General features: G+C 38.4%; 1 long non-coding RNA gene across 2 annotated transcripts; it reads left to right on the forward strand.

Moving 5' to 3' along the window:
* The first annotated feature begins 22,594 nt into the window (after positions 1-22,594).
* On the forward strand, positions 22,595-32,488 carry LOC116587791. 2 transcript variants are annotated; one of them, XR_004284642.1, is made up of 3 exons: positions 22,595-22,712; positions 31,886-31,966; positions 32,328-32,488. It is a non-coding gene; the product is annotated as an uncharacterized LOC116587791 (long non-coding RNA). The 2 variants fall into 2 exon arrangements; XR_004284643.1 differs by lacking the exon at positions 22,595-22,712 and adding an exon at positions 31,237-31,369.
* The last annotated feature ends 39,601 nt before the right edge of the window (positions 32,489-72,089 follow it).

Here is a 72,089-nt window from a genome sequence, read left to right on the forward strand (position 1 = left end):
TTATGGAGAGTGCTGTGAAGTGTGTAAACCTGGCGATTCACAGATCTGTACCCCTGGGATTAATAATACATTAAATGTTAATAAAAAACAATTTTTTTAAAAAAGTGAAGATACTCACTGTGTGTATATATATATACATATATATATATAAAATAAATTATCTGTCATATATATATATATATGTCATATATATATATATATGACAGATAATTTATTTTAGGAATCCTAGATAGAAGAAAGACATGAAAAGTAAATTGCTAAAATTCCCTTTACACTTTTTTAAAAATCATATTGCCACAAAGGTACTCAAAAAAAAGAAACACAGAGGGCTCCTGGTTGGCTCAATTGGTTAAGTATCTGCCTGCAGCTCAGTTTATGATTCCAGGGTCCTGGGATCAAGTCATACATGTGGCTTCTTACTCAGCTGGGAGTCTGTGCTTCTCCCTCTCCTTCTGCCCGCACCCCCCCCCCCCGCCCCGCCCCAGCTCCACTTTTCCTCTCTCTTTCTCAAATAAATGAATAAAATCTTTAAAAAAAATAAAAAGGAACACAGATACTCATACAACAAACATAATAGAAATATTTGTCAGTATACATAAAATGGATCAAACATGAGTTTTCTTCTTTCCTAGACCTGTAATACAAGTAAATTGCAAGTTTGGTACATTAATTTTTTTACTGTAATAATTTCTTTTAAAATGTAATTAATAGTTCCCTGGTACAATAATGTATTTTTCTGTCTTAGCTCTTCTTTCTGATGCTTAGTTTCCATAAAGGCTGTAATTCCCTCACCAACAAGTGTAATTTAGGCCAAGTATTAGTATTTTTCCTTTTACCAGATAAGAAAATAAAAACTCAGAAAGGTCATTCAACTTTCCCAAGACCACACAACTAGTAAGTTTTAGAGCTGAGATTTGAACTCAAATATTCTGATTCCAGAATCTATTTGCCTAACCATCACTTACTTTTGTTAAGTCTCTGATTATCAAGCATGATAGATATGTATTATATTAACTGCTAACTGATTATGTTAGTCATATTACACAGAAGAGAAAGCTACTTCCCATATGGCCTATGGCCACACTCAGGATGACCCAGAGACTCAAAATAAATGTTTTAAATAATTCATGTTGGGGAAAAAAAGGAAGGAAGAAAGACATAAAGTGAGAAGGTCAATCAGATTTATACTGGAAAGATTATTCATTGAAGGGGAAAAAACGTAGTTTGGAGAAACAATGACTCACTGTGGCCATGATGTAGGTAGGAAATAGACCAGGAAATAAATCACATTTCTGAAATGAGAAGCCTTTGAGATGACTATAAAGTTTTCTCAACTTAAGTTCCACATTTTCTATATAAAGTATTTGTATTTATAAATTGAAAACTTCTTATTTTGTGGGTCAAAGACACTTTTGAAAATGAAAAATCATTGACTGTCCAGTAATAAAAGTGAAAGTAGGGGCACCTGGGTGGTTCAGTGGGTTAAGCCTCTGCCTTTGTCTCAGGTCATGATCTCAGGGTCCTGCGATCGAGCCCCACATTTGGCTCTCTGCGTGGCAGGGAGCCTGCTTCCCTCTCTCTCTCTCCCTGCTTCTCTGTCTACTTGTGATCTCTGTCTATCAAATAAATAAAATATTTTTTAAAAAAAAGTGAAACTAGTGATAAAATCTAAGTCCTTCAAGGATAATTTCAATTTCTCTTTTTTATTTTGATTCAATTGTGTGCTGTTCTTCTCATTAAGAGTATGGTGTTCTTGTCTTTTGTTTAATTGTACATGTATGTATACCTTATATAGTATTTTAAAATTAATTTTGGCAACTGAGCCAAGTATTAAACTCAACTTCTATTTGAATTTAGCTAAAGGTAATCTGCGATATTTTTTCTAATTGGTTAGCTATTTAAATACCTTAGGTGGATAAACTACAAACTCATTGTATTCTGAAATAAAATTGAATGAAAATTTTTTAATGCTTCCTTGAAGAATTGAGGCTTGATTATTCTACTTCAATAGAGAGAAATAATACATAAAATTGAATATTTGGAGATAATGGAAATTGAAAGCATTTTACTCAGTGTATTGTCCACGCCCACAAAACCGACAGATACTGTTTATTAATCCTAATAGGGTTTTTATTTTTAAGTAGGCCAATGATCATAAAGATGGAAAGCCTAGTCACAAAAAACCTGAAACTATTTTTAAAATATACTTTTTTTGTCCACGAGTAGATATTAGAGTCTAATAATAGTACTTTAGTTTCCTGATGGAAGCTTAATTTTTTTTTTCCTATGGATCCCTTTAGAAGAAACTGCATTGTGTGTGCATACTTTTGAAAGAGGGAAAGAGGTATAGTGTCACTAATTCCTCAGAATATCTTTTCATTAGATATGAGAGCAGAAGATTGTTTGTTAGTCCCTTGAAGAGTGATATGGAAATATTTGGTTCACAATGATAGTTAAACTGTGTCTGGTCCTATCAATAAAGGAAATTGAGGTAGAAATAGTGGTCTACCTGTTCTAGTCACTAACAGTTGTAAGGTTTGTTTAAGATTGACAGTTTGCCCTACAAAATACTTAGTACTTGTATCACATCATGTATTTCCAGGTGCCAAGCAACTGTTGATGGTTTTATTATAGATTCGCTCCCTGCCAGTTTATTGTGTTTTAAACAATAGGTGATGCAGACCATGGGAACCTCAGTGAAAATGTATTCCCTAACAGTGTCCGGATGCCATATGTATATTTCTGGTGGGAAAACAAGGTGGATAAAGCTATGTCATTCACTGACCACAACAAGAGATAATTAAAGTTTCTTAATTAGTGTGAGGAAGTTTACGCTAAATTAGGAAGTATGTTGATTTAGAGTAGGAAATGTTCTTATTTTCAACATGCAAAAAAAAAATTTCTTGTCTGGAAATTTAATAAACAAAATGCTTCTTCAGTTCTCCAGGTGTTTGTCAGCTAAATTCGTTTTTTATTTAGTGTCCATCCTTTTAATCTAATAGTACTCATGTACTTTGTTTCATTCTAAGGGATGAATATAATTTTTTTTTTCCATTTGATTCTTCCATTACTCAAAAAATCTTCATTTTTAAATTTAGCTTTCTGACTGTGCTTATGCCTTCGAATCTTTCACAGACCTTTTCTGCTCTTCAATAAGGAAATCACACTTGTCCTTGGCAGACACATTTAGCACACATGGAACCAACAAAGGCCTTGCTGACAAGTTTTCTTAGACAACCTCAGGAAAACTTAGGTCTCACATCAAGAACTCCACTAAGTTGGCGTGGGCACAGGCCACATGTGGATTTTGATGCTTTTCAGAATCTTCTCGGAATAAAGGTAAATAATTCTATTACTAGGGATTCGAGACAGCCTGTTTTTTAGGTTTTTTGTTTTTTGTTTTCCTTACGGAAAGAGTAAGAATTTTCTGTTTTCCTCCCATTAATGCAAAACTAACAAAAATCCAACATTTAGACTATAGACTCTGCTGGTATATGGCATCTGACTCCAACTGAAGTTCTCCTTGAAATTGTCTTTCTCAACTGTCCACTGCCTTGTGCTCTGCTGCCCACACTTTTCCTGAGCTCATTTTGTCAGAGCTTCCCAGCTGACGTCAAACAATGGTGAAACCACTGCGGTGCCCAGCAGGCAGCGAAGTCTGCTGAAGCCACAGAGCTAGGAGGATGATCTGCTTTTGCCAAATGGAAAGGCAAGAGCAACCCCAGGCAGTGGAATTTCTGAGCTAGGACGTCACAGGAGGCTTGCTTAAGGTTTCTGTTGAGATTGGAGAACAAGAAGGCTGGGTCTGGCAAGCAGGTTCCCAGGAGTTCTGGCCACGCAGGAGTACAGTGTGGGACCCTGACGCCCTGCCCCAGGGGAGCCTCAGTGCACAAGCAGGCACTCTGGAGAAGTCATCCCTCCCCTGTTCACGTTTGGACTCCATAGATGTTCCTGAGGAACCCTGTTTGCGAGCACACCTTGTCTGCTCCCCAGACGTGTCTTCTGCCAATACCTTGGCAGCCTACAAACCAAACTCTCTGGAAAGCCCTGGGCTAAGAACAGACGGCAGTGACGAAAGTGTGGACAGGGACCTGGCACTCAGGCCTAGGGACACCATGACTGGTCCCGGTCCCGACGGCTGGTTTTGTTAGACTGTGTTGTAGGACAGCCTGTGGTGGTATGTCAAACACTGGACCATTCTGAATGCCTCTCAACACCAACCCTGGAAGAAAAAAAAAAACTTTTAAGTGAACAGTTCCTTTTAATGTTATCCTGTAATATTAAAGTTAAGCATTAAAGGTGCTAGCTAAGCTTACCTATATCTTTACCCCAGAATATTTTTCAAAGAAACAAAGTAAGTTTTATTCCAAACGTATTAAATCTTACTAAGTACAGAAAGGGAGGAGTTTCCAAAAGGACCGTCAAATTTATCAAGAGCAAATACACCTAATTTTTTTGTGTGGTAGTTATTGTTACAGAAAGTACACCGGGCAGGTGTATTTGGCTAACATAATTCAAAGAATTAAAATTCTCATTTAGGTCTATGGGGAAAAGTAAAGAATTTCATGTCAGATTAAAGTGTCTATAAAAAGGATGACTAAAGTCAGTATTTTCATAATGTATTCATGCAAGGAAAACCCTCATAAGGTAACACTTAGTTTTAAGAGTATTCAGTGCTTCTTAAGATGACCACTCTTTATTTCTTCCATTGCTTGTTGCTTCAATTCCTTATGAAAAATAAAACCATATCCACTTTATATCAGTCACTTTATACCGGTATATGCCGTGTATTCAAAATAAATGCATGCCAACTGGACTGAGTCACACCGTCACTTCGCTGAATATTAAGAAAGCAGCTACTTGACCCACCCTGGGCAACCCAAATGAAAGATCTCTCAGTCTCTCTTAGGTCATATGACTTTTCATTATTCTTTTTTTTTTTTTGTATTTTCCATTAGGTTAACCAGGCTTGATTATATGATGGAGGCAGAGGTCCCAAGAGACAAGGCACAGTGGCATCTCTTGCATTCTATTTATAAAAGCAAGACACAAGGCCCACTGACAAGAAGGTATAACATCACATCACAAAGGGGTTTGAAGGGGAAGTGGAAAACTGTGGACATTTTTGCCACCAACTACACTATGTGTTCAGTATTAAAAGGGGGTAACAATACTACTACTAATGTTAATAGTGTGTACTGAGTAGTTACTATGCACCAGATATGTATGTATGTATATATATATATATATATATATATATATATATATATATGATTATGCTTCCTAAACATTTATCAAGTAAGGTTTTTTTTAAGATTTTATTTATTTATTTGACAGACAGAGATCATAAGCAGGCAGAGAGGCAGGCAGAGAGAGAGGAGGAAGCAGGCTCCCTGCTGAGCAGAGAGCCAGATGCAGGGCTCAATCCCAGGATGCTGGGATCATGACCTGAGCCGAGGGCAGAGGCTTTAACCCACTGAGCCACCCAGGTGCCCTGAAGTAAGTTTTATTATTCCCATCTTACTAGTGGGGGAACTGTGGCAAACAAAATGATGTTGTGTTACACCAAAAATACTGATGAGAATTTTTTTTATGTTCAAAATTAAGTAACTGCAAATTACTCTAAGCCCTAAAAAGCAATTGTTAGGAGAAAAAAAGAAAATAGAACCACCCTCTAAAATAAGTGATCCTAATATGTGAAACAGAAATACTATCACTTATTTCTGTCACTCAGATAACTCTGTCTTTATGGAAAAAGAACTGTCTTTAATAAGCTATTATAGTATTGAACAGTGAAAATCATATTTAAATGTCCTCCTAGCCACATCATTACTATAATAAATTCCTATCAATGTTTTCCCTATATTCCATGGACATCGCCAGAGTTTTTTTGAACAAGGGTGAACAATGGTACCATTTATCAGCACCTGATTTTTGTTTGTTTTTTTGAAAAAATACATTCACATCAAATAGATACACATACATGTATTTAAATGTTCTCTTATTTACTGACTCACTTAACTTCAACCAGTTCATGTGCCAAAGATATGAGAGAAAGAAGGCATAAAGTTACTGAAAGTTGGAGGGGTTTTGTACCAAGATAAGAATGTTGTATACTCATATTTAACCATAAAATGTGGACAATAATAAGATAAGAATTCCCAATTGCATTATCTAGCAAGATAATGAGTCTTGAACAAGAGTCTTGCTTTTTTAAAAGGATACCTAGTTTGTCTTATATTCTATTTGGCAAATATGATTAATTTTACAATATGGCTCATGGACATTAAGGATTAAGGAGATTAGTTGAAATTATCTTTGATTAGAAGTCAGAAGACTGAGGGTGCCTGGGTGGCTGTCAATTGATTGTCCAACTCTTCCCCCCCACCCCAATGATTTTCTTTATTTAATTGAGAGGGAGAGAGAGCACAAGCAGGGGAAAGGACAGAAGGAGAGAGAAGCAGGCTCCCCATCGAGCAGGGAGCCTGATGCAGGGCTTAATCCCAGGACCCTGGACTCCTGACTTGAGCCAAAGGCAGATGCTTAACCAGCTGAGCCACCGAGGTGGCTCAGGTCATTATCTCAGGGTCATCAGTTCAAGCCCTCACATCAGGCTCCATGCCCAGCATGGAGCTTAGATCCTTTCTCCCTCTCTCTTAAAAAAAAAAAAAAAAAAAAAAAGGCTCTTCTGAATGTTGCTCTCCATTATAAGGTAACTAACTTTATGCAAGTTAATTTCTGAGAGCCTTGGTTTCATTTATAATTTTGAAATAATGATGCCTGCCCTGCCTTCCTAACTGGGTTTTGTAAAACTCAAAGCTGATGATGTGCTGATGGTGTTTTGTAAACTGTAAAGCCCTAGAGAGATAACAGGAATGACTGATAATGGTGATGTGCCTCTCGTGCACTGACCACAAGTTATGGAAGTTTATAAAGAGTCCTTCAAAATGTGCACTCAATCTGTTTCTAATTTAGGCAATGTTCTATCATTTATATGGTAATATGACAGAGAAATGGATCAAACCATTTATATTATCAGAAGGTAATAAAAAAATAAAGCCCCAATCTGTCTGGGACTGTATGATAAAACGGAACAGTTCTAAATGACGGTAAGAAAAAAATCATAATAATAGCTAGCAATTTTTCTATTCTTTTGCAACAATTCCATGTTGAGACATTATGGCTTATTTTAAGATCCTCTAGGCAAGGTAGGAAGGATATCAGCAATTTGATTTGAGAAAAGCAGGAAATACAATGTGTAAAAAATCTGGGAAGAGCAAACACCATTCAAAGTTTTAGAGATCGTTCTTGCTTAGTAGATGGGAATTTAAGTTTCAGCTAAGAAAAAGTAGGCTGTCATACATGATCATATCACAAGTAGCCATTGCGTACTGAGCATTTTTCCTGTATCACTTCTTTACATAAACTATCCTATTTTTTTCTTAACATCAGTGTGGAATATTACTCTTTACTCATAAGAAAACCAGTTTATAAAGGTGATAAATTCTGGCCAGTGCCACACAACTATTCAGCAGTGGGCTCAGTCCTCAAACCCAACTCTAGTTATTGCCATAGGGCATGGGAGAGTGAGAAAGCATCGAGGTTCCAGTCACATTGTTCATTTGGAAAACTTGTTTTATATATATATATATATTTTTTTTTTAACTAATTCAGTCCGATGTTACATAGAGTTATAGTATACATAGCTCATGGAGAAGAAATCCTTTCTCCTGCTTAGAGAAGTTAATTGCTTATAAACAGAATCAAGAATTTAAAGTGTTGACAGCTGTTTCATAACCTTGCTCACTTGCACAGAACTGGCCATACATTCAAAGATATACTTACGCAGTTAGTAATTTACTGAGAACCTACACAGTTCCTTCACTAGAACCTGTGAAGAATAGAAAAATAATGATATGAATTACCCATTTGGGAAGAATTTACAGCTTCCTTGGCAAGAAGACACACAAAAATAATAACAATGCAAAAATTAATAAAAATTTTAAAATAACAATTTTAAATAGAAAGTAATAACTTAAAAATAGTAGCAAAAGCAACATTTTTAATTTAATAGAAGTCGAGAAAGAGGGGCACCTGGGTGGTTCAGTCAGTTAAGCATCCGACTCTTGGTTTTAGCTCAGGTCATGATCTCAGGGTCCTGAGATGGAGCCCCAAGGGCTCTGGACTCAGCAGGGTGTCTTCTTCCCTCCTTTCTCTGCCCTTTCTCTGTGCCTCCCCTTGCTCTCTCTCTCAAATAAATATAAAAATCTTTTTTAAAAAGTAAAGAAAAAGAAAAGACACTTCCTGGGAGAGGTCAGAGAAAAGAGCCAGTAGGGGGAAAAAAAAAAAAAATTCTGAAGGCTGGGATGCTTTACAGCTTTATAGTGAACTCTCAGAGATAAAAATGATGGATAATTATTCCAGGTATAAGCGTTCATATGCACTGGGGAGGCACTGAGTGGTGAAGTAGCCTCACTCTGGAGGAATAGCAAGCAATAAGGCCAAAAAGGTAGTAGAGGTGTTTAAAGGCTGTGTTAGAAATTGTGATTGTATTAGTTTCCAATGGTAGAGTTTGAATGAAGAGCTGTAAAGTACAGAAATATGCTTTAACAAGATTGACCTATCCATGTACATGAAAAAGGAGAGGCTGGATATGAGGGGCTACAGAAGAAATTCTTGCAAGAAATCAGTCTAATTAAGATCTGTTCCAGAATTGTAAGGAAGGAACAGAAAGCAAAGCCTAATACAGAGAATTTGCAGACTCAATGGATGTTGGCTTCAAAAGAATAGGAAGTCTAAATAAATACTAACTCCAAGGTGTTCAGTCTAAAAAGGAAGTTCTTATTTAGGGTGAAAGAAAATGGGATCAGTTAAATTTGAAATAATGTGGAGGCTTCTAAACAGAGAAGTCAAACAGGTGTTAAATGTTTGGATTTGCCTCTCCACATAGCGATTGCGGCTGATGAACACAGATTTTGAAGTTATGCATGAAGTTGACTTTTGAGGTCTTGGAAGTGGATAATGAGCAAAAAGAAAAGGAAATAAAGAGATAAAGATAATGCCTGGAACTATTTGAAATGCCTACATTTGGGATGTGAGAAGTAAAAGCAAAGCCAAGGATTCTGCATTTAATGGTTAAAGCAAAAGATTGCATTGAGAAATAAAGGCAATTGTTGTGAAGTGCAGAAGTGCAATGCAAGATACAATTAGAGACTGAACTCCGTGTTTAAGATTGGTAATCTTGAGAGGACATTTACAGTGAAGCATCAGAGCCGAATTCATATTTTTAGATATTAAAGAGTGATTAGAGAGGATAAAAAAAAGTAACTTGACATAGAAAAGCCATTCTAAGTAATTTGATCCACTAATTAGACATATTTGAACAGTTTGAACCATTAGAGCAGACTTTCACTTTGATAAAATCAAATGAATACTTTCCAAGTCTTTTTTCCCTTTAAACATGTATATACAGCCTAAGACTTCAAGCCCGGCTCAGACAATCAGATTTGAAATAATAAAAATTCTTATTCTTTGAAAAACTAGTGCAAACTCTTACTCTTTCAAAATAAAAACAAAGGAAAAATACTCACACCAAAGTGTTCCCAAAATTGACCTTTTAAGAAGGTATACCACAGGGGAAGAACAAAGCAAAGAGCCAGCTAAAGTAGAAATAATGTGGAAAGGAGCTTGCCTGGTAGGGGAGGATGTCATAGGAAATCCAGCCTAGGTATGGTAGGATTTATTGCAGGAGATGATAGATTATAACTTAGAGTTTATTGTGTAACATAAGAATAGCATTTATCTAAAAAAGTTTTAAAGAAATTCCTTGTTGCTCATTTGAAGTGCAAAGGCCAGAGGAAATTATAGAAAATGGGGGAAATTGCAGGCAGCTGCCATCTGTAGTCTTTAGCAGACATTTGTTGACCCTCTATTAAGGAGTACCCAAATGTGAACAAAGAAAAGCAGCATGCCAGTATTTCTTTTTAAAAGGTTAAAAACATCCAGTGAGTTTTGGAGCACCATGGCTTAAGCCTCTAAAATAGGCTTTCACAGTATCCAAGAAATTCACAGCGTAAAGCAGTGAAGTGAGGCATCTAAGCGGGGGGTGACAATCACTGGACTCCAAAGTGGCATTCCCCCTACGGTCTAAAGATTGGAACCTAGTGTCTACCCGTCACAAGGTTCACACCCCACCCAGGTGTGACTCCTTATCTGTTTGTGCTTCCCAATCACACAGAATCACACCACCGATTAAAAACATACACAAAACTTTTAAGTAGTACATTTCTCTGATGGTTAAATATATCTATAAATTTTTTAAAAATATTCTTTTTGGTAAATGAGCATTCGCTTCTGTATCAGTTGAGTAACATTTCTTTGGCTGTTATTAGCAAGTGACAGAAAATCTAAAGTAAACTGAGTTAAATATAAAGAAATCTATTCAATGGTAATTTTAAAAAATCCATATATATATACTTAATTTCAGATGAGATTCTTCCCCGTCGGGGACTCACACGGAATGACAAAAGGCCTATTCTTCTCCATCTCTCTGCTCCACCTCCCATGGTAATAACTTTATACTGGGGCTTCAAAGGTGGTTCTTTTGGCAGTTTGGGTCCTCCCCTTAAAGTGGATAATATGCCTCTGCAAATCTTGACTTTACTTCCTGATACCAAGCCCCACAGGGTGACAAAAAAAGCCATTTTCCTCCACCAGCCTTAGCAAATGTCCTCTCCCTCCCATAAAGGACGACTGGATTCTTCTTCTTCTTTTTTTTTTTTTTTTTTTTTTAAGATTTTATTTATTTATTTGACAGAGAGAGAGAGGGAACACAAGCAGAGGGAGTGGAAGAGGAATAAGCAGGGGCCTCGCTTAGCAGGGAGCCCAATGCAGGGCTCCATCCCAGGACCCTGAGATCATGAACTGAGCTGAAGGCAGATGCTTAAAGACTGAGCCACCCAGGTGCCCCTGGATTATTCTTTAATCATTGTGGCTGAACATTGGAATAAGCCAATGACTTAACCAAGCCCCACTCCTGGAATATAGAATTGAGTGAAGAAGTGTAGAGTCAATCTCTCTACCATCACTTACGGAGGAAATAGAAGGAATGATTCCCTAGAAGAACCTTGTAGTGCTAGTTTACTCTTCTCTCCTCCAGATAAAAATAAAAATCGAAAAAAGGAGGTGAGAGATAATTCTGAGTGACAAAAACACCAGGCATTCATTAGAATCTCTTTTAGACTCATTAGTTGAGGGAAGATCTAAATAGGATAGATTATCCCTGAGCAGAGACTTAATATTATACAAAGTCGAGATCAGAGCAAATTGTAGGCTCATTTAATTGACCAATCAAACATAAATACTAAATCAGAAGAAAAGGAGACAGTTTGGAAAACAGAGAACTATTTCGTTGGTATTCACCTGAAGAGAAAATTCCTACCAGCCATGATAAGGCCCTAGTATGTTTATCTCTAGGCAGATGTATATTTTTCTAATTCAATATACTTCTTAGCACATCTCCATCAGTATATTTAGTATCTCTGTACAATTTTCAAGTTCTGTTGAATCTCTATTTTCCAAAATAGACATCCTTAATAGAAAAAAATAAAATTTTTCTTTCTGTGTAGGTTATTAAATTAGTTCCCTCGAATAAGTCAATCTTATGGTTTTAGCTGCCTATCAGATTTTAATATCTGTATGGCTGAGAGGCCAAACTCTTATGGAACTCAGATGAAAAAGAAAACATGAGGTCTTTTCTGACTTAATCTGTATACAGCATGCGCACAAGAAGTTTTCCACCTCTACAACAAGAAATATGATGGGAATTTCAGGAAACATAAGAGCTTACATTTCTAAGCCAAATTTTTTTACCCACTTGTGAATTCAGCAAATACTAATGAAGAGGAGGAAAGGATATTTGATAAGGATAAGTAACACTACTCCAAAGTAAAAGAAATCTATAAATATTGATTTTAATTTTAACTATTGCTGGAAGAAGATTGGGGAGGGAGGAAACATCTTTCTGCTATTACGATAACCTGAGCAGAACATTTTACTTCAAAAACCTGGTAATGTAAATATTGATTCTCATTAAATCCTGGTTCTAGATTTCACAGAGGATTACAGACATGTTTTATTCCTTCACTGGTTGAAAAAATTATTTATAATTCTAATACCTATGGCCTTCCTTTGACAATGATATAATAATAAGGAGTACTGATACATGTATAACATTTAACCCCTATATATATATGATGTCATGAGAGAGAGAATAATGGTTAATGGTAAAAATGAAAGACTGATGATATTCCAAGGTAATTTTTCAAGATTTAAAGAAATATTAGTAATTTTAGGTCTATTGCTTTCAACTTAGATAGTATTTAATATAACACCAATAAAAGGCAAGAGAGGGTTGGCTATATTTTGATGAAGCTTTTGTAGGAAAGACCTTGACCAAAAAAAAAAAAAAAAGTTCTTCTATAATGACAAAAAAAGAAAGGGTTGTATATAATTGCCAAAATCACTATGTTCTAGTAACAGTGATTTTATTTTTTGTTTTATTTTTCCAAGTTGTTTATTAGCCATAATTGCCATTGTTTTTAACTGCCTACTCCATATATTGCCAGGATGTGCTTCACTTTTCAATTAATTTCATAATCATTACCAAGTTATGTTCTTATTTTCCACATACTTTATAAATAATGATATCATATAGACTCTCACCCACATTCTATTTTCACCTTGATTTATATAAACACATAGAAATCAACATCATTTTAATTTTTTAAAGTCTACTTAAAAGTAAATGTTCCCATCATCATATTTTTCTTTTATAATAAAGCTTCTTTGGAACAAAGTATAGAATGTCCTCTTTGGTCTGAAGATGTAATAAGAAGTAAGCCATAGAATAAAATTTGGATTATAATATGGATTTTATATATCTTTGATCTATCATCTCTCTGTCATCTATCTAGTTATCTATTCAGAGAGAGAGAGAGAGAGAGAGATTGAGAGGTTTTGTATCCATTATCATAAGGCTTGATGGACATTTTCAATATAACTAAATGCAAACACATAATGAGCAGTATGTTTAAAGTATGGGCACACATAAGAAATCACAAGTCCTATTAGATTTTTGAAATGTTGAATATTGCATCACCAGATCTCTCCAGATTTCTCCAGCTTGTATCCTCTAGTGAAAAGATTTGCATTTCCCTAATGAGTAATGTTAAACATCCTTTCACCTGTGCATGTTTTATGAGACAAATGTCTGCTCAACCTCTTTGCCGATTTTTTTTAACTGGATTGTTTTTTTATTGTTATATAAGTTCTTTGTACGTTCTGGTTACCAGTACATCATCAGATGTATAATGTACAGGAGAACCTGGGTGTCTCAGTAAGTTAAGCATCTGCCTTTGGCTCACATCATGATTCCTCTCCTTTTGTCCTTCCCAACTTGTGTGCTTTCTCTCCTTCTGTTCTCTCTCTCAAATAAATAAATAAAATCTTAACATATGTATATATATGATTTATAAATATTGTCTCCCATTTTATCTGTTTTCATAATTTTCTTGATGGTATCATCTGCAGCACCAAGTTCTTAATTTTGATGTAATCCAATTTATTTATTATTTTCTTTTATCACTCACTTTTGTTGTCTTATCTCAGAAAGCACTGTCTAATCCAAGCTAAAATCCTCAATTTTCTTCTAAGAGTTTTTTTAGTTTGAGCTCTTACATTTTGGACTATGATTTATTTTTAGTTCATTTTTGTGTATTCTGTAAGAAAGCAGGTCCAACTTGATTCTTTTCTGTATGGATATTCAGTTGTCCCAGCATCATGTTTTGTAAAGACTTATCTTCCCCCGCCCCCCCAGTGAATTATCTTGATACCCTTGTTGACAACAATTTGATCGTAAATCTAAGAGTTTATGGCTGGACTCTCAGTTACATTCTATTTATTTATAAGTCCATCCTTAATGTCTATCCTTATCACTTCATCTTGATTACTGCAGCTATGTTTAGAAACCAAATGTGAGTCCTCCATATTTGTTCTTTTTCAAAATTGTTTTGGCTCTTCTGGGTCCCTTGCATTTCCATATGAATTTTAGGATCATCTTGTCAGTTTCTTCAGAAAAGCTGGTATTGAGGTAGTGATTATGTTCAATCAACAGATAGGTTGCGGCAGTATATCCAGGTTAATAATATTATGTCTTCCAACCCATAAACTTGGGATGCCTTTCCATTTATTTAGGTTTTGTTTTTTCTTTCTATAATATTGTATAGTTTTCAATTGTACAAGTATTGTACTTCATTGTTTATTATTAAGAATTTTATACTTTGGGGGCTCCTAGGTGGTTCAGTCAGTTAAACAGCTGCCTTCTGCTCAGATCATGATCCCAGGGAACTGGGACTGAGCCCCGCATCAGGCTCCCTACTGGACAGGAAGCCTGCTTCTCTCTCTCCCCAGCTTGTGCTCTCCCTTTCTTGTGCTCTGTCTCTCAAAAAAATAAATAAAATACTTTTTAAAAAAAGAATTTTATACTTTTTGATTTTGATGTGAGTGAAATTATATTCTTAATCTCAATTCAGATTGCCATTGCTAGTCTATAGAAATACAATTGATTTTTGTATGTTGATCATGTATCCTGCAAATTTGTTGAACTCATTTATCAATTCCAGCAGTTTTTAGTGGATTCAATTTTCTATAGACAAGATCATGTCATCTCCAAACACAGATGCTTTTAATTTTCTCTTTTCCAATCTGGGTGATTTTTTTTTCCCTTACTGCCTAACTCACCTGGCTAATACAATGCTAAATAGAAATGGTAAGAGAATGCATCCTATCTTCCTCCTTAACTTTGGGGAAAAGCATTCAATCTTTTATCACTTATCTTTATGTTAGCTGTGCATTCTTTCTAGATGTCTTTTATCAGGTTGAAGAAGTTTCCTCCTATTCCTAGTTTATTGAGTGTGTATTACCATGAAAGAGTGTTAGATTTTGTCAAATGTCTTTTCTGTATCTACAGAAATGATCATGTGGTTTTTGCCCTTTATTCTATTAATATAGTATAGTACAGTGATTGATTTCCATGTGCTAAACAAAGCCTGTATTTGTTCTTCTCCCTAGTTCTATCCAGTACAGAAAATGTGATATGGAAGTCTGCAACTGTTATTTTTGAATTGTCTCTTTTATCCTTCAATTTAATTAATTTGCTCCATGTATTTGGAGGTTCTGTTTTTATTTATGTATGTGTTTATAATTGTTGCATATTCTACCTTCCTGTGGATTTAACCTTTATTATTATGAAATACCACTCTTTCTCTAATAACATCTTTTGATTTAAAGTTTATTTTGTCTGATATATCCACTCCAGTTCCTTTATAGTTGCTGTTTGCATGGTATATCTTTTCCTATTCTTCTATTTTCAACTGATCTGTATCTTTGAATCTAAAGTATATTTCTTGTAGACAGCATATATTTGGATCTCGTTTTTCAGCCAGTCTCTAATCTCTGCCTTTTCATTGGGTCCTTTAATTCACTTACTTTCTTTCTTTTTATTTTATTTTATTTTTTTTTTAATAAGGCTTTATTTTTTAGTTTTGGTGTCAACAAAATTGAGGGGAAGATACAGGGCTATAGGTTGATCCATCTATACCCTGTACCCACACATGCACAAACTCCCTTTTGATCAATATTCACCACCAGAGTGGTACATTTGCTATAATTGATGAACCTACACTGACATGTCATAATTACCCAAAATCCACAGTTTACATTAGGGTTCACTATGTATAATACATTCTATGGGTTTGGACAAATGTGTCCAATGACATGTATCCATCATTATGGTATTATACAGAGTATTTTTACTGCCCTAAAAACCTCTCTGATCTACCTATTCCTCTCTTCCCCCACCCTACCCACCCTTGAAAACCACTGATTCTTTTTACTGTCTCCATAGTTTTGTCTTTTCTGGAATGTCATACAGTTGGAATCATATATTATATAGCCTTTTCAGATTGGCTTTTTTTCACCAAGTAATATCTATCTAAGATTTTCCCGTGCCTTTTCATGGTTTGGTAGTTTTCATGGTTTAAATGCTTTTCTCCTTTATTTTTAGTGCTGAATAATATTCCACTGTATGGACATACCACAGTTTGTCTATCTATTCACCTACCGAGGGATATCTTGGTTGCTTCCAAGTTTGTGCAATTAAGAACAAAGCTGCTGTAATTATCCATTTTCAGGCTTTTGGACACAAATTTTCAACACCTTTGGATAAATACCAAGGAACATCACTGTTAATTGTATGAATATGTTTAGTTTTGTTAGAAACTAACAAATGGCCTTCTAAAGTGACGGCACCATTCTGCATTTCCACAGTTATGAGAGTTTTTACCTCCCATCATTGTTAGTATTTGTTGTTGTCAGTGTTCTAGATATGACCATTCCAATAAGCATGAAGTGGCATCTCGTAGTTTTAATTTGCCTTTCCCTGATCACATATGTTGTGGAGCATCTTTTCATATGCTTATTTGCCACCCGTAGATCTTCTTTGGTGAGGTGCCTGTTTTTTAAGTCTCTGACCCATGTTTTTAAATCAAGTTTTTTTTGCTTAAAGTTGCAAAAAGTGGTCTTTATAAATTTGGGTAATAGTCCTTTATCAGATGTGTCTTTGGCAAATATTTTTATTCAATTCTGTGATAAGTCTTTACATTCTCTTGATATTGTCTTCGTGTTGAGCAGAAAATTTTAATTTTTATGAACTTCAGCTCATCAATTATCTCTTTCACAGATTGTGCTTTGGTCATATACCTAGATGGCCATAGCCAAGAGCATCTGTTTGTTCCTATGTTGTTTTCTAGCACTTTTATAGGGTTTTTTTTGTTTTACATTTAGGTTTCTGATCCATTTTGCATTAATTTTTGTAAAAGATATAAGGTTTGTATCTAGATTCATTTTTTTTTGCATAAGGATCTCCAGTTGTTTCAGCATAATCTAGTCACAACGGATATTTTGACCTTTGTTCTCTAAACGCCCCATGTCTTTCTTGTTCCTCTGTTCATCATTTACAGCTTTTTTTGTACTAAAAAGCTATTTTGTATGGTAACATTTGTACTCCTTTAGGAAATATATATATGTATGTATGTATGTATATATATATATATATGTATATATACATATATATATACATATACATACATATATATATACATATACATATAATATATATACATATATTAAATTAAATATATATGTATATATAAATATATATGTATATATGTATATATAAATATATATGTATATATATACATATATATTTAATTTAATTTAATTTAAGATTTTATTTGTCAAAGAAAGAGACAGCTTATAAGCAAGGGCAGTGGCAAGCAGAGGGAAAAGCAAACACCCTGCTGACCAAGGAACCCAATGTGGGACTCTATTCCAGGACCCTGGGATCATGACCTGAGCAGAAGGCAGATGCTTAACCGATTGAGCCACTGAGCCAGATGTCCCAAGGATTTTTCTTTTTTTATTTCTTTAGTACTTTTTTATAAAGATTTTATTTATTTATTTGTCAGAGAGAAAGAGAGAGGACACAAGCAGGGGGAGTGGCAGACAGAGGGAAAGGGAGAAGTAGTCTCCACTGCTGAACAGGCAACCCAGTGCAGGGCTAGATCCCAGAAGCCAAAAGCAGGTGCTTAACAATTGAGCCATCCAGATGTCCTGGACTTTTAAACTAAATATGTTTTAACTATTTTCTTTAAAATAGAGCTTCAATACACATGTTAACCTACAAAACCTATGTCATATTTAAACTAAGTTAATTCTAGTGAAATAAAGAGACTTTTCTCCCATATAACTCCATTCCCTACCCCTTTTACTGTTATTATTATTATACATATGAGGTCTATATATGTTACAAACCAGTAATACATTGTTATAATTATTACTTTATCTAATCTTATATCTTAATGACTGAAAGAAAGGAGAACTAGTACCTATTTACAGTTTATCATATAACCTTCTTATTTATCATTTTGTGATTTTCTTCACTTCCTTTATTGATTTGAGTTACCAGTTGGTGTCATTTTCTAGCTGCAATACAACTTTGCTTCCATTTGCCTCCTTTGTGCTGGTATTGTCAAATATGTAGCATTTCTATAAATCTAAAATGCAATTATAGACATATGTTTTATAAAATTTTCCAGTAAATCAGGTAAGAGAGGAAAAAAAGGAAATGTGCAGTTACATGTTTGTTTGTTTGTTTACAACTACCTACATAATTGCCTTTATTGCCACTCTTTTTTGCATTTGTGAATTAGATTTAATTATTTGCATTCAGCCTGAAGAACTTCCTTTAGTATTTCTCCTATGGAAGATCTGCTAGGAACAAATTCAGCTTTTGTTATCTGAGAGTGTTTTGTTTCACATTCATTTTTGAAAGATAGTTTTGCTATTTATAAAATTGTGTTGGCACTTATTTACTTAGCACTTCTAATATACGCCATCCCTCTGAGTTCTCTCTGCAATTGTTTTTGATCAGAAGACAACTATTAATTTTATTGGGATTTTGTTGTACTTGGCAAAACTTTTTCTTTTGCCACTTTCAAAATTTTCTGTCTTTGTCTTTCAACATTTTGCATATGATTAGTACTAGTATGGATATCTTTGCATTTATTCTATTTGAAATGGTTAGATGTATAGATTAATGTTATCCATCAAATTTCAGAAGTTCTTAGCCTTTCTTTATTTCATTATTTCATTCATTATTTCTGCCCCTTTCTCTTTCCTTCTTCTAATAGTCCCATTATGCATATGTTGGTGTCCTTAACGGTATTAACATTTCTCTGAGTTGCCCATTTTTCTTCATCATTTTTTTCTCTTTGCATTCAAATTCCACAATCTCTAATGATTTGTCTTCAAATTTGCCAATTTTTTTCCCTGTCAGCTCAAATCTATTGTTGAATCCCTCTAGTGAATTTTTATTTTGGTCATCTTAATTTTCTACTCTAGAATTTCCATTTGGCTTTAAAAAATGTGTGTCTCTGGGTGGCTCAGTGGGTTAAAGCCTCTGCCTTCGGCTCAGGTCATGATCCCAGGGTCCTGGGATCGAGCCCCGCATCGGGCTGTCCGCTCCGCGGAGAGCCTGCTTCCTCCTCTCTCTCTCTGCCTGCCTCTCTGCCTACTTGTGATCTCTGTCTGTCAAAGAAATAAATAAAAATCTTTAAAAAAAAAAAAAAAATGTGTGTCTCTTTACCACGATTTTCTGTATGAGGAAACATTGTTGTCACACCTTCCTTTAATTATTTATGCACGGTTTCCTTTGTTCTTTGCATATCCCTATCACAGCTGCTTTGAGGTCTTTGTCTGCTAAGTTCCACATCTAGGCCCTTTCAAAAACAGTTCAGTTGCCTGCTTTTTTTTTTTTTTCCCTTACCTATTGGTCACCCTTTCCTATGTTTTGCATATCTCGTAACTTTTGACTAAAAATGAGAAAGTTAAATAGTATACTATAGCAATTGCATACTGGTATCTCTGTTTGCTTAGCCATACTATAGCAATTGCAGACTGGTATCTCTGTTTGCTTAGCCATTTATTTATTTGTTTAGTGCACTGACAGATCTGACTCTGTGAAGTCTACTTCCCCTTGGTGTGTAGCCACTGGTGCTCCTGTCAGATATTCTTTCTTGTTTTTATTTTTTAGCCTCTCTACCTCCACATTGCCTCTGGGATTGCATAGACCATTTATTGTTCAAAGGTTGTAGTTAAGTCTTGTGTAGTCTGTCAGATTTTTTACAGTCTATCATTGCATGTACAAGTAGCTTAAAGGCTGTTATCACAGCTCAAAGAATTTGTTTTTACCCCATGCTCAACCAGGGACTAGTGGCTTCTATTTTGCCTCTCCAGTAATTTCTAAAAAGGCGGTCTTGAGCATGCATAGTCTGGCACACTGCCAAAAATGCATTTGATTTTATTTCTAAGACTCGTTTCTTATAAATTGTATAGTTTATTATTCAATCAATGGTTGGTGAAAGCTTGTGCCTATGAGCCTCTTCCACTTTGTTGCTGGATCTGCATGCTGCTTAGGGAACACTGTCAAGTTTATCCCACTCCCTGCTCTGATTGTTCCTGAGTGAATGAAGTCAACATCTTACACTCTTCTTACCTGCAGAGCTGAATGTGATACCAGAAAATTCTTCTTCAGTGTCTCTTTTTTTGATTCTATTAAACTTCTGATACCTGTGTCATTATGCTTATTTCAGCTTATATCATGGTTATGAGAGTCCTTTTAATTACTTTACACCAAAATCTCTGTTCTTTTTAACAATGCCATTAGGCATAGAATTCTCCACATTCTGTTCTGCATAAAGTTGTTTCCTCAGGGAGAGCTAAGGAGCCCTTTATCTTTAAGATCTATCTCTCCCCCAGGATAGAACTTCTGTGACACTGCAGTAGAGCTGGAGGTAGAGATAATGACCTGCTTCTCATGGAATAACACTCTTTGACAAGTGAGTGCTCACTGGGGACAGGCATGGTGGTCCCTAGTTTTCCTGGTTTGCCTTCCCCAGAGTGAAATCTCTGTCCTATGAATGAGCTGGACAGGAGTATTGGGGCCCTTCTTTGTGATCAGCCTGACATGGGAGCAGAGATTCTATTTTACTTATTTACTTATTTTTAAGATTTCATTTATTTATTTGACACAGAGAGACAGAGCACAAGCAGGGGGAACAACAGAGGGAGAGGAAGAAGAAAGCTCCCCACTAAGTGGGAAGCTTGATTCAGTGCTCTACACAGGGTTGGACACAGAGGTTGATCCTAGGACCCCGGGATCATGACCTGAGCTGAAGGCAATGGCTTAACTGACTAGGCGCCCCTAGAGTTTCTATTTATGAATGAGACTTGCTGGGGAGGAGAGACCTGAGCTCTCTACTGTTCTTGCCTGGAATAAAGCTCCTGCAACAAGAGACTGAGGAAGACGAGAAAACCTGACAGCCTGCTCCTCACAAGTTGGAAATGTAGCCCTAAACTGATGCCATGAGGGAAAGGGAGCCCCCATCTCCTTCACTGCACTTACCAGAAAAAGAGCTCCTGGAACATTTTTCAAAGAAGCAGCTCAGAGGAAGAGAGAGGACAGGAGTGAGTTGTGGTTCAAATACCTCAGATTCTCACTGTTCTTACTGAGATTTAGTAGATTTTCTTGAATGAATGTTTCTCCATTTTCCATATGCCCTTAGGGCAGTTTCCAGATTCCTTAAATGATTGTTTTAATATTTTTTTTCCAGAAAAATGGTTGTTTCCTTTGGAAAGAGAATCTTACATGCTACTCACTCCTCAACTGGACAGGACTCACAAAGCACTCAACTTTCAAAATCAAGAACATAAATATTCTAGTAAAAATATTTAAAAAATACCTTGGTGAGCTTCATTGGAATTATAACTTGTCATAGGTCATAAACCAGAGTTTGTTCTAGCTGTCCAGGCAGAGTCGTGCCCTGTTTTTGATAAGCACAGGGAATGCTTCTAAAGGGTGGTTTGATTACTGAGAGTCAGAGGGAAAGGGAATCATGTGAACTTCATTATTCTTAATATTACTCTCTGTTCAGCACAGTGTTATTAGAGGCCTGGGAGCAATCTTACATTCCATTTCATCCTTAAGGGAGGGTGCCATCTAGACTTGGTGAGGCTAGACATAGACTGCCCTACGACAGGCCTTACTGTATGTAAAAACACTAGAGCACTCTGAAAAGGCCCTGCCCATTTTCTGTGCACTTTGAAAAACTGGTAACCAGATGTCATCCAGTCTGGAAAATTGGCTTGTATTCCAGTGATATTGGAATCAAACCATTCAGATGATGGTCTTTGGCTGAGTACTGGTTGGAACAAACAATGGGGATCATGTACATTTAGTGGTTCAGAGATATGTGGGATTTCTGTGGGAAACAGATGGTGCCATGAGTTCTGATCCACTCACCAACCTGAGACTTGTCTCATTTCTTTGCAACAGGTCAGGCTTAAGATGAGATTATCAGTTCTATCGATTGCTCAGTGCTCATCATGATAAGTGTACTCTTTAATCCCCACCACCTATTTCACCCATCCCCCAACCCACCTCCCCTCTGGTAACCATCAATTCTTTTCTCTACAATTAAGAGTCTGTTTCTTGGTTTCTCTGTTTCTCTTTTTCCTTTGCTTATTTGTTCCGTTGCTTAAATTCCACATATGCGTGAAATCATATGCTATTTGTGTTTCTCTGACTGACTTATCTCACTTCCCATTATACTGTCTAGATCCATCCATGTTGTTGCAAATGGGAAGATTTCATCTTTTTTATTGTACACCTGAAAATAATATAACATTGTATGTTAACTATAATGGATTAAAATAAAAAACTTAATTAAAAATTTTAAAATGAGATGATGTCCCAGATCCATGAAACATTAAAACCAAAAATGACTGACTTGGAGATGGTAGACAGAATAATGTCCTCCAAAAGATGTGGAAGTTTTAATCCCCAAATTTTGAATATGGTATGTTGCTAGCAAAGAAAAATTGTGGCTGCAGATTGATTAATATTGTTGCGGAAAAACTGAAGTGACCAAGAAAACTCAAGTGGCACACGGAAATCTGGGAGAACACAGCTTTATTTTCACTGGCAGGCTCAGCGGGATCGTTTCCCAAAGGCTGAGCACCCAAGAGGGTTAAGGGTGAGTTTTTATGTTTATGGGTGATGGGGGATAGTAATGGGACATTTTAGTGGTCTCTCAGGGCCTATTGGCCCCCTTTATGCAGAAGTATATGGAGGCATCTCAGGAGAGTGCTAAATCATCCTGGGCGAGGGTGGGGTTGGGGGGGTTTGTTTTCTTTTCTTAACCAAATGGGATGGCCATTTGGTCTTTTCTTCTGCCTCAGCAGGAACAATGGAGAGCAGAGGATGGGAAGGGGCTGGGGCCCAGGGTTCTCTATCCACCTCATGTCCCCCCTTTTGATGATTGGCAGGGGTGCCCTAGAGATCATTATCTAGATCTAAGGGACTGTGTCCTTGGAGGGTGAGGATATGGGCTGTTATGTGTTGAGAGACGGTATTTCTGATGAAACAGACGAGGCTTTTGAGGAGACAAGGACCGAGGGGAACTGGGAGGAGTAGGGACAATAAAGGGCCTGCTAGGGTTAATAGCCAGGATTTCCATGACTGTGGGTTGAAACCCCAAGATGTGAGTTCTTCTCGATGATGCTGGATGCGTTCCCGGAGCTCTCGAACCTTGGAAGTGACAATCCCGGACTTGTTGATATAGTAGCAGCATTCTTCTGCAGGAGAGGAAGATGCGGGGGGCGGGGGGTAGTCAGGTAGAGGAGCTGTGAAGTTCCACAGCCTGGGTCTGGGGCCTCAGTGCAGCCGAGAGGAAGAAAGCAGGTTAGACCGCTAGCTGGAAGCAGTGGGACTGAGTTTTGTATGGGGCCAAAACTCATAGGGCTTGTATTATTGGGCAATGGTCAGTTAGGAGGGACAGGGATACTGAAGAAAGCTGATCGAGCCAAGGGGAGACAGACCCAGCAAGAAGCACCAGTAGGGGAATGGGTCAATTTGAGCCATAAGTGGTAGGAGGTGCTTAAGAGTTGACGAGAATAGTTTTGAATGGTTGGCCCTGGGGAAGTGGAGTTTATAGAAAAGAACCTGGGCTGCGGAGGGTGTCTGTCCCCACAGAGAGTGAATGTTGTTCCAGGGTCCCTCCCAGAAACATACAAACGCAGTCCCCAGCATTGCAGCCTGTCCCAGTAAAAGCCTGGGCAATTCTGTGGGGTAATTGTGTTTGCTTGGCCTGGGACATGTAAACCAGGGAGACCTGAAGGTTGCCTAATGTCACCCATGGGGCTATGGTCTCACAACCCCATCGGTCACAAAAGTTTTCCCTGCATTCCTCTAACCCCTGGTCTGGGCAAAGTTGTATCTGGTGTCCCTGTTCTTTACATAGCCTCCCTTCAAGCACTTGTTCCTTGTATGGAGTCAGGAGTCAACAACATAGGGATATCTGGAAGGTGGGACACTCACCAGTGATCTGGTTACAAAGGACTTTGTCCTGGCCTCCCGAAGTCTGGGTTAATTTCCAAACGTATGTTATTGGGCTGGTTCCTGACAGGAAGAGGCGGAGGAAACTTAGTAGCCATAATGTGAGGCTCCAGCTGGGTTGAGAAAGGAGAAGATATATTTTAGAGTTAAGGGGCCCTTCTTTAGAGTGATCTTCAGAGGGTTTGATGGTGACTGGTGTGGGATCCAGGTAGCTTGGACTGGGTTTGCCTTTTTCACTCAAGAATGGTAGATCCATGCCATGATGTTGGTAACCTTGAAGGCAGTGGGAGTTATGAGAATTACTGTATGTGGGCCAGTCCGGACTGGGTGAAGGGGTTCATGTTTCCAATCTTTTACCCAGACCTCATCTCCAGAGTGGAAGGAATGGACAGGGGTTCCTAGGGATATAGAGGCCCTCTCTAATATATGCACGTGTAATTCTGTGAGGATTTCTCCCTAGGGATAACAGTTGGTCCTGGAGATATGTGTCTCCTAAGACGTTAAGGTTGTTTGGAAAAGAAGACAACAGTGGGGGTGGCCTGCCATAGACTATTTCAAATGGGGAAAATCCATTTTTCTGAGGGGTACAGCGGGAGCAGAGTACTGCTAAAAGAAGTAGATCTGTCCACCCTAAGGAGGTCCCAGCATGCAATTTGTATAGGGTTTCCTTGAGGGTATGGTTCATATGTTCTAATTTCCCTGAGCTCTGAGGCTGGTAAGCTGCATAGAGTTTCCAGGAGATGTTGAGGGCTGAAGTTAGCTCTCATAGAACTTCAGAGATAAAAGCTGGGCCATTGTCATTGTGTATGGTAAGTGAGATCCCATGCCAAAGCACAATCTCTCAGAGTAGTACTTTGGTGACTTCTCTGGCCTTCTCGGTCCGGGTTGTATATGCCTCTACCCATCCTAAGAAGGTGCAGACCAGAACTAGCAGATATTTTACACCTTGGTAAGCAGTCATCCCTGTGAAGTCCATTTCCAGGTCTTCGAAGGAAGCTGTCCCTGTGTGCTGTGCTCCGGGGGGCCAGGAAGGTCCAGTTTTTGGGTTGTGTCTAGCACAAGTGGCGCACCAATCTGTGACCAACTTGCACAAGATTGCCAGTCTGGTGATGTAGAAATGTTTTGCCAGCAGTTTTTCAAGCCCTGTTTTTCCCAAGTGTGAAGTTGAATGTTGTTCAGTGACGGCATAGAGGGTGAGGCTTGCTGGAATGAATAAGTGCCCATTTGGGAGGATCCACCACCCTTGAGGATGGTGAATGGTTCCCTTGGTTTTGGCCCAGTCATCTTCAAATGCTGTATAAGTGAGAATTTGCAAGGAGCAGATAACAGATGTTATAATGGCAGGTTGTCCATCTTGGGCAGCTTCCCTGGCTGCCTGGTCAGCTAAGTGCTCCCCTAAAGCTGGCTCAGCATCTCCTTTTTGGTGTCTCCAACAGCAGATGATGGTCAAGCTCCGGGGCACCCATACTGTTTCTAACAACTGAAGGATTTCATTTTTGTTCTTGGTTTTTTCATCAAATGTGAGGAGTCCTCTTTCTTTGTAGATTGCCCCGTGTGTACGTAGAGTGGCCAAGGTGCATCTTGAGTCAGTATATATGTTGACCCTTTTGTCCTTAGTAAGAGTGCCCAGATGAGGGCCAGAGTTCAGCTCTCTAAGCTGACCATCCCAGAGGGAGTGCTTTGGCTTCTAGGACTTCTGTAGCCATGGTAATGGTGTAACCTGCTTTTCTTAGGCCATTGCTTTGGAAACTGCTACCATCAGTGTATAAGGTAAGGTCAGAGCTCATCAGAGGGGAATCATGGAGGTCTGGCCAGGTGACATAGACTTCAGTTATGATTTCCAGACAGTTATGTTCTGGTTCCCCTTCCGCCATTGGAAGGTATGTGGCCAGGTTGAGGGCCTGCAGTCTATAAGTTTTTCAGAGGATTTTCTAGAAGTAGGCCTTGATATTGAGTGAGGCTGGCATTTGATATTCATTTTGACCCTGAGCGTTCAGAAGAGTGATCACTGAGTGGGGAAATTTTACTGTGAGCTGTTGTCCTAGAGTGAGCTTGTCAGCCTCCTTGATGAGAAGTGTGGCAGCTGCCAAGGCCGGTAAGCAAGGGGGCCATCCAGAGGCGACAGGGTCTAATTTCTTTGACAGATATGCAATGGGCTTTTCCCAAGGGCCCATTGGTTGTGTTAGAAGTCCTAAGACAATTTTTTTTTTTTTCCATGAACATACAGGCAGAAGGGTTCCTGGTATTAGGTAGCCTAGGGCTGGGGCCCTTCCAAAGAAGTCCTTGAGTTCCTTGAAAGCCTTCTCTTGTCTCTCTTTCCATTGTAAAGGCTGATTATCCAGTCTCATTAGTAAATTATACAGGGGCCTAGCTATGACTGAGAACCCTGGTATCCAGATTCTACAGAATCCTGCAGCCCCCAGGAACTCACACAAAGCTCGTTTGGTGGTAGGCTGCAGGAGGTTAGTTATCACGACTTTTTATTCTGTGCTGAGGGCCCATCTTCCTTGAGTTATCATGTAAGTATTTGACCTCTTGTCTACATAACTGAGCCTTTTTCCAGGGTGCTCAATATCCTCTTTTCGCTAAGTGAGGGAGGAGGTCGAGTACTACTTGGTGGTAGGTTTCCTTAGTTGGGCTGGCGACAAGAAGGTTGTCAACATACTGGAGTATCGTGCAGCCAGTTTGTTCCTTGGGGAAGTCAGCCAAATCAGAGGCCAGGGCTTCGCTAAATATTGTTGGTGAGTTTTTAAACCCCTGCAGAAGTCTGGTCCAGGTTAGTTGCATCTGGCATCCTGAGCTGATATCAGTTCATCCAAAGGCAAAGAGAGGTTGACTTACAGGTGCTAGGCGAATACAGAAAAAGGCATCCTGTAGATCGAGGCAGGTAAATCAGGCAGTGTCTGGTAGGATCTGGCTTAAGAGGGTATAGGGGTTTGACACCACCAGGTGTAGAGTCTGAGCAACCCAGTTTACCCACGCAAGTTCTGGATGGGTCAGTAGTCACCATCGGGCTTCTTGATTGGGAGCAGTGGAGTGTTCCAGGGAGATTGGCATTTGACTAGAATGCCTACTTCTTTTAGTCACTCTAGGTGGGCCTTTATGCCTATTTGGGCTTCCCGTGAGATCGGGTACTGCCCTTGCCGCTGCAGCTGTGTTCCAGCCTTTAGTTCTATAATAACTGATGCTCGAAGGATGGCAGGTCCAGGAGGGTTATCTTCTGCCAATACATCAGGGACTGCAGTCCGGTAGGCCTCGGGGTTTGTCTTAGGGTGTTCTTGTTCGAACAGTCTCCATTCTTCATCCCGGGGTGTGTTGAGGGACAAGATGAGTTGAGGTCCAGCTTGGTTTAGACTCACAGTGGCCTGTCCAGAAGATCCAAAGGAAATTTGTGCTCCTAATTTTGAAAGCAAATCTCTTCCCAGTAAAAGGAGTGGGCAGTCTGGAGCATATAGAAATTCATGGGTCACAAGGTGTCTGCCTAGCTTACCAGTTCGGGATTGGCAAAAGGGTTGGCTTGTGGCTCTACTGCCTGTGGCACCCATGATGGCTATGATTCATCCTGTAAGGGGTGCCACTGGTGTAGCTACTACCAAGTGTTCTGCCTTGGTGTCCACAATGAAAGTGATCTTTTTGCCCCCCACATTTACATCAACCATGGGCTCCTAGGGGCCTAACATTATTGAGTCCGGTCCCCATCAGTCAGAGTTTATGTTCTCTAGTCCAATAAATTCTGGATCTTGCTCTGCCAGGGTTGCAGGTCAGGTGGAGGATTTGAATGGTTTTGGCCTTCGATTTGGACATTCGTTCTTCCAGGGCCCCATTTCCTTGCAGTACGTGCATTAGTCTTTTTGAGGGTTCTGCATTGTTGAGGCTGTCCTCTCAACTGTTCTGGCAGTCCTTGTAGTTGAGAGTTTTGTTGAAGGGCTGCAGCCAGCAGGACAACATTTTCTTTCATCTTCTTTTCAGCCTCGCGTTTTTCTACAGTCTCTCAGTTTCGATAGACCTTATTGGCTATTTCTAGTAGTTCGGTGATGTTTGTTCTGGCAAAACCCTCAAGTTTTTGGAGCTTGCGATGGATATCAGGGGCTGACTGTGCCATGAAGGCTTCATTTGCCATCCGTTAGTTCTCGGGTGCTTCTGGATCAAATGGAATATGTATGCGGAAAGCCTCACAAAGCCACTAATAGTAATTACCAGGAGTTTCTTCCCTGTCCTGAGTCACATCAGCTGTCTTTGACATGTTAGTAGGTTTCTTGGCACCTTGTCAGAGACCTTGCAGGATAGCGTCCTGGTAATGCTTGATAGCATTATGGCCTTCTTCTGTGTTGAAGTCCCAGTTGGGCCATTTATCTGGTGCAGACTCCTGAGCCTATTCCTCAGTATTCCTAACGCCTGTTGGAGCCACCTCCTTAAGCCACTTATGCACTTCCTGAAGGATTCTTCTTCTCTCCTCCGTGTTGAACAAGGTGCAAAGGAGGTGTTGACAATCTTCCCACGTTGGTTGGTGGGTTTGGAAGATGGATTCCATGAGGTCGATCATTGCCTGTGGTTTCTGTGAATATGCAGGAATATGATGTTTCCAGTTTAGAGGTCGGTAGTGGTGAAAGGCTGATAATAGCTGATGGGCTGACCCAGTTGGGGAGTGCCATCTGCATCAATTGTATCAGAACCTCGAGTCTCATAGAGGGGCATTTGGTAAACTGGGATCTCCTGTGTTCAGAGGTGGCGAGTGGTGTTTCAGGGTTTGGGTTCTGGGGAAGAGTCCCCATCATAAGCAGTTGGGGGCAGTATGGAGGCTGGTAGTGAGACCACTGATGGTTGGGGAACCGGAGGCAGTGGGGTGACTGCAGCCATTGACAGAATCAGAGATGCCAGAGAGGCTGCTATTGGCGCTGGAACACAGGGAGGCAGGGATGGAGCCAGAGGTGGTGGAGAGACTGAGGGTGGTGGGGTGCTGGGTCCCACTTCAGGAGCAGTCGAGGGGCCCGGAGAAACATACAGTGGTGGGAGCCCTTCCTCTGGGTCCCCCTGATATATGGCTTTATTATGAGTATTTCTCGTTGGTTGAGCAAGAGAATCCTGCACTGTCCCTTACTATTAATGTAGAACTGTACCCACGGGGGAAGGGTTCTAGATATCTCTAACCAGGAGTCAACATATGGAAACTGATCTGAGTGTCCTGGGTTCTCCGTGACCACGTAAACACACTGGATGGTGGGCAAATCTAAGGCTCCTTCTGAGGGCCATCCAACAATCAAAACTAGGCCATTCTAGCTTGCACAGGGTCCTGAGTTTTCCAAGGGTCATATGAACCCCGTAGTCACCGCTGAAGCCCTTTTTAAAGTTTTTAAGCATGCAGTCTAAGGCAGTTGGTTTACTGGATTTCCCTCCCATTGTGAACGTTGTCACAGACAAAGGGAGGGGATTTTTTCAGATACTGTCCTGCTCACATCCCTCACAGGAACTTAGGAGTGTCTTAGCTAAGTTCTGTTCGTATATGCCTTGGATCAGGCTACTCCGTGGAATAGATGACCATTATGCCCTATGACACTCTGTGAGACTCAGGGTGCAGCCCACTCAGACTCCCTAGCGGAAGCGGTGGAGTCGTATAGATAGATTCTTCAGATTCAAATAGGTTGGACAGACACCCTCCTCTGGGAATCCCTGACTAATGGGAGGTGATCAGGCTCCCCTTCCATCCTCAATAGAGAGGTCTGACTCAGGCAGTGGCCCCGAGGCTTACCTGGTCCAACGGGTGGATCCTGCCAGTTGTCCCTGGTCTCCTATCATTGGTCCAGCAGGGCAGAGGCCAGCCACAGCTGTCCAAGAGACCCAGGCTTGGGTCCGCTGAAATCAGCAGGGCGCAGCTGGCAGAACACAGCTTTATTTTCACTGGCGGGCTCAGCGGGATCGTTTCCCAAAGGCTGAGCACCTGGCAGGGTTAAGGGTGAGTTTTTACAGTTATGGGTGATGCGGGATGGTAACAGGACATTTTTGTGGTCTCTCAGGGCCTATTGGCCCCCTTTATGCGGAAGTATAATCTATATGGAGGCATCTCAGGAGATTGCTAAATCATCCCGCGAAAACTGTTTTCTTTTCTTAACCAAACAGGACGGCCATTTGGTCTTTTCTTCTGCCTCAGCAGGAGCAGTGGAGAGGAGCGGACCGGAAGGGGTGGGGCCGTCTCTATCCGTCTCAATACGATACTTATCTAACCTTAAAATAATGAATTTATAAGGATTATCCAGGGGGCTTCCTGGGTGGCTCGGTCAGTTAAGCATTGGACTCTGGGTTTTGGCTCAGATCATGATCTCATGGGTTGTGGGATCTAGCTCTGCACTGGGCTTCATGCTCCGCAGGGAGTCTGCTTGAAGATTCTCTCCCTCTGCCCCTCATCCCCTCGTGTGTGTGTGCGCGTGTGTGTGTACGCGCGCCTGCATGCTTCGCTCTCAAATAGATAAATACATCTTTTAAAAAATAAAGATTATCCAGGCATATCCAGTGTCATCATAATGGTTCTTAAATGGAGAAAAGAAAGCAGAAGAGTAAGTGTTAGAGTGATGTGATGTAAAAAAGGGTTGACTCACCATGGCTGGCCTTGAAGATGGAAGGTAGCCAAGAGCCAAGGAATGTGGGTGGCTTTTTATTTTTATGTATTTTTATTTATTTGACAGAAAGAAAGTACAAGCAGGGGTAGAGGCAGAGGGAGAGGCAGGCTCCCACTCAGCAAGGAGACTGATGCAGGGTTTGATCCCAGGATCCTGGGATCATGACCTGAGCCAAAAGCAAATGCCCAACTAACTGAGCCACCCAGGTGCCCCTGTGGGTGGCTTCTAAATGCTGGAAAAAATAAGTGATTCTCTAGAACTTCCAGAAGAAACCAGCCCTGCTGACACCTTGACTTAACCCAGTGAAACCCATTTCAGACTTCTCCCCTTAGAATGGTAAGACAATGAATTTATGTTGCCTTAAGAAACTAAGTTGTTCTTTTTTTTTATTGTTGTTATAATAGCAATAGAAAACAAAAACAAGGTCACTGGTCTCTATACTCTCATTTTATAAATGAAATATTAAGGCTCAGAGACATGAGGTGACTAGCTACAAATCTTACAGGTATTAGAGGAAGAGCTTGCTGATTCCAGTTCTGTACACAACTCAGACACCACCCTTCATGTTCATCTCTGGCACTGATAAAATGAGAATGATAACTCATGGCTTCCGGGATAAACTGTGAGTTAAAAGATCTTGTCCCATGACTGGCAAAGCCCTCATCATCATCAAATGCTAACCCAGGTATCCGCTGCCCCCATCTCTCCTTTTTCCACCACCAGTGCTCTAACAAAACACTTCCTTACATCAAACCATGTAACCCATAGCTTGTGCCCTTCATTCTTAACTCTACCCTTTATGTCATAAAGAAGATATCTATACCTGAAAGTATTTGATACTGATATTAATCCTCCAGAATCTCCTTCTTCAGGCCAACCAACCTGGATTTTACTCTTCATCTTGCTGTTGCCTCCTTGCTCCTGTTCCACATGGAATGAGTACTCCTTCTCTCAGAGGTAGTGAAAGTGACATCTAGATTCACATGAAACGTCACTTTATCTGCTGACAAGAACAGGGTTCAATACGGCAGTTTTCTACACAGTTCTGTTAATGATTTCTAGATCTCACAGTGGGCTGCATCTCCCATAACTTAACTACGTAGTTGACTTGTGGTTCTCAATTCCTCGAAAAATTATGTGGCATTTATTCATGTTTAAAATGCACCCTGTAAAGTCTAATGCATCTTTCCAAATTATTAAGTCTTTTGTAGAAGCTGATTTTGTCATGCCATAAAAGTTGGATCTCCATCAACCTACCATCCTACATGTAACACAATCACAGGTAAACATGTGAGAATGAAAGAGCGATGAGCATTAGTAATTTTAGAGATGCCCTAATATGGTGGCTCCCAGAATTTTAGATTTCTTGGATCAAGCAAAATTTAAAATGAAATCTTGGGGACTGAATCAAATTAATGGTCTTTTATTATAACAAAAGTGATATTCAAGAAAATAGGAAAACTTTAACATATATTTTTACTATATCATAATTTTAATATTCAAGAAGTAGAAAGAACAGAAATCTCAAAATAAGAATGAATCACCTTAAAAAAAGGACAGTAGACATCTAAGTGCATACATTCACAAATAAACATATATGCTCCATACACTATAATTGTCTATTTTTTTTTATTTACCCACAGATCAATGGTCTTCAAGGTTGGCACATGTCCTTGGAACCACTTAGTTAACCAGTAACCACTTAGTTAATTTGTCTAACTACATCCAGCATCCCAAATATATTACTCTTATTCATTCATCCATTTGAATATTTGTCAAGTAGTTTGATGAGCTTTTAATATTTTCTCCATATTCCGGGATGTGATAGAGGTAAGTAAGAGAACTGGAAATTTTGTAGGTCCAACTGTCTCTATGGTTTTCATCCATATGGCACTTCAATTTTCTCTTTCTAGTGTCTATTGTAGTCTATTTCATGCAAAGTTCTTTTTCATTGACACAGAAAGTATAAGCAAAATACTACCATGTAGCCACCTCTCTTATCTATCACATGCATGTCTATAAAATACATGGGCCTTTAATTCAGTAAAATAACATGAAAGAGGGGAAGAACAATTGATCTTCTATATTAAAGCCCTAGTTGAAACGGAAAAATAAAACATATAGTTTCTGCTCTTGAATAATCTTATGGACTGAACTGGCCCATAGTAACACTTAAAAATTAAAAATTAAATAATTTTACATTATACAGTTCTTCTTGAGAATGTAGAGGGTCTGTTATCACAATAACAGTCAAGCAGAGCCGAGTGACCGCCACACCCTTGGATGGGGCAAGCTTTTCTTCTTTTTGTTCCAGTCCCCACCATTCCTGATGGTTATCTACACAATGAGGTTAAGTGTTGGTCATGTCGCTCACGCAATGCACTTGTGTCTTTATCATAAGTGGAGGAAAGTAATACCGACTTTTATTAAACCTGGCCTCACTTCACTCACTTCTATTACTAGTCTAGAGGGTAAACAGATAAGCCAAAAGGAGATTACAGTATTAGGACAATATGTGCAGTAATCAAAGTAAGCATCATACCATATACATGAGGTGTACAACCAAATACAACCACATCTCATAATCTAGTTAGTGTAGCTATGTTTAGGAGTTCAAGCAATGCTGTCAGTTCTAAGTGCCTGGTAAACTGTTTTTTTGGCCACGGCTGCTATGCCAGCAAACTGTGGCCCTTTCCTGGCACAAACTCAATGAAGCAGGGTTTATTTTGTCCCACCCAGGGACTGAATATTTTAATGGTCATGGATTTGCTTCTCACAGGTGCTAGTTTCAGTCCCAGTGGTGTGTGTCATATTCTGGCAGGAGGCACCGCGTGAAAGTTTTCAAGGCTGAAAATAAAGCCTAGAAAAACATGCAAACAATGTGCTTTTGTGGATTTGGATTCCTTCTTCTTCTGGAAAGAATTCTAACATTTCTACCACGTTCCCAGCAGGAAACACTTTTTTTTTTTTTTTTTTTTTTTTTTTTTTTTTTTTTTTTGGTCTTTCTTTCTACTTAGTGACATGGAATGTCAAGCATTTAGGGGAACTAATTGTATTGGTCTGCCAACTTCAGAACCATAGTAATTTGTAGTTTCCCTGGCTGGTAAAGTGAGATTGACTAGTATTGGCAAAAGAGAAAATAATTCTCTTCGGAGTTTTCATTTTTCCAAAGTGTTTTAAGGAAGCACAGGTGCAAAGCCTTCGCTGTCAAGAAAAACAACAAAATTTATGTGTACTTAAAGCTAATACCACCTTTTTATGGAGTAAGATAATCTTGTCTGCAGTGTGAACTAACTTGTATGCTTGTAGAACAAATCTGAGACCCTTGTTATTTTTGTGAATCACAGCAAACAGTCAAAGGTTATCTCTCAGTCCCAACCCTTCCTTAAATTCTGTACTGATAACTGAAATATCCAATGCCTAGTGTATATCTATTAAATATATGCCCACCAAGTAAGCAGAGGAGAGGTTCTCTCTACTCTTTGCAGCTCCCTGCTTGGGAAGTTTAGATCTTTTATTCAAATGAAACTGACAATTTAATAAGATAAAACAGGCATGAGGAAAGACCAAGTTTGATCAATCTTAGATTTTACTACTAATCGCCACTTCAGCACAGCGTACTCTCTGTCTCTTTCCAGGTTCTAGTCTTGAAATGGTCACACAACAGCTTTTATCTGCTCATCTAGATTAAGAATGACCAATGTGGGGGTGCCTGGGTGGCTCTGATGGTTAAGCATCTGCCTTCAGCTAAATCATAATCTCAGGGTTCTGGGATTGAGCTCTGTGTAAGGCTCTCTCTGCTCAGTGGGGAGTCTGCTTCTCTCTCTATCTGCTGCTTCCCTTACTTGTACTCTCTCTCTCTCTCTCTCTCAAATGAATAAGTAAAATCTTTAAAAGAAAAAAAAATGATCAAATGTGTCCCAGCCTGTAATTAGGAGATTATTATTATATTCTCTTCTGGCCATCCTTACTGGGTAGAGATGGTAGGTTTTCAAGATCATCTCATTTTCATCACAATGTCAGCCGTATTCCTTGTTTTCTTAGGATGTCTGGACCTGTTCTTCTAGCATGGGCTTTAATCTCTGTACCTCATACTTTAATCTCTGTACCTCTCTGTAGCTTCCTCGAGTTGGAAAGTAACACACACTATACAGTTTTCAATTTCTTTCTTTCTTTCTTTCTTTCTTTCTTTCTTTCTTTCTTTCTCAAAATAAGCTGCAAATTGGGGTGCCTGGGTGGCTCAATCAGGTAAGAGTCTGCGTTCAACTCAGGTCATGATCTCAGGGTCCCGGGATTGAGCCCCAGTTCCGGCTCCTGGTCAGCAGGGTTTCTGCTTCTCCCTTTCACTCTCCCTCTGTCCCTCCCTCTGCTTGTTCTCTCTCACTCATTCACTGCTCTCAAATAAAAAAAATAATAAAATCTTAAAAAAAACAAGCTGCAAATCTGTAAAATCTTCTCCTCAGTTTTAATATTCAGCAATTCCTCATCCAATTCCAATTATCCTACACATCTTGAATAGCAAGTGTAGCAAAACGAAGAACTCATTTGCTAAAGATTTACTAGCTTCACATTGAATGTTGGATATTCACACTTGTACAAGGAGAAGTTCATAAAATCACCCCAGTTTTACCACTTCTTACTAAAATAAAATCACCCCAGTTTTACCACTTCTTACTAAATTTCTGAACACTTATATTATGTTATTTTCTGATATACTCTTAAGCCCAGTTGTCTTTTGATATCCTGTGTGGCTCAGATGCTTAAGCGAATGCCTTCAGCTCAGGTCATGATCTCAGGGTCCTGGGATAGAGGCCCGCATCGGGTTCCCTGCCTAGCAGGGAGCCTGCTTCTCCTTCTCCCTCTGCTCCTCCCCTACTCCTCTGCTTAAACTCTCTCTCTCTCAAATAAATAAAAAAAATCTTAAAAAATAAAATAAACCCAGTTGTCTTTTAACAATTGCAGATCAAAGAAGATATATGTATGATTATTGAATTAAGTACCTGGAGAGAGAAAAGAAATAATTAAAAGAGGAGATGACATCAGCAAGACAGCAAAAGAGAAAGTTTTGGATCTTCCTTGCCTCCATGAACATACATTTCCACAACTCATGGACCAATTCCATCTGTGAGAAATCCAGAAACCAGTTGAGAAGCACCTGCATTCCAGGTGCATACAAAACCAGCCACATTGAAGCCAGTAGGTAAATCTGAGATATCCTTTCACCATAATTCCAGCCCCACCACCCTGGGCACAACACCATTGGGAGGTGTTGTGGGGAAGGATTGGGAGGAAATCCCCTGCTCCTACCTTCTCTGTAGAGAGGGAAGGAAAGGACTGGACTATACATCCAATATTCTAATTTTTCTGGGGCCACCTGACGGACTGGTTTCTATCTTGCCTAAATCTGAGTGCTAATAAAAACAGACGCCAGACTGGGAGCCACTGAGAACAATTTAGCATACAAACCCTTGCCATAGCCCTCCCCTTGGGTCAGAGCAGATTGAGCATGTAAAAATCTCCAAATCCTAAGCCTCTCCTGGAGAAGGAAAGATTTGGACCATGCTTCCAATGTTTCAGCTTTTCCAGGAAGCTGCCAAAGGACTGACTTCTGTCTCTCATGTCTCAAAGAACTGAATGGTCCCAGGAATATTCTAGATCTATGTCTGAAATGTCTGAAGAAAGCTTGAACTAGCACACATTCACCCACCAGACCCTGTCCCCCAAATTAGCACAACACAACTGGCAAGAATCCCAGTCCCTAGCTTATCTCTGGGAAAGGAAAGAGAAGACTGAAACATATGCCTTTAGAGGAACACATGTTCCTCTAAGATCAGCAACAAGGCAAGGATACCCACTCTATTTCTATTCAATATAGTATTAGAAGTCGTAGCCAGAGAAATTAGATAATAAAAAGAAACAAAAGGCATCTAAATCAGAAAAAAAAAAAAGGCAAAATGATCTGTTTACAGATGACTTGATATTAATATGTAAAAATCCCTAAAGATACCACAAACAAAACAAAACAAAACAAAATCTTAGTCCAAATAAACAAATTCAGTAAAAGTGTAGGTAGGATACAAAGTCAATATATAAAAATCAATTCTATTTCTAAACACTAATAGTAAATTATCTGAAAGAAGATGAAGAAAAGAATCCCATTTATAATAGCATTAAAAAGAATAAAATATTTAAGAATAAACATAACCAAAAAAGTAAAACACCTAGGGGCACCTGGTGGCTCAGTGGGTTAAAGCCTCTGTCTTCAGCTCAGGTCATGATCTCAGGGTCTTGGGATCGAGCCCCATGTGGGACTCTCTGCACAGCAGAGATCCTGCTTTCCTCTCTTTCTCTCTGCCTGCCTCTCTGCCTACTTGTGATCTCTGTCTGTCAAATGAATAAATAAAATCTTAAAAAAAAAAAAAAGAAGTGAAACACCTATATACCGAAAACTACAAAAACCTTGATGAAGTGAATTAATGAAGACAGAAATAAATGGAAAGACATCCTGTGTTCATAGGCTGAAAAACTTAATATTATTAAAATGTCCATACTAGTCAAAGGGACCTACAAATTCAATTCAATCTCTCTCAAAAGTTTTTTTTTTTTAAGATTTTATTTATTTATTTGACAGACAGAGATCTCAGGTAGGCAGAGAGACAGGCAGAGAGAGAGGAGAGAGAGGAGAGAGTCCTCCTCCCACTGAGCCACCCAGGTGCCCTTCTCTCAGAGTTTTACTCTTAAAAACAGTCCTAAAATTCATATGAAACCACAGAGGACTCTAAATAGCCAAAATAATGTAGTGAAAGAAGAATTAAGCTAGAGTTATCATACATCCTGATTTAAAAATATAAAACAAAGCTGTAATAATCAAAACAGTATGATACTGGAATAAAGATAGACATCTAGCCCAATGGAAGAGAATTGAGAGTCCAGAAAAAAACCCATGCATCTACAGTAAACTGTTCCTTACCTAGGTTGCCAAGAATACACAATTGGGAAACTGGAAATCCACACACAAGAGAATGAAATTGGACTTTTATCTTACACCATCCAGAAAAATCTACTCAAAATGGATCAAAAGCATATGCGTAAGACCTGAAACTTTAAACCCCTGCAAGAAAACACAGGGGGAAACTTCTTGATATTTATGTTGACTACAACACAAAAAATATAGGAAACAAAAGCAAAGCAAAAACAGACAAGTAGGACAACCTCAAACTAAAAAGCTTCTGCACAGCAAAGGAAACAATCAATAGGGTAAAAAGACAACCTAAGCAATGGGAAATACATATACACACACACACACACACAAAACATATAACTGCTAAGAGATTTATATTCAAAATATATACAGAAGTCTTATAAGGAAAAAAAGAAAAAATAAAGAGACATGGGAGAGAGGGAGGGAGGAAGGGAATTAAAGAAAGAAAGAGGGGGAGAGAGGGAGGGAAAGAGAGAGAGAAAGAGAAGAGAAGAAAAAATGAAGAGAAAGAATGATAAAGAAAAAAATCCCCAAACACCACCACCGCCACCAACAAAACAAATCTAAATTTTAAAATTGGCAAAGAGGGGTCCCTGGGTGGCTCAGTGGGTTAAGCCTCTGCCTTCCACTCAGGTCATGATCTCAGGGTTCTGGGATTGAGTCCTGCATCGAGCTCTCTGCTCGGCAGGGAGCCTGCTTCCTTCTCTCTCTGTTTCCGCTTGCCTCTCTGCCTAATTGTGATCTCTCTCTGTCAAATAAATAAAATCTTTTTAAAAAAATTAAAAATAAATAAATAAATAAATTGGCAAAGAACTTGAATAGATATTTCTTAAAGTAGACTTGCAAAGAGCCAATGTGAAAATATGCTCAACATCACAATTGGTTAAAAAAATATAAAATCAAAACCACAGTGAGACACCACATCACATTTGCTAGAATGGCTATTATAAGAAAAAATTAAAAAATAACAAGTGGTGGCAAGAATCTAGAAAAAGTGGGATGCTTATACAATCTTGGTGGGAATGTAAAATGATGCAGCTGCCATGGAGAAGAGTAAGGAGGTTCTTGGAGAGATTAAAAACATAACTACTTAATGATCTGGCAATTCCACTTCTGAATATTTATCCAAAAGAATTGAAAACAGGACCCCAAAAGGTTATTTGCATTTCAGTGTTCATTGCAGCATTATTCATAGTAGCCAAGAGGTAGAAAGAACCTAAATGTCCATTGACAGATGAGTGGATAGAGAAAATACAGTATACATATTAATGGAATATTTTATAGCCTTCAAAAGAAGGAAATCCCGCCATGTGTGAGGGCACGGATAAGTCTGGAAATTGTGTTAAGTGAAATAAGCCAATCACAGAAGGACAAATACTGCATGATTCCACTTATATTAGGTATCTAAATAATCAAGTAGAGCTTTAGACCAGTTGCCAGGGGCTGGGAGGAGGGAAATGTGGAGTTGCTGTTCAACAAACATAAAGTTTCCACAACACAAGATGAATAAGTTCTATAATCTTCTCTACAGCATTGTACCTATACTTAACAATACCATATTGCACACTTAAAAATTTAAGAAGGCAGATCTCATGTTGGGTAATTTTTACCATAGTAAAAAATGAAATGAGGTGTATGGAACTCAATTTTGAACTAAGGCTGGTTACCGTAAGTTTGTAAGATAACATAATGTACATTATTTTCATGCAAACTCTATAGTTTGGGAATACTCAGCCTGAGAGATTTTACAGACTTATTAAACAGAAGTGTAAACATCTCTCCTGCACAGTAGGTATTGTGATAATTTGTACACATACATTGAAAGAAGATAGGGATGAATATAAAGATAAAAAGAAAATTTGTCAACAGCACTAATCATGAGGGAAATATAAATCAAAACCACAATGAGATGTCAACTTACACCTGTCAGAATGGCTAAAATCAAAACACAAGAAACAATTAAGAGTGGAAAAGGATGTGGAGAAAAAGGAGTCTTCATGCACTGTTGCTGAAAATGAAAATTGGTACTGTGCCACTGTGGAAAACAGTATGGAGGTTCCTTAAAAAATTAAAATAGAATTACCATATGATCCAATAATTCCACTACTGGATATTTACTAAAAATAAGAACAAATCAAAAACACTCATTTGGAAGATATGTGCACCCCCATGTTATTATAGCATTATTTACGATAACCCAAATAAGGAAAGCAACCCAAGTGTCCACATGTAGATGAATGGGTAAAGAAGATACATAGATACATATGATGGAATATGGTATCTACCTATTTATCTGTAGATAGATAGATACATAGATCTGTCTATAGAAAGATAGGTATATGGATATATATATATATATATATATATATATGGGATATCTATATAATGGAATATTACTCCACCATAAAAAAGAATGCGATCTTGCCACTCGCAACAATGTGGATAGACCTAAAGGGTATTATGTTAAGAGAAATAAGTCAGTCAGGGAAAGATGAATAGCATACAATTTCATTCATATGTAGAATTTAAGAAACAACACAAATGAACAAAGAAAAAGAGACCAAAAAACAAACAAACAAGAAAACCAAAAAATGCAGAGTCTTAAGTACAGAGAAATTAGTCCTTGCCAAAGGGGAGTTGGAGGGATAGGGTGAAGTAGTTGAAAGTGATTGGCTAAACTTATTATGATGAACACTAGGTGATTAGAATTGTTGATCATTATACCATACACCTGAAGTTAATCTAACACAGCATGTTAATTATATTTCAAACAAACAAACAAACAAACAAATTTCTGATGTGAAGAAACAACTGGAAGGGAGTGCCAGATGCCAAGAAGTATGGAAATAATTTTATTTTGCACTTTCTTTGTATGAAGGACTGTCCCAGCTATATAACCCCTATAATAAAGATGAAGAGCTCAACAGAAAGTTTCCATCAAATAAGACTAGAAAGAGTAGAATTCATGATTCGGTGATTTTGAAAAAGTGAAGTAAACATTTATGGACATGAAAACCCTTCTTTAAAAGAACAAATATATAACTAAAGTAAGCAGTCTGTTTCTTCTCTCTTCTCTGCTCCCTTTACCCTGTCCCTTCTTTCCTATCACCCCCCCCAACACACACACACACACACACACACACACACACACACACACACACACACCTAACTATGTGTGGAATGACTGTTTGGAGTTCTTTGCTTCAAAACATTACACAATCTCAGGTTTGCGTCCTAAAAATATCAAAAGTTGTCTCCTTATTTCTCTTAGGCTTGCATTTTGATTCTTTGCAGCTTATCTTAAGAATTCTAAGACCTTGGTAAAATTTAGAATGAAGAATGATGTTGCCTAGGGAATGTCCATGAGCTAGCTAGGTATCTCATTTCAGCTTCTTTGATAACAAAGTAAACAGTATGGAATGCAGATTATGATTGGTCTGTTTTCATTCTCTTTTCTTTGTGATAATGGCAATCAGCTATACATGTACTTGAAACAGCATTTTTTTTTTCTTTTTAACAAATGCAATAAGATACTAAAGTAACTCTTAAGATGTACAGTCCATGTGGTTTTGGAGTTCTTTAGATACATTTATATACATAACCAATTTTTGAAGATTTTATATCCAACATAAGGAATAATACTTTATCACAGTTGTGGGTATTTTAAGGCAAATACAGTGACGGAAATATTATTTTTGCTTCCAATAGACAGCATTTAGAATGAAATACTTGGGATAAGCACTGATTTTCCTGCATAGCGTTATTCACACTCAAGCTACTAACCTTCCGTGGGATAGCTGCAACTGTAACCATCTCTATGCTACAGAATATTTGCTTATTTACTGCTTGAACATTTAATCTAAATTTGAGATCATCCTCCCTAGCCCATATTTCTGTAGCTCTTAGTGTGTGGAAAGGCATGAATACTGAGTTCAATGGACTCTTAGGTGGATGATAATGTCTCTGAAGCCATGTGCTTTATGCCCTTTCCTTTTTCACTTTCTGGTCATGGCTCAGATACCCACAGTCATGTGCTCTAGATACTTGCACTTACATGAGGATGGTCTATAGAATGTGAAATCAACTTCCACGCAAATCTGAAATTTCTTCACTTTAATCTACCAAGAGTTTTCTTTAATTTGACCCTGAGACAGAATTATTTTTCATCTTCAAGACATGTGTCAGAGTCACAAACAACATTTAGTCGATTCACTCTTGTTTATCTTGCCAAACAAAGGTTCCTCATTACCCTCACATTAACGCACCACCCTGACATCATAACCTGACTCAGACAGTCATTAACACCCTCTGAAAGCCCTTGTTGTAAAAAGTCATCATTCTTCCCTCGGACCTGTTTTCCTTTTGGTCAATTACTTAGGGGCCCTAGAGCCATTTTCTATCCATTATTTGGAATTTCCCTCAATCATTACAAAATAATTTTAAATTTAAGTCCAGATTCTTTGCGTTTTTGTGTAAGACATTTAAACAACCCTAAGTTAACATACAGGAAAACAAACAATGTATTTTCTTTTTTTTTTTTAATAATTTTTTTTAAAGATTTTATTTATTTATTTGACAGGCAGAGATCACAAGTAGACAGAGAGGCAGGCAAGAGAGAGAGGAGGAAGCAGGCTCCCCACTGAGCAGAGAGCCCGATGCGGGGCTCGATCCCAGGACTCTGGGATCATGATGATGAAGTCCCAGAACCTAAGTCAGGTTCGGTGGGGTGAGGTTTGGAGCTGACGACTAAAGAAAGAATTCTTAAGACATCTTTGGTGCAAAATGGTGGTTTATTAAAGCACGGGGACAGGACCCGTGGGCAGGAAGAGCTGCTGCCCCGGGTTGTGAGGAGTGGCTGGTTATATACACAGGAGTTGGATAGGTGAGGACAAAGGGGTGTTCAGAAGGGCTATTGGGGCAAAGAATACTATCAGGATATAGAAGGCCTGGTTACTATCAAGTAAAGACAATTGGGAGTCTCCTGGTGGAATGTTACATTCCTGCTATCAAGCATCCTTGTTAATGAGATTTAGGTTTAGAAGAAATTTAACTTTATTTACTTTTCCTTCTACTTCCACCTCCTTCGGTTTTTTTATGGAGGGGAGGGTGACATTAGGCTTGAGGAACTGAGTTCTGTGTCTTTGGAAATTGGGCTATTGATAAGGTAACTTCTTTGTTGTAATCTCAAGGACATTTGCAAACCAAGGGAGACTCCTGTCTTGCAGGATTGTGATCTCAGCAAGTTAACTATTTATCATTTTATGGCAGTCAGGGGTGCCTGAGGAATGCTACACATATGGAGGGGAGCGGATGGGGGGGGTGCAAGGCGCCAGCTCTTGCTTTGTCCTCAGCCAGCCTCCTGCTCCCTCATCAATGACCTGAGCCGAAAGCAGAGGCCTTAGCCCACTGAGCCACCCAGGCGCCCCGCAAACAATGTATTTTCTTAATCTGCTCCTGTCAACAGAAGGCTTATTATCATTGACCATAACATACTGACACTATACACAACTAGGAAACAGAAAATACTAATAAATATACGACATGGTTACAATGGAAACTGAAGACCTAATTTGGTAGAAAAAACAGATACAGATTTTTGTGTCTATACTATAAAAGATACTAATATATTAACATAGTGTTACATGTCAAAAGATTGACATTAATGTATAGGCCATAAGCATCAGAGAATAGAAGGAAGGAGAAAAGGAAAAGGAGAAAAAAGCTGGAAGGGATCTGTGACATCTGATGGGAGAAATAGGGCTCGACTTGGCTGTGAAAAGCAGGTTAGGCTTAGCAATGTAGGGGGGAGACATGGTGCTCTGGACACACACCTTAAAAGCAACACTAACAGCTAAATGAGACTTAAGAAAAAATAGACTAATATTCTCAGTATATTTTTCGGTCGGTTATGGATAGGAGTGATAACTACAAACAAACATGGTTTTGAATAGCCGATCTGGGACACAGTGCTAGCAAAACTTTGCCTTAAGTGCTGAAAGAAACACACATACATGCACGCACAATGTATTTACTTAAGACACTTACATTTATGTGAATTTTCACCCCAACAGCATAAAAAAATTGGGCAAACTAATAGCGTTAGCCTGCAAACAAACAAAAATTAGTTACGATAGTAGATTAATGAGGTATCTTTAGCATTTCTGTTGTCAGAGAAAATAAAAACTCCTGAGAGTTTTTAATAAAAAGCTCCTTTTTAAATAAAATTTTAAATAAAAACTCCTGAGAGAGAGCAAGGGCAAATGAACTATATTCTCTCCTAGTTCTCCACTTCAGGCAGCCTTCTTGAGCGTGTACAGAAATGGAAGAAAGGAGCCAAGGGAGGGAAAGTGTTGGGGGGAGCAGAGGAAAGAGCAGGGAATTATAGGCTCTGGCAGCCATGGTAACAGGATTGGCAGCAGAACCAGTACATCTCACACCGAGCTTGAGATAAACTGGTTCTGCCACTATTTGAATTTTTTTTTACACATTACACCCAATTTTGGTTGATTTCTCATGAATCTCTATATAATTTTATCCCAATTTTCTTAAAAAATTTTTCTTAGACATACTTAACTGAAGGAAAATGTAATTGTAAATATCCAGGTTCAGGAGTTGTCACGTAATTTGTCCAAAAAGAGACAAAAATCAAGGACAATTTCTGTATTCAGAAATACGTGTAACTAAGGAAGAAATGAAATACTATAGGACTTGCAATAAGCATTTGCTTTCACTGTTTTAGGTGGAAATAAGAAGTGTTTCCAGAAGAAAAATGAGTCCAGTGGGAATGTGTCAAATATTTAAATCAATAGTCTAAATATTTGGAGAAATAATACATTCTTCTTAAGTAAATTAAATTTTGAACTCTCCTACAGAGTTTTAAAAACATAATTTCATTTTTCCCAACATGTTGCAAATCTTGTGGATATTCATTGGTTGAATTAAAACTCAAAACAAAACAAAAATGTGTAAAGGGTGCTTTGAAAGAGTAGCATCAAAGAGTCAAAGAAAAAAAAGTTCTCTCTTCCTGTTGGCTCTCCTCCCCCACACATTTTCATCTGTCATACTGAAATAAATAAGAGGGCCAAGGGTTTCTTTCTCCCACAGTGCTGTTTGTGGTTAAGGAAACAATAAAGGATATTGTTACAAATAGGTAGGCAATATAATGAGAAAAAGAAATGGCCTGGGGTCATAGCTGCAGCTGTGCAGACAAGACGTAAAGTTTTCAAGGGTGTAAGAAAGCAGCTAGAAACACCCATTAAAGAATAAAGAGGTTTTTGACTGCTGTGTACAATAAGATTATTTGGAACATATTAGCTACTACTAAGCTTAAAGTTCTGGTCATAGACTTTAAAGTTTATGAGTGACTTTTTATTTACCTTTTCTGGAGTGCTTTTGCTTTAGTATGTTTCTTTTCTCTACATTCTTTTTCAGTTCTTTTCAGAAACTATGTATTTTATATAAGTAGCTGGACAGAAGAAGCATGGAAGTGTGATCCGTATGTAGATTTGCCGCACACGGATGGATGGTGGTGGAAAATGTGCCCTGGAAGGGAGCTGGGACAGCAGCTGGTCCTCGCAAATCCCAAATGACCACAGCGTTCAACATCTCAGTCTGGGATTAATGAATTTAAGGCACAACCTTGAAAACCAATTAAAAAGCAACCGATTTGGAATTTGCTGTCTTGGTAGTGGATAGTGGTTGATGGTGCAGCATTCTGAAACCAGGAAATGAACAGCCCGGAGGATTAACAATTGAACTGTGGTTACAGCTACTACTGACTTCTTGATCACTTGAATCAGGAGATGAGGAAATGCATATTGGTTAAGAGGACACCACCTAGAGTGAGATGCCCCGATTTTTGTTTGTTTGGTTTGGTTTGGTTTGGTTTGGTTTTTTAAGGATTTTATTTATTTGACAGAGAGAGACATAGTGAGAGAGGGAGCACAAGCAGAGGGAGTGGAAGAGGGAGGAACTGGCTTGCCGCCAAGCAGGGAACCCGAACTGGGGCTCGATCCCAGGACCTTAGGATCATGACCTAAGCGGAAGGCAGACGTGTAATGACTAAGCCACCCAGGTGCCCTAGATGCCCACGTTTGACACTGGTAGCAGCTGTTGATGCTTCAGGAATAACTGAACCTCTCTGTACTTCAGATTCCGACTTCTGAAATGAGGTTAACAACTGTACTTGTATCATAGACTTGTTTTAAGCATGAAACAAATTAATACATATTTTTTTAATAAACTGGGTATTTTGGAATAATGTTAGGTATACAGAAAAGTAAAGATAGTACAGAAAGTTCCTGTAAAACCTCACCCAGTTTCCTCTAAAGCTATTTTCTTACATTCCCACAGTACATTTGTCAAAACCTAAGAAACCAACATTGGTACATTGCAATTAACCAAACTCCAAACTTTATTCAGATTTCACCAGTTTTTCCACTAATGTCTTTTTTCCATTCCAAGATTCAGTCCAGGATACTACATTACACTTAGGAAAATACATATTTTATTTTTCAAAAACGTTTAGAATAGTGTCTGGCACATAGTAAGCACCTGCTTAATGTTATGCAATCCTATTAGATGATTGCCATGTAGGTGAGATGGAATGTTTCTAGCCCTGTTATACATCAACAAGACCTAATTCCTAATTTCTAATACTACCAGTTCATGTAAGAGAAATAAATAGAATTATTTCACCAGAACATTGCAAAGAAAATATAAATACAAAATAAAGGGTCATTTGTGTTTGTACTAAAAACTATAGGTTAATTGCTCTCAAAAGGTTGTAGGATATCTTCTAGAGGTCAGAAAAACAAATCATGTCTCAGTCATTAATCCATTAACTGACTGATTCATTCAACAAATGTTTTTTCAAGCACCTACAATACACAAGGCAGGGTGCCATGGCCTGAGGCACAGAGATAAATAAGTCAGTCTCAATCCCTTTTTCATGTGAAGCTTACATTTTATGTAACTAACGTACTATCACCTTAAATAAGCAATTGATATGGAATCCGATTTACCCCACAATGAAATGGAAAGGCATTAGAATCCCCCAACTAAACACAACAGATAATGTTTACTCAGAAGTGGTGATGGATATATTAAGTGAAAGAGGGAAATGGGCACAGTTCACTTTTGTTCCAATTGCCCAGATGTGCAGGATCCAAGAAGGACTTCTACAAAGATATGAGTGCAAGGAAAATCTGTGCATGACTCCAGATGTGTCCATTCCAACCACTCCGGAGTGCTTCCTGAAAGGAGCAGCCTTGCTTGTGACTGATAAGAATATTAGCTAAATGCTATCAGGTGCTTATTCTATGCCAGACATTGTTCCAAGTGTTTTACATGTATTAATGAGGCAAAGTGATCTAATTCAATAAATATATAAAGGAAGACTTAAAAAAAAAAATCTTGCATTTCCACAAGTTTCTGAATATAGTGGCATAAATTGCCCAGGGTATAAATAGTAAAATCAGCTTTATTTGCCCTTCATTAAAATAAAAATTTGAAATGAATCTTCTTGACTTCTAGATTTGGAAAGACAATATTCCTTAGGAGTAAAATCTTGGAATATTTTCTAAGATGTCTCAGATAACTACTAAGCAAACTTATGTATATGTGTATGTATACTAAATGTTATTTGTGTCTTCTTTTCACAATTCAGTAAAATCCAGTAGTAATTAAAGCATCTACTACTGCCTAGGCACCTGCTGTGCGCTATATCAAATACAAATATGAATAAGGCAACCCGTTTCCTCAGAGACTTTGCACTATAATAGATGCATTTTATTTTATTTCACATATAAATAACCAAAAAAATGTGTTCACCTGAAATAAACACATCCTGAAAAGCTAAAGTATAAAGTGGAATAAGGTAGAACCTGCTAGAGGCATACAAACATGATGAGGAAAAAGAGAACAGAAACAGAAGGAATTGCACTGGGCTAGAGTGCATGACTGTGACAAGTGAAGACTGAGTGGAATTTTAACAAGTGGAGACAGATGACAGGGTAAGATATTCTTCATGGAAGGAAGCACATTCATGAAGGCAAAAAGGTAGAAAACCACAGTTTGTCCTAGGAATACCACCCACCCCTGTTTGGCTGAGGTGTGGACAACCACCAGCAGGAAGGGTGTGGTAGGACCATGTTTGGCTAGAACTTGATTGGCAGAATGAGGATATTGTACTTAATACAGTGGAAAATGGTAAGCACTGAAGGATTTTTGGTAGAGAATTGACATAATTGAAACTGCACTTTAGGAAGATGAATTTATAATTGTGTAGGATGGATGGATTTCAGACTGGAGAGAGACAGGAGCCAGAAATGCCAATTAAATTTTGTTGTACTGTCCAGGGGAGAAATAATGACTACCTGAAACAAGGGTAGGGCAGAAACAATGCGAGAAGATGGACATGGCAGTAGGGTGACTGATGTAGAAACTTACAGGAAATAAGAGACTCTGAGATGCTTGAGGAGACTGGATGACTGAGGAAATGGAGCTGTTCTGAACGATCTGGAAAGTCACAAGAAAGGTCAGGATGCTTTTAAAGAAAATGGGATGAGTTTGTTTTTGAATATGTAGGTTCATGGTGCTTGTAGAAGAGTTAAATGAAGAGTTTTAAGCAAACAAGAAGAAATGCCAAAGAGAGACTGGAACTAGACACATAGGCTCCAAAATCATCTCAGTGAAGCAGTTGGAGTGAGGAGGAAGAAACTGAAAACAGAGAAAGACAGAATGCTGGGCGAACACCTGCATTTAGAAATCAGAAACAGGATAAGGACAAAAGAGAAAAAGAAAAGTGCAGATCAGAGATAGCAGGAGAATCAAGGAAATGCTGTATTGTGTTGTATTGTGAAAAACAGGGAAGCCAGAATTGTGCAGAAATTTCCAGAAAACCAAATTAATCCATATTCTGGGAAGCTTCATGAATACAAAAGCCAGTTTCCTTATATAAAATATCAATTTGTTTTATTGTCCAGTGCTTCGTGGAGTACTGGTTCATTTAAAGAAATGTCAAACAAAAACTTCAGAAAAAAAATTCACTTCTGAAAATCTAAAATATTCATTAAAAGACTTCCAGCAGGGGCGCCTGGGTGGCTCGGTGGGTTGGGCCGCTGCCTTCGGCTCGGGTCATGATCTCAGGGTCCTGGGATCGAGTCCCGCATCGGGCTCTCTGCTCAGCAGGGAGCCTGCTTCCCTTCCTCTCTCTCTCTGCCTGCCTCTCCGTCTACTTGTGATTTCTCTCTGTCAAATAAATAAATAAAATCTTGAAAAGAAAAAAAAAAAAAAAAAAAAAAAAAAAAAAGACTTCCAGCAAATCTATAAAATCTACTAAGCAGCAATTAGATAAAGACACATAGGTCACACATGCATTTGAAAATTTCTGCTTATGATCAGATATTCTGTTGGAAAAACCACTTAGTCTCTTCAGGTTTTGGAGAAAATATGTTTGCAATTATTGCATGCAATGCCTAACTGCAATTTGTCTTCATCCTGGGGGCTGGAAAGAATAATTTTTGAATTAGAACTTATTTCATTTTCAGTATGGTCCTTTGTTTGGTAGCTTTCTATTCATTTCCCCCTTTTAAACTTTTAAAGTGGAAGCAGTTGCCAAATTCATCTTAGGCCTTCTTGCAACCAAAAACGTAAGAGTCAAAAGAAAATCGAAATTACTCTGAGGGGTGAACTGACACTTCTTTCAAAGAATCGCAATCCCAACACAAACAATATAAAGTTCAAAAAAAAAAAAATAGATTGATGGATGGTGGATGGATGGCAAGAGATTGAAAACAATCAACTTAAGATTTTTTTATATTGGGGCACCTAGTTGGATCAGTCATTAGGCGTCTGCCTTTGGCTCAGGTCATGAACCCAGGGTCCTGGGATCGAGCCCCACATCAGGCTCCTTGCTCCGGAAGCCTGCTTCTCCCTCTCCCATTCCCCCTGCTGTGTTCCCTTTCTTGCTGTGTCTGTCTCTGCCAAAAAAATAAATAAAATCCTTTAAAAATTTTTTAAATTAAAAAAAATTTTTTTTAATATTGTGGTATAGTTTACTTGTGAAGGCCAGTCATTCCAAATTAGAATACCGAAGGAGGAACTTGGCTAGCAATTTTCCTTTGGTTGTGCAAACAGGGATGGCACACAGGCACACACAGGAATTTCTTCATCCTCAGTGTTTGCCCACATCCACCCCACCCAAACTTGAGCTGTTGATACCACCAGGCAGAAAAGAAAAAACAAAAACATCTTCTTACATCTTAAGTTGGAACTGGGAATGCATTTTTATAAAGCAGCTATGGGTCAAAGAGCATTAGTAATATTCCTTTTCATGGGCTTTTTGGAATAAGTAAGCTTTGGTGTACTAATTTTTGAGTCAAATAGTTATCATAAAACTTCATTTATGAAAAAAACACATATTAGATTCAAAATGATAAACCTTTATAAAGCCCTCTAAAATGCATTATGTTCATTCATAAACTAAATTGAACACTTACAAATATATATAGGCATGCATATGAATATATGTAATATTGATAGTTGTATTTATGATATAAAGTTAGCATATTTATATCTCTCTCTATAACTATTAAACAGATTTTTATGAAATTGAGATAGCATAGTAAATTTTCTGAAGACTAATATATAGTATCCAAAACTCTGAAGAAATTAGGACCACTGCCTTTTTTTTTTTTAATTTTATTTATTTATTTATTTGATAGCCAGAGATCACAGGCAGAGAGAGAGGGAAGCAGGCTCCCTGCTGAGCAGAGAGTCGGATGCGGGGCTTGATCCCAGGACCGTGAGATCATGACCTGAGCCGAAGAGGCTTAACCCACTGAGCCACCCAGGTGCCCCGGACCACTGCATTTTTAGAAGACTCTCCTTCTTGAAAAACAATGTAGTAACCAAGGCAAAACCAGTAAATGCCCTATTGTTTCACTGTCATTGAAACCAAGGAACAGGACTAATTTAGTTTCATTTTGTATATACAGTAACTTCAAGAAGAACAAAAGAAACTTTTCCAACAGCCTGAAGCTTGCTATTTTCTGATCTTTATGCCTCAGTGTTCCTCACGCTCATTTAACCCACGCTTTTTTCTAGTTACAACACAGATTCCTTTGGAACTTTGTCTATCCCTTCATACTAAGACATGTTCCTGAATATGCCTCGCACTGATAAGTATTATAAGAGAAAGTGCAGAGGAATTAGAAATGGAGAACCAGGTGCTTTTAGCAAACTTTCTTGACACTTAAAGCTATTTTGTGAGATGAAGGTGTTTCCTCATGGAACAAAAGATGACTTATAGTAAAGGAGGTCTCATAAACACTATGATCATGTTGAAAGTGCATGGAAACAATGTTTCCATATAAGCAGAACCGAAACCCCTATTCGGTGACCAACAAAGACAACTATATACACTTATTTTAATGGCTTCCTGTTATTATTTACTACTCTAGCATAGAAGACAAGCAACACAGAGATTCTGATCAGATTAGTAATAGAATACAGCTTACGCAGGGAGTTGCCACAGTCAGGGTATTTCCTTGATAGGGAGGGATGGAATTCATTTGTACAGATTTTCTCAGATCACATAAATCATACTTCCTCAAAGCTCATGCTCTCAGACACCACACACACACACATACGCACACACGATTTTACTAAACAACAGTGGTCTGTTTAAAATGAACTACAATTTAAAGCTGTATTATGTAATCTAGGCATTTATTTCACATGTTTCAGCAATGCTCCCCTGGTCTGTGATCCAACCCAGGAGGGTGGTTGATGACTATGGAATCCATTAGCCTTTCTGATTCCATGTGCTTACATTGCAGATTAGCTATGGTTCCAACTTCCAGTTTTAATGGAAACCACCGAGTGGTTTGGTTGTGCGGTACATGCGTGCATATGCGCGTGTGTGTATGTGTGGTACTACAGGAAATTTCAGCAATTCTTGGAAGTTGATTAAAAACAATAGTACTTTTCCATTTTTCTTCTTTGTCCTTTATATTTTTCCATATTACATTTCCTCCCTCACAGCCAGGTAGGCCATTGCTTTTCCTCATGACCTCTTTTACTGAGACCTCCAAGTTCATTGACCCCTGGAAATTAAAAAAAAAGTTCTCCTTTTCCTGGGCTCCTGTGATTACTTGTATTAAATACAAAAGGAGATCAATTAAGGGGAATTGATCTGTACTACAGACTGGCTCTTTCTTGCTTTCTTTCTTTTTTTTTTTTTTAATTACCATCTAATTTTAATAAAAAAGGAAATTGGTGACTGTTAACCATTAAACAGAGCTTCTAAGACTCACCTTTATTTTCCTAAATTATGTGCGTCCCCTAATTAAAAGGAGAACATGCTGATTCATGATTCATCTTTTCATAGGCTCTGATCCAAAAACAGTTCTAAAGTTGATTCAAGGTACTTTGAAGGGTAAGAGTGTAGTAAATTTATAAGCAATATATTACAATTTGTCGTATCTTCCTTCAAGCTCTCAACTTTACAGTGATTTGTGAGAGGGCTTAGTAGTACACATTTCAGAGCAGATTTTTCTTGAGGTGAAGCTGTGATCGCCGAAGATTTAAGCTCCATTTTACACTAAGTGGTTTGTCACCTTTTGCGGTGAACCTGTACTATAGTAACTATAACAAATCTCCTGTTTTGAGGAGTACGGAAACCAATCCGTACTCTCTTCCCCAAATTAAACATATCCATCTTCATTTTAAAAGTCAAGAAATATCTCATTTTTGAACACCCATTGGACTTGCTAAAATGTAAGCCCCTCTCTATGGCTATGTGCACTTCACTGTGAGATCCATCTTCCCCATAGTGAATCCTACATCCTGTCCATCACAGCCAAAAGGATTGGACTCACGGAAAATGGAGTTTGGTCAGAAGGGTAGAAGGACAGATTGACACAAGCATAATTGGTAAAAATGTTAGTCCTCCTGTTAAAAAATGAAAGCCATAACATTTGATTTTGCAGTTTCATAAATTTGCCACCTGAGCTAAAAAGCAGAAGTGGAGCGGTTGGATTGACCTTATTGTAAAGGAAACTAGAACAGGCAGGGCATGTGGGTGGTGGGGAGGAATTACTCCTATGGGGAAAACCTTTCAAAAATACTCTAAAACCAAAATGCAAATATATGAAATCAATGATTAAATTAAAAAACACGTTATGGTTTTATTTGTTCTGCAATTGTGTAAACCTCACAAATTTTCAAGTATGTTTTCAAGCAGTTTACACTTGAACCTTTCTTCTCAGGAAAGAAAGTTTCCCCAGAAGTATGGAAACTAGTATGACTTACTACAGATAGGGCTGCCTTCACCCACCTAAATCTGCCCTTGACCTTTTCAGCCCCCACAGGCTTCCTCGGATTCCTAACTCTTGCTAAGAACATGGTATCAATTCTGCTGAGATTCAAAACAAAGTCAGAGCAAGCCCTAGCTCCAGAACAAAGCAAAGAATGACTTCTCAATTGCACCATCCATTCCAGGAGAACCCTTATACCCCCATAACTAACTTCACCCCAATATTTTAGCCAAACTAAGCCACAGATGCAGGGTGCTCCCTAATTTGCATAATATTAATTCAACATTTTAAAAATATTTATTTAGAGAGGAAGCTGGGAGCCACATAGTGAAAGGTTAAAGTCAGTGATGGTGTATGGCTCAGTTCTGCACAACCTACATAACAAATTAAAGCTCCCTTTTAAATTGAACCCACCCTCCCAGGGAGTCAGTTTAATGACCATCTGTTTTTACTCAAAATACTTCTTGGGGAAGGAGGCATCTCACCTCACACTCCATGCAGCTTATCAAAGTATTTCCTCCCAACCACAGACAAGTATGTTCTCCGAGAAGAGAGCTAGTAAATATTTTTTTTTCCCCTCCATCTAGTTAAAAATCCTGGGATGGCTTAGCAACCTAATAATGTTTAATCATTCCTTATGGACCCTTTCCTCAGGCCCAGCCTTGATCAGGATCTAGGGGAAGAGTACAGAGTTTTCTGATTCATGTTTCTGCAGGAAAAGTCAAACTATTTAATCCTGATGCTATTCTGCAAAATAAAAATCGTTAAACCTTTTCACAGATGAGAAAACTGGGGTTTTAGAAGTTAAGCTAACTAATTATAAAGCCTGGATTCAAAACAAGTATTCTGTGGGAAATGCTGTACCAGAAAACACAAGTCCCTGATTTGAATACATAAGAAACAAAGCCAGTGAAAGGGTATAGGGCAAGGGGGTTTGGGCTATCTGGACAGAAGCACCTGTTCTGCTTTATTTTGTTTGCTTTCCCTGATGGGAGCAAGGGCATATTGTAGAGAAGAGCAAAGAAAGACCAAAATCGAGAGGAGAGAAATTAAAATGAGAGAATTTAAGTTAGTTTCTGGAGAATTGAATTAGTAAACACTTATTTTGTTATTATTGTAACCTAACATAGAGGACTCACCACACACCCTAGGAGCTGGTACTATTTTAGTCACCATTTCTTTTTTTTTTTTTTAAGATTTTATTTACTTATTTGACAGAGAGAGATCACAAGTAGGCAGAGAGAGAGGAGGAAGCAGGCTCCCCACTGAGCAGAGAGCTGATGCGGGGCTCCATCCCAGGACCCTGGGACCATGACCTGAGCCCAAGGCAGAGGCTTTAACCCACTGAGCCACTCAGGCGCCCCTTAGTCACCATTTCTAAGGCAACTGTCATTTGCTTGGATCCTTAGACAAGTGAAGAGGAGCTCTGAGAAGTCCATGAACACAGAGGTTATATGCAGTTTTATCTGTGACTGCAGTTCTCTGAGAAGAGGATTGATAGTTTTGGCAGATTATTAAGAGGTTATTATTAGGGGTGCCTGGGTGGCTCAGTGGGTTAAGGCCTCTGCTTTTGGCTCAGGTCATTGTCCTGGGGTCCCTGGATGGAGCCCTGCATCGGGCTCTCTGCTCAGCAGGTAGCCTGCTTCCTTCTCCTTCTCTCTCTGTCTGCCTCTCTGCCTGCTTGTGATCTCTGTCTGTCCAATAAATAAATAAAATCTTTTCTTTTTTTTTTTTTAAAGAGGTTATTATTAATGGTTAAGGAAAACAAAACTTCTATATCTTCAGACTTTACCCCGGAGGAATTTTATTTATTCTCATGGTTTTAACAACATATATACTATTCAACCTCAAGCCTGTTCTCTTTTTAGGATTTCAGAAATAAATACGGAATCTCCTACTGGGTATCAACCTCCTCAAGGTTGTTCTACAGCGGCTCAAGTTCAACCTGGCTAAACGCACGCACACACATTCTTCTCCGGAGAATCACATCTCATCTGGTGGCAACACCACCTTCCTGTCACCCATCCTAGAAAGCTGCTGTTCACCCTATTATGCGCTCTTCCTGCTTTTTTTCAATCAAGCACAAAAGCCTGGTAATTATACCTCATAAGGAATTACTGAGTCTGTTCTCAATTTTATAGCTCTACCACATCTTACCTCGGCCTTTATAACCTTCTCTCTGCTGTCTTTAAACTATCCACTTCGCATTACTTTCAGTAGCTCATTAAAGATGCTAAAACTTGGATGACACGCAAGGTCTAAAAGAAGCTGACGGCAGAATTCCCTTCTTCCCACTATTTTTCCTCCCTGTCCACATTCTCCATGCCATCTTCAGAGCTACACATTTGATGGAATCAGTGCTTCAGTGCTTTTCCTTAAACTGTGAGCTCTGTAGAACACTCACTCCAGCTTTCTCCCCCTCCCCCCTTTCCCCGCCCCTTATGTACTTTTGTATTCAAGTCAATGACTCATCATTCCAGAAGCCCTCCCCGATTGCAAGGGTGAATTAAATTCCCCTCCTCTGTGCTTCAGAGTCCAGAACAGTGGTTCTTGAATGTTGACACGCATTACAATTACCTGGAGCGCTTGTTAAAATACATGTTGCTGATTCAGCCTCTGACCGAGCAGGTCAGAGGTGGGGCCTGCAGGGTTGACAGTCGGAGAGTCACCCACAAAGATTTAGCTGCACACCTACAGAACCAGCTCAACTTCTGGGACACCTCTAGCTCAGGTGAAACCCCGGCCACACTGGTGGGTAAGCATGGTACCAAGGAGCTGTCTTCACGTAAGTTTCGTCCTATATTAGCCACTGTTTTCAGAAGGGTTTTTGACACAGGCAGGCATGTTGGGGGCTCTTTTTATTGAGAAATCAGCATTTCATATCTTGCAGCTAAGGTCACTAGTCACATAAACAGTTTTACTGACTTGATCTTCAGAATTTTCAGCTGACTCACTTTTTAGGAGAGAATTATCAAGCCTGTAGAGTTATAACATCTTAGAACCAGAATGACCTTGAACCTTTTGTTTCCCAGTCTAAGAACCAGTACAGTGTCAAGCTGTTTGATTCTGCAAATAATGGTGAGAGGGAACAATGAAAAGGTAGCTTCAGGAGCACTGGGTGGCTCAGAAGGTTAAACGTCTGCCTTAGGCTCAGGTTGTGACCTCAGGGTCCTGGTATAGAACCCTGCTTCCTCAGGCTCCCTGTTCAGTGGGGGTCTGCCTCTCCTCCCTCCCACATCCCCCACTTGTGCTCTCTTTCTCTGTCTCAAATAAATAAATCTTTTTTAAAAAGTAGTTTTACAGTTACTTGCAAAACCACTATCTTTGCAAAGATAAAATCATCCTTTTGGTCAGCTTAAAAACATGACTCTACCAAAGAAATGATTCAAGATTTTCTTCTTCCATCATGTAATAAGTGTAGCCAAGAACAATCAGACAATTTACCAACTTGAAAAATAAATATTCAAGCAGCTTTCTCAACAAAGACATCTTCTCTGGAACTGTCTTTATAAGGTTCATAATACAAGTTTCACATGATTAAATTGGATACAAATAGCAACAGAAAGTCACTTTATTTTGGTACCTAATTCTCTACTTTGAGACCCCTTAAAGATCAACTCCCATCTTAGTTTAAGAAGTCATAGAAAAAAAGTTATGCTGCATGCCTTCAACAGATTACTTTTGTGTGACCCTGGAGAAACACAGGAACGCAAAAATATATATATATCTTCTTTCTTGGCCTCTCCCCCATTTAATGATACTCCTTTTTTTGTTAACATTTATTAAATCAAACATTCTTTTTGAAACTATCTTCAACATGTTTCAAATTATGTAGCATGTTTAAGACATTACCTACTTCATTCACATGAATAAATACCCTTCTCTTACACGATCTGTTCAGTATCTGGTGCCTAATGAATGTTAAACATCCTGGACTCTGCTTCTCCCATTGTGTCAAAGGAGTTGCATGTCATTTGACCTCTCAAACAGGGATTAGAAAAGAGCCTCAACACCCCTTCCCAGAAGTTGTTTCTGCCACATTTCTTTTGATTGACACCAGAGTCCCCTAACTGATAGTCATTCCAGACAGCTATAGATCTTCCTAACTTTACAGGCTACTGGTCCTGTACTTCCTGGGTCCCCTCATACATGAGGCACACCTAAATAGGCAGACCTTTGTGAACTTACTGGATTTATTGATGTCTTTATAAAAAGAGTTCGGAATTATACAGGTGTAGCAAGACATTTCTACTTAGTTTAGTTTTTTGTTTTTTTGTATTGTGCTACACACAGATGTTTACTCAGTGCTTTCTAATGATCAGAACCAACCTGGTAATTTACAGTTTTTCAAACTATATTAATGCCAGCATACATGATTTTAATGTTTTTTGTTTTTGTTTTTGTTTTTGTTTTACCTATTGGGATACTAAGCCAGAATTCCCAACAGCTTATCTTTTTAAATAAATTCTTCCCCTCACCACCCATACCCCAACCTCCTTTCCATGGTAGGATTTCCATGGTCCTGTGTTTACAGGACCTTATTGCAACAGTCAAGGAAGGATGAAGAAAAAGTCTAATTCCCAGGGTAGGATATGTCCTTGGTTTCAAGCCAGTTTCATCCTATGATTCTAATCATCAGAAGATAGTTGTGAGAACTTTGACTTTTCATATGTGATGAAAAGAAATTCCTCTCTCTCCTTTATGCACCGTCAAGGTATTTGTGCCTCATCTTGTGTTTATAATTCAAAGTCTAAAATGATCTATATTTACTCCTAAATTTTCATTATAAATAAAATCCCTTATTTTCTTTCTTACATTAATTTCTCTTTAATCACAATTTCCTCTCAAATTTCTTTATTTGTTTTCCAGTATAAGAACTCTAAGTTAAAAGCAAGATCTAGGGTATCTCCCAGACTAGTAAAGAAACATACCTTATGGAAAGCTACTAAAGAGATTGGATTATTTGATTTGATCATCACGGAGATCAAGTATTAAATATTTTTGAGGAATTATATTCTTGACAATCTGATGAATTAGAAGTAAGGTAAGTCAACAAAACATTAGGCTTTTAAAAATCATTTTCTAACCTTTATGGACATCACCTACTACATCTCAAACAATATGCTTAATATTTTGATAATTATTATTTTTTAAAAGATTCTATTTGAGAGAGTATAAGTATGTAGTGGGGAAGGGGCAGAGGAAGAAAGGCCAGCAGACTCCCCACTGAGCAGTGAGCCCAAGGCAGAGACCCTGAGATCATGACCTGAACTGAAGGCGGACACTTAACCAACCGAGCCACCCAGGTGCCCCGATAGGTATTATCATGTTTAATATCCACAATAACACTGAAACAGATATAACTAATCCCAAGGTTCAGATACAAAACTAGTGCTCAGAAACGTTAAGAGTATCTAAGGCTTCACAGTAACCTTGCAAATAAGACTGATAGATCATGTAGGAATTAATTCCATAGTAACGATATTGTTGACATGAAATATTCTAGAAGGTGAGTTGTGTGTGTTATGCTAAGGCATAGAGAACCTGAAAATAGGTTATTTATATAATTAAATTTCTTTTTTTTTTAAAGATTTTTTTTTTTTTATTAGACAGAGATCACAAGTAGGCAGAGAGGCAGGCAGAGAGAGAGGAGGAAGCAGGCTCCCTGCAGAGCAGAGAGCCCGATGCAGGGCTCGATCCCAGGACCCTGGGATCATGACCTGAGCAGAAGTCAGAGGCTTTAACCCACTGAGCCACCCAGGCGCCCCTATAATTAAATTTCTTAATTAACTTCTTCTCTCCACCTTCATAAATTTAAGGTCATCCTCCAAGCACTCATTTACTAGAGTCAAAAGTTTGATTCCTAGTATCACAAAGGAGCTAGTTTTTCGAAGTATGAATTTCCCATTGATATCTGTGCATAAGAAAAGAAGAACACTGTTAGCATTTAAAGGATATTTTTGAAAAGAAAAAAAAAATTATTCTTCACAGACCAGAGCATAGCAGACACAGTGTTTGAGACCATCATAAATTAACTTCTTAGCAAGGAAGCGCTTTTTCCTTGTTCTTCCTGTGCTCTTTTTTTTTTTTATACTAAAAAAAATAAATTCAAGCCCTGCTGAGTCATTTCATAATGTCCTCTCATATCCTGGTATTGACCATTTCAAAAGTAATAATTACTCCCAGCTGCCTTTGTTGAGTATTTCAGGTAACTGAAACATGGAAAAATCCCCAGTAAGAGAGAAAGTTGGGGTTTGAGCCCAGAATTCAAAAACTCATGATTTCTGCTCTCGATGAAAAACCTCCGACAGCCTCTGGTAGCTGACAGAATAGAAGAGTTCAGTGCATGCTGAGACTTGAAAAGGAAGAGAGAGGGAGAGAAACCAAGCAGTAGGCAGAAACCTATCCCAACTCAGTTGGAATAGGGGAGACCTCAAGAGTTCAAAGCAGAAAAAGAGTGAGAATACAATCAGATTTTCTGTGAGCAACAACAGGAGCAATGGGAAATTCATACTTCGAAAAACCACTCACTTGCAGTATAACTTCACTCCTTTTTAAAAATTTCCTTCAGGGCTTGCTTCTGTCATCATTTAAGAGACCATCTTCTCAGGGATGGTCGATGCTTACACATGCGTTTTCTAGTGGGGAGTCTTGTCGTTAACATTGCTACTCCTTACCCGGCTTTTAGTTTTCCCTTCAAGCAATTCACCTTGACACCTGCAATAGCAGAATAGCCATCACTCTCTTTCCCGACAGAGCTGCTCCTTTCTCAGATTGTCCCTTCTGCTCTCAGAGTTCAGAACACTTTTTATTGAGGTAGTATCTTTCAAATTCAATTGAAATGGAAGAATAGAATCACAGTGATATTTTACTGTGTTGAAATAAGGGTAAACTTACAAATCTTGCAGTGAACATTCTGTGTAAAATACTGAAAAGAGTATCAATTTCTGAATCAACTAAATGACCTTGGATTTCAATCCCACCAAGAAAACTAGAAAAAAACATTGGAAGTTCTTAATCTCATTTTGTTCAAAGGTAAAGCAATAGTAAAAATAACTCTCCCAGGTTGTAAGGATTCAAGATAAATTGCCTAATACTCTCCCAGGCACAGATTAGTGGCTTAATGAATAAAAACCATTATTATTGAGTTACTTGATTCACACAGCAGTAGTATAAAGAAGAAGAAACAAATTTTTCTTTATAAATTTTTTTCCATCAGGTACCTAACTTTCCTCCTCAAAGTTCAGTGGAGTTAAGCACTCTTACCCTTACCCTTTGCACACTGCATCACTGCATTTATTTCTTTTATGATTTTATTTATTTATTTGACAGAGAGGGAGAGCACAAGCAGAGGGAGAAGCAGACTCCCCACTGAGCAAGGAGCCTGATGAGGGGCTGGATCCCCAGACCCTAGAATCATGACCTGAGCTGAAGGCAGATGCTTACTGACTGAGCCACCCAGATGCCCCACATTAGTGCATTTATGACTTTGCATTGAAATTTTATGTTTACATGCTTGGCTGTCTTTTCTAGACTACAGTCTTTTCAAGAACAGAGCACACATTGTTAGCATCGCATTTCCAGTGACTAATGCTGTGCTAGACATATCTGTGGTGGTCAATCTTTTGTGTCAACTTGGTGGTGACAGCCTATCCCAACATTTAGCCAAACATTGTTCTGCGTGTGCCTGTGAGAGCTTTTCTGGATGATACTAATATTTGAATCCATAAACTTAGTAAAGCAGATTGCCCTCCCTGATGTAGGTCTCATACCATCAGATGAAGGCATGACAAGAACAAAAATGCTGAATAGAGGGAACTCATCCTGTCTGGCTGGTTGAGCTGGGCCACTGGGCTTATCAGCCTTCAGACTTGATGGATATACATCAGCTCTACAGTTCAACCTGGAACTTACACGATCAGCTCCAGTGTTTCTTAGGCTTTCAGACTCGGACTAGAGCTACAGGTTGGCTTTCCTGAGTCCCCAGCTTGCAGACTATACATCTTGGACTTCTTAGCCTCCCTCATCATGTGAGGCAATTGCTTATAATAAATTTATTAATATATAAACACACATAACCTATTGGTTTTGTTTCTCTGGAGCACACAATGTTGTACTGTTTAGTTAATATTTGGTGAACAGATCTGATCTCTCAGAATGAAAAATCCTTCTAATAACACCAGTTTTTCCTCTCTACCTATTGAAAAACAAAAGGTTTTTTGCCATTTCAAATGTTCCTAAATCCTTAAATGAGCAAAATCTGTGTCCAGTTTTTGAATTCTCTAATAGGGACAACTTTTTTGATGGATTTAAACATCTACCTCAAAAGAATAGGTTTAGAGTTTCAAGTTGAATTTTAGTCTTTGATCCTGAAATCAATTTCTGATGAAGAAAAGCAGCTCTGGTTTTGACTGGAGAAAGCAAAAAATATCAAAATGACTTTTTTGACATTAAACAGCTGTTTTTAAAAATTCCATGATTTCATTGTAAGTGAATAAGACACATGTGGATTAAATTTCCTTAAAATATACAAGGTTTGAAAATTTAAGGGAAACTGGTTTGGGTTTGATTGATTGAAAAGCCTTTGCAACCCAGTGCTATCTCCTTCTTCCCTGCCTCTGCCTGTGAGTTTTCTTCTTGCAAACAGCTTGGAATTCAACTTATAGAAGAGTGATCTCAGGAATGTAAAAGATGTTGAAAATCAGCCCTGGGAGTTGTTTCTGAAATTTAATGAACCCAAACCAGTCACTACATGCAACTCCTGAAAGCCTCCTTCTGAGAGCCTCATACAACCAGAAAAATACTAAGCTATTTTCAAATTACGTTAAAATTGCCTTTTTAAACACTGTATCATTGAAATTTAGATATTTATTCCTAAATCTAATATAATTTCTAGACTTATGAATTGTTTGATCCTTTATTTTTGAAGGTAGTTATTTCACTTCATTAAAAAGAAATTTAGCAGTTTTCTTTGGAGTGTAAGATATTTTCCAGGAGAGAAAAACACAGTTGTTAAGTTTCAGATGAAGTTGTGAATGAGCATTCATTCAAATGGCCTTCTCTGAAATTCTGCAGTTGTAAACCCTGATTTTAGAAAACAGAGGGTTTGGGGCGCCTGGGTGGCTCAGTGGGTTAAACCTTTGCCTTAGGCTCGGGTCATGATCTCAGGGTCCTGGGGATCGAGCCCCACATCGGGCTTTCTGCCAGCAGGGAGCCTGCTTCCCCTCTCTCTCACTCTCTGCCTAGCTCTCTGCCTACTTTTGATCTCTCTCTCTCTCTGTCAAATAAATAAATAAAATCTTTAAAAAAAAAAAGAAAGAAAGAAAGAAAGAAAGAAAGAAAGAAAGAAAGAAAGAAAGAAAACAGAGGGTTCTCTTGGTCTCCAGTTCAGAGCAAGATTCACAGTATAAGCACAGCACATACTTTTTCTTATTGTTATGTACATGTTTTATTTGGGTGTCTCTATTAAACTATACTTGTTAAAGACGAGGAGGTCCTGGGAGGTGTCTATTGCATTCTTTTAAGGGCTCAAAATTAGTAAAAGCAAAGATTTTACCTCACTGCTGCTAAAGTGAGCAACAAGTTGGTGAAAGGTCACGTGGGGTAAATGATATATCTGGAGGGTCCCAGGGTATACATGTCCATACAAGCTCACCCACCAGACCGCTGTGGTCTGCTCTCTGCACACACATCCTGTGGTTTGCTGAGTCAATAATTGAAGTTCTCAAAGCTTCTTCCCCAACAAAAACAATATAGGCTGTAATAAGGTTGTACTGACTTTGTTGTATGGAGAATTAGACAGAGAAAGAGAATCAATGAAAGAAGAATCCATTGTTAGATTTATTATAACATTGCCATCAACAACAAAAAATTATTTAGCAGCATTATAAGGCAATATCCCTTTGGATGCGGAGTATAAGATGTAAGCTATACCTGTACAGAATTTACAATTTAGTTTAGGAGATGCTAATATGTAGTCTGTCTGTCTCTACACACACACATACACAAATGTGGCTATATAAAAACACACACAAATTAAGGCAGCATGTAAGAAATATCCAGAAGTTGGTACAAATGACAACCATTCCAGAATTTTAGAGAGAAATGGGTCCATCTGTGATTTTCTGTTTTGGTTTGGTTTTGGTTTTTCAGAGTGGATACAGAAGAACAACAGAAGATGTGAGGAGGAAGAAGAAAAGAAAGAATTTCCCCAACACCATACGTTTTTACCGATGTCCATGATTAGAGTCTGAACCACAGCGGTGACTACAAGCATCAGCACAGAAAGACATGAATTTGGGAGATATTTGGAAAACAGGAGGCCACATTTCTTATGCTTTTATTGTCCCTTCTTGAGAGAGTTTGCTACCCACCTACAGGAATGTTCCTTAAGGGGCAAAGACTAGATTTATTTATTTTTTTCCAAATCCACCTTGTACTAATAGTTTTGTAAAATGCAATAAAAATGATTTAGTATAAAAATAATATAGAAAATAAACACTTTCAAAGTTTCAGTATTTTATTATTAAATCCTTCAAACATAAGATTACATTTTAGCCAGCTTCATAAGAACAAATCTAATATGGGAAAATAAAAAAATAAAATTAAAAACTGTAAATGTTCATAAAGTGTGCATATTGTCAATAAATACAGAAAATTGCTACTATACTCATAACCTTTTATTGATTTGTAATTACGACTAAAAAAACCTAGTGAAATAGTGATTCCCAACAATAAAAGCCCATTTTCATACTTTAAAATATCAACATTTAAAATTTTTAGTACAGCAAGTGAGCTTGTTTTTTGCTTGTTAATGTATTTAATCTAGGTTGGATTGATGACAACAGAAGACAACATATATATCTAAACTGCTTCAATGTTTTGTTTTAATTATATTCATAGTAGAGACAACAGCATCCCAGAGATACACGAACAAGAATGAAAATAGCCATTCAGCACATGCAAAAATCTTCCTATTTAATTAATCCAAAATGAAGCGAAGAACACTGTAGTTTTAAAATTCATAGTTATTCTTTCATCAGTAACCAGATCCAATCATTGATTTTATAAAGTTAAATTTAAAATACCTTTCAATGAATCTTATACACATTTGACTTCCGGTTGACAAACTTACCTTAAAATATCACGAGCGATACCTTCGTTTTGTCGCACGTAGGACCCCACCGACCTCACATCACTTGTGACATGAGTGTGGTGGTCTCTAATGGTTAGACAGCGACTACTCACCCTCGGGACTATTCTTCATAATCCTTATCACCATTTACCTTGAAATCATTGTTTGTTTACTTTTTCCACATCCATTTTCTCCATTAAAATGTACCTCCATCAGAGCAAGGACACTGTTTATCTTGTCACAGCTGTGGCTGCCAGCATCTTATATGGAAGGGATACGTGACTATTTATGAAATGAATTAATTAAGAATTAGTTTAAAGGCACCAGAAGATGATGACCGTGTGAGAGAAAGGGCAAAGGAAGGAAACTGACATTTATTCAGCTTTAATCGTGTCAAGGCTTACACGGGGCATGTGACTTGCTTTATCTCATTTCACCCTCATGCTAAAGCTGTGAAACAGATGTTATCATTCCTGCTTTAAAAAAGAAGGGAATTGAGGTTCAGAGAGGTTAGGAAACTTGCACAGGGTCACATAGCTAGTAAATGATAGAGCTGGGATTTGAAGAATTTGGCTCCGACCCTGACAGGATTTGTTGAGTGATTACATGTGTGCAAGAGTCTGGGGAAGGGGGTATACATTAATACACTAATACAAAGGAGCACTAAACTTAAAGGAAGAACATGACGGGATTCAAGGAGTAAATATGCATTTGGTTTGGGCAAGTTTTGTTGTTGATATAATCACTTACCATGAGCCTAGGATTGAGATGAGGATGAAGACCTGAGGCAGGAGTTGCTGTGACGTCTGCCCTTGACTGTGAAACACTTTCACATATACAGTGCGACAGTCTACATAGGATACTCAGTCCACACTATAAGCTGGGTTCTGCACATCTCTAAAATCTTGAACAATCCAAGAGGAACAGCTGATCCTCTACCTGAGAACTCCAATATGCTAATGGAAATAAGCCAGAAAGAGAGAAAAAAATGTATGACCTCTCTTATACATCAAACCTAAAAAAGTCAAACTTAAAGAAACAGAGTAGAATGGTGGTTGCCTGGATGTGGGGAGCAGGGGAAATGGGGAGATGTTGGTCGAATAGTACAAACTTTCAGCTATAAGAGGAATAAGTTCTGAGGATATAATGTACAGCGTGGTAACTATGATTAATAACACTGTATTGTATACTTGAAAATTGTTACAAGAATAGATCTTAAGTGTTTTCCCCACAAACACATAAGACAATAACTATGAAACTATGTAAGATAGTGGATATGTTAATTAACTTGACTGCAGTAATCATTTCACAATGTATATCAAATTATCATCTCATGCACTTTAAATGTATGCAATTTTATTTGTCAATTATAGATCAATAAAGCTGGGGGTGTGGGAAAGAACCCCATACTCAGAGGCATCTCCTACGAGTACGCTCATTTCGCCATCTGGTTCTCTATCAAAACCAATGCTATGCTTATTGGCATAGCAATTTTCAGAAATGAGTTTGTACTGGTGAAGTGAGTGACTTCTTAATTTTTTCCCTGAAATGTGCTTTCAGTGAAAGTAAAAGTATTAATAAGATGTGGATCGGATCAAATACTTTAGAAGAACACGCTACCCATCCCTTCACATGCATAAACAGAGAAGGAGAAGCTAGCAGAGCTAGTAGCCTGTGTTCTTAATGATGCCATTGGTGAGGGTCACCCATGAACTTTGGAGGACTCAGCTTGTCAGAAGCTGATACTAGGGGTGAATAGAATCTTGGTATCTTCTCAGTTTTGCAGAAGAGATTAAACATAATTGTTTCTTTTGTGATTACTTTTTAATAAATATTTAGATAATAAATGTCTTATATATGTAGCAGAATTTGCTCTGAAACTTGCTTTCATTATTACCTGATAGTGATAGTGGAGTGTAGCTAGCTCCCACCCTTTCCAATTCTTTTTTTTTTTTTTTTCCTGTGACTACTGTTATCCACCAAAAAAGAACCTAAAATTTGTGTTCAGATCAGCCGGCTGCAAGAGCTGACCACATACAATTGGTTGTTCACATCATCCAGGAAAAGTATGAAAAATGAGAAGACCACAGGTCAGACACCGGCTGTCCTTCGGTATTTAGAAATGCTGAAGAAAGAGGAGTCCATAAAGAGATTGAAAAGTAATCCAAGTAAAGAGAGAAGGAGAACCAAAGCTCAGTTGTCATCCAAACCAGAAGATTTAAAAGTTTTAAGGAAAGAGTGATGAGCACTTTCAAAGACTTTTAAAAAGCCTAATAACACCCAACCTGGGGGGAAAAATGTTGATTTTAACTATTAGTACTTTACCGATGACCTCAGTGGGAGCTGAACAAAGGTAAAGAGCAGATGTAAGGCCTGAAGTCAAAGTTCAGTACACTGAACGCTGAATGGGCAATAAGAAAGTAGAAACAATAATGTGACTTGAGAAGTTGGACTATTAAAAGCTAAAGAGGGAGTCAGTTGGATGGAGTATGCAAAATAAAAGTGGCTGTTACTTGTATTTTTCTTTTCAGGTTCTAGAATCTTGAATACGAGTTGAGGATACATTTAAAGGAGCAGCTGATATACAGAGCAAGAAAAAAAGCAGGAAGAAGACTGACCAAGAGGACAGATGAGGGGAAATCCATTGAAAATATGGCTGGAGATATAGGTAAGATTGGGCTGAGTGGAGTTGTGTGTTCTTTCTGCTTTCAGTTTCACCATGAGGCGGCAAGGAAATGCATGTGTGTAATTTGGCAGAGTGGAGGGAGGTTTGCTGCGGGAAACTGCAGAGAGGGAAAGAGGATGCCCAAGGGTAGTACTAATTTATTTGTACTAATGATTTGGAGAATTAGATAGGAGACACCATTTCTTTGGAAGGTGGGTTCCTTATTATCTTGCTTAGGTTTATCACACTGTTTCTGCCCTTAAAAAGAATTAAGAGAGGCACACCTGGATGGCTGAGTCAATTAACTGTCAGACTCTTGGTTTCAGCTCAGTTCTAATCTCACGGGTAATGAGATCCAGCCCTGCTTCAGGGTCCACGATCAGCAGACAGTCGGCTTGAGATTCTCTCCCTCTGCCCCTCCGCACACACCTGCGTGCGCACTCACTCTCTCTCAAATAAATAGATCTTTTAAAAAAATGAAAATAAAACAACTAAGAGGGACCACGATCAATTATTAATTACTAATAAGAATCTCATAGAGACAGCCCATAAAGAATGTGTGTACTGCCTGACATGTCTTCCCTTGGCTTTCCCAGGCAGCAAGTCCCAACCAAAGGCAATTTATTAATGTGTTGCTTACTTGTACCTTTCCAAAGGTGATGGAAAGTTCAACAGTTGTAAGCTCAATGGTAACAACAATATAAACTCTACTGAATAATAACTGCTTGTATTCTGCCATAATGAAATAATTATAAAATTCTTATATAATTAATGTACAGGGGCACCTGGGAGGCTCAGTGGGTTAAACCTCTGCCTTCGGCTCAGGTCATGATCCCAGGGTCCTGGGATCCAGCCCCACATCGGGCTTCCTGCTCTGTGGGGAGCCTGCTTCCTCTTCTCTCTCTCTGCCTGCCTCTCTGCTTACTTGTGATCTCTGTCTGTCAAATAAACAAATAAATAAATAAATAAATAAATAAATAAAATCTTTTAAAAAAATTAATGTACAGATAACTTTGCATTTAAATCAGTCAAGAAGCTGTTTATATACTGCAGAGAGTTATGAACTCTCCCTATCTTTGATCTGAAGAGCATTCAGGGATAACCAGATCAAACCTCTCTTTAGATTTCATTTTTTACTTATCAGAAAATGAAGTGCTTCTTTAAAAAAAAACAAAACTTATTTTTTGAAAAGATTGTATTTATCTGTCAGAAAGAGAGCAAGAGCGGGTGGGGGGAGCTGCAGAGAGGAGGGAGAAGCAGGCTCCTCACTGAGCAAGGAGCTAGTCCTGGGGCTCCATCCCAGGACCCGGGGATTATGACCTGAGCCAAAAGCAGACGATTAACTGACGGAGCCACCGGCATCTCCAGAATCCGAAACTTATATATGTGCTCTGCCTGGAATATTTGAAGGCCGTTCCACAATTTTATTACTATCTATTGCCTAAAACGGGATTTGTATTTAGGGCATATGTAGAGCATCTAAGAAATACTTGGTAAAGGATTTGAATGTATTCCTTATATGTACTCCAGCAGAATGCTGCCACTAAGATCTTTCAAAACTTTTCTCTCACTACAGCGAGAGGCACTTGTGTCCGTAGCTGTTAGTGAGCATCCTGTTTACAGCTGATATCCTTACAAACCTGGAGGTATTGTACTTCCCACACCACAGCAGCAGACATGTGTGCATGTACTAACATCCTGTGTAGAAAGCATTTCGTTTCTAACATCACAACACTGTGTTCTATGAATAAGTGGGAGAATTCTCTCACAGGAGTTCAAACAATTGGCTATCACACCTTTTTGAAGTTCATAAAAACCTTTTTGATTTTCAAAGGCTTTACCAATCAAGGAACAATAGAGGCTAGAATTTTCACACAATCATTTAATGCTAAAATGGGGACAAACACAATAGCTGTTTTGTCATAAATTAACATCCCAGCCATTTATGAGCCTTTGGTGAAGTTGTGAAGAGAATGAAGGGGGAAGAAAAGGGGGGGGGGGAATCTAATTTTATTGTTCTTCATTTTTTTCAAAACAATCCCTACCTTCATTTGGGGGAGAACAAGAGAAAAGGAAATGCATAAGGAAATGCATATAAATATCATTGAAAATGTTTTTCTTTTTTCTTTTTTTAAAGATTTTATTTACTTATTTGAGAGAGATCACAAGTAGGCAGAGAGGCAGGCAGAGAGAGAGAGGGGGAAGCAGCTGAGAAAAGACTCTAATGCAGGGCTCGATCCCAGGACCCTGAGATCATGACCTGAGCTGAAGGCAGAGGCCCAACCCACTGAGCCACCCAGGCACCCTGAAAATGTTTTTCTAATACAAATTTTAGAAATATCTCCAAGTACCACCTTACTAGATGCACAAACTTTCTCAGATTCTTTAAACTGACTTAAATGTAAGAATCAGTTATTCCCAAAGCACACTTTTGGCATACGGAAAAGGCAATTAACTCCTTCAGTCCATTGTAACCTAACTAGAAAAAAAGTTGGGACGCCATAAATCTGGAGACTAAATGAGGTTCTGACTCAGATTAATCGTGTTATTGAACATCTTCCCCCAGTCTGCTCAAAGCCCAGTTGCAGTACCTTCCCACTCAGCACTGGTCCTAGAATAAAGAAACCACGGACCTGCACTGAGAGGAAATAAGTCATCGTTATGCTATCTAAAATTAAAGTACCTATTCCTGCTTTACAGTTTATCAGATGTTTGGTCCGGATGCTGATTGTTTTAAAAGTTTGTCTAAACATAGTATATTTCCTAAAGGAATGTTAGCAAACTAAACACTCACTTCCAGTGACAACATCCTAAATTTTATTAACATAACTAAGATAAATGAGTAAACAGACTCAGTGCTAGTCAGAATGTGTACTTACCAGGAAAGCTAAACTCATGACAGAATATGATTTATGCTTCTTACTGTAAATTATTAATTAGCAGCCTGAACAAGGAATTTACCTAGTGCTAAATTCTTGGAAGTAAGAAACATTACCCTTCCAATTGTGAACATAAAGTCATTAACAGCCTTTTTACCTAGCTCCTGATAAAATTATTTGCATAGCAGTAAGTAAACAAAAACCAATGAATTTGATAGAACAAACAAGTATCAGAACTCTATTCCCTATCACATCGTACACATACTTGTGGTTTGGATTTTTTTTTTAGTGAAAAATAACATTTAGGGATGGAAACTTGTGTAAACCACGATGTTTATTTTCTCAAGGTTGTTTTTAAGCTGTAAATTGAAAAGGAATCCACTTTTCTGGATTGAAGTTTTAGCCGTTGGGGATTACAACAGCTTTGCTTAATTTTTCCCCTTTATTTTTAAGTTCCCCACACTTTCATCCTCTTCCTGAATGAAGAATAATTATTTGGCTGAAATTTATTTTCAGCACATGACTAAAAAAATCTTTTGAAGAAGCTCAAAATAACACAGGAAATGCTGAAGGGTTAATGGCTCCGACTCCTAGTTATTTAGACTTACAGAAAAAAAATTAAATAGATCAATGTGTGTGGTAAGGACTCTTAAGACATTTTTAATGAAATAAAAATTGGTCTATCCAGCAGGTAAACACAGCATTCTGGAGGGTACTGGGGGATCTTGGGGAAGAATTATAATAACGCAGGTCAGTACACCATCTACTACTCCGGAGTTGTCTTAAGGAACTGGGTTTCTCAAAGCTTCGATTGTGTAATGCCGCTGAGTCATTTAGGAAATTATGAGACTGAATCCTGTAAGATGCCACTGGGTCCAACAAATATTGTGCTTTTCTTCTTCCATCTCTTTCAACACATCTGCATAGTCTTCTTGGTTTGAAGGTCATCCAGCTGCCATATGAGTAACCATAGCCGATCCTTCCTGTAACTGATTTTAGTTTTCCGCTTTTCCCTTAATTAATAATCCATGCCGAAGTTTGGTCTTTTGTTCACTCTGGTTTACTATGGGATCTGACGAGGCAATGATCACACAGCTCACAACCGAAGAGAGCTGTCTTTCATTCCGTTAGCCTGGCTTCTAGCATAAGCTACAAGTCGTGAAAAGAGTCACTGCAGTCAAAGACTCCTGTTCCTAGAAAGGTACCAAGCCATCTATGGCATGACTTCTGAAGTGCTGTTACAGTTGGCAAGAGCTATATAAATGGTATCATTTACAAAAGGCAAAAGTTTTTAAGGTATTTAAAAATAATTAGGACTCATGTTCTAATGTGAGAAAAAAAAAAAAAAAAAAAAGCCTAAAATGTTAGGGGGAAGAAAAGGAATAAAGTAGCTATAGAAATGTTAACATATAACCTTTAAACCTCTTGAAAAATGCCTGTGAGTACATTATGTCTGAACACTCTGTCTCTCTCTCTCTTTTGTTTTTTTTAATAACTGGCTTTTAGATTGAGTCCTAACTGAAATAACAACCTAAAGATCAATTTTTAATATATCTGTTTACTTTAATTTATTGATGATACTCATATTTGATAGCAGGTTCTAAGTCCTTCATGAAGACTTCAGAAATGTTGCTAATAAGCCAAAGGTAGATTCTTACACATGACACTAGGTCGTCCACTCAGGAAGCATTATTAAACAGCTGTTGCATGCATTGCACAAATGCTTGGAATTTGGGTACAGAAGAAGTAAAAGACACTGTTCTTAGAGGAATGTTTTTTAAAGATCAATTTATTTGTTTGAGAGAGAGAGAGTATGCAGGGGCAGAGTGGAGCAAAGGGAGAGGGAGAGAGAGAATCTCGAGCAACTCCTTGCCGAGTGAGGAACTCAACAACTCAGGGCTCCGTCTCACAATCATGACCCAGGCTGAAATCAAGAGCTGAATGCATAACTGGCTGAGCCACCCAGGCGCTCCCGTCTTAGAGGAATTTTTACACTCCTTGGCATAAAAGAATGAGTAGCTTTTGTTGCCTCTTCCTCTTCTGACCATTTCCTAAATTCTGCCCACACTGTCTTCTCTTTCGCTTATCAACTTCCATGGAAATTCTTTTTGGTCAAGTCCAGGGCCTATACTACAACTTATCACTCATTAGGTAATATATCCAAAATCTCTGTTTTTTATCCCAAGCTCTTGCTCCAGCTTCACAGTTGTGATTTCCTTTGCCTTCTGGATAGATCTATGTATGTGTCCCACAGGTACTTTAAAAACTGCAAGTTGATGTAGATTCTCTGTGTCTTGCTTCTTCTACTTCCCCTAGGCCTGTTAGTGGCTCACAAAACAGGAATCCCTCTCACTCGTATCATATCACTAATATCATCTAGGAATTGAGTTGAGTTTCTTGAGGTGAGTGAGTAAAGGGAGAATAT

This window comes from Mustela erminea, chromosome 4, assembly GCF_009829155.1.
Source record: "Mustela erminea isolate mMusErm1 chromosome 4, mMusErm1.Pri, whole genome shotgun sequence".
In the NCBI taxonomy this organism is placed as follows: Eukaryota; Metazoa; Chordata; class Mammalia; order Carnivora; family Mustelidae; genus Mustela; species Mustela erminea.